At 43.2% G+C, this 72,089-nt stretch overlaps 1 protein-coding gene across 7 annotated transcripts; it reads right to left on the minus strand.

Annotated features, from left to right (window-relative positions):
- Nucleotides 1-7,658: 7,658 nt before the first annotated feature.
- On the minus strand, nucleotides 7,659-54,414 carry LOC115259546 (uncharacterized). Of its 7 annotated transcripts, none has more exons than XM_062846587.1 (4): nucleotides 35,258-35,374; nucleotides 33,469-34,538; nucleotides 19,964-20,802; nucleotides 7,659-8,544 (listed from the first exon to the last, which is right to left on the minus strand). In XM_062846587.1, the coding sequence occupies exons 3-4, from the start codon at nucleotides 19,968-19,970 to the stop codon at nucleotides 8,216-8,218; spliced, it is 336 nt and encodes a 111-aa protein (XP_062702571.1). In that variant the 5' UTR covers nucleotides 19,971-20,802; nucleotides 33,469-34,538; nucleotides 35,258-35,374; the 3' UTR covers nucleotides 7,659-8,215. The 7 variants fall into 7 exon arrangements, with proteins under 7 accessions (XP_062702571.1, XP_029716091.1, XP_062702575.1 ...); XM_029860231.2 differs by having other exon boundaries at nucleotides 33,469-34,685; nucleotides 35,258-35,364; XM_062846591.1 differs by having other exon boundaries at nucleotides 33,469-33,759; nucleotides 35,258-35,346.
- Between the last annotated feature and the right edge of the window lie 17,675 nt (nucleotides 54,415-72,089).

Here is a 72,089-nt window from a genome sequence, read left to right on the forward strand (position 1 = left end):
CCTAGTATTTGATTTTCATGAGTTTTTTGACGGTCTCATCGGCTATAATACTTTACGTTCTTCGAAAGCCGATATTTTAACGGCTGATAACTTGTTGAAATTTCCAAATGGAACCATCCAGATGTATAGAAAATACCCAAATTCTACTACTATCCAGTTAAACTGTCATGAAACTAAAGTTATTAGCTTGCCTACCGATGTTACTGAAGGCGAATTTTATTTCGAAAATGACATTCCATTATCTCCTCAGATAAATATTCATGCAGGCTTATACAGCTGTACTGAAAACCGTGTTTTCGTTACGGTAACTAATGTTTCCGACGAGCAGGCAAAAGTAGTGATTAGGGATCCATTGACAGTAGAGATAAATAATTTTACTACAGATGAACCAGTACCTGTAGAAAATTTTAGGGATCCCACAACACGAGTTTTTGACCAACTCAGATTAGATCATCTCAATCGTGAGGAAAAAACCAATCTTCTGAAGTTAATAGCTGACTATGAACACATTTTCCATGTGGAAGGTCAACAATTGACATTCACTAATGCTGTCAAGCATAGAATCAACACTAAGGACGATGTCCCCATCCATGTGAAATCTTACCGCTACCCCTTCTCTCATAGAGAAGAAGTACAACGACAGATTTCAAAAATGCTTGACCAAGGCATAATAAGGCCTTCAAATAGTCCATGGACATCCCCTGTGTGGATTGTCCCAAAAAAATTAGATGCAACGGGACAGAAGAAATGGCGGTTAGTCATTGACTACCGTAAATTGAATGAGAAAACGATCGACGATCGTTATCCCATTGCCAATATAACGGACATTCTTGACAAGCTAGGACGTTGTATGTATTTTACAACCCTAGACTTGGCATCAGGCTTCCACCAAATAGAGGTCGACAGCCGCGATATCGCAAAAACCGCTTTCAATGTAGAAAACGGTCATTACGAATTTCTGAGGATGCCTTTTGGCCTCAAAAACGCTCCATCGACGTTCCAACGCGTCATGGATAATGTTCTAAGAGAACACATTGGTGTCAGATGCCTAGTCTATATGGATGACATCATCATATTCTCTACAAGTTTAAAGGAACACCTCGATAATTTGAGGAAAATCTTTGAAACTTTACGAAAATATAACATGAAAATTCAGCTCGATAAAAGCGAATTCCTTAAGAAGGAAGTTGCTTTTCTCGGCCATATAGTAACCCGAGACGGAGTGCAACCAAATCCAGATAAGATCGAAACTATCCGGAAATGGCCCATTCCCACTGACGAAAAGCAATTGAGAGGCTTTCTCGGAATCCTTGGTTACTATCGCAAATTCATCAAAGACTTTGCGAAAATAGCCAAACCCTTAACACAAGCTCTACGGAAGGGTGAGAAAATCATTCATAATAAAGAGTTCGTCGAAGCATTTGAACGATGCAGAAACATTCTCACATCGAGTGACATTCTCCAATACCCGGAATTTGATAAACCGTTTGTTTTAACGACAGACGCATCAAATTACGCCGTAGGTGCCGTACTGTCACAAGGCAAAATTGGCAGCGACAAGCCAATTGCCTTCGCGTCACGAACCCTCAATAAGTCGGAAGAAAATTATTCCGCTATTGAGAAGGAGTTGTTGGCAATCGTGTGGGCGTGCAAATACTTTAGACCGTACCTTTACGGACGGAAATTCACGCTGTACACTGACCATAAACCATTAACACATGGTTTAAATCTAAAAGATACCAACAGCAGACTCATTCACTGGCGATTATATTTAGAAGAGTTCGACTTCGAAATACAATATAGGCCAGGTAAGCAAAATGTCGTGGCAGATGGTCTGTCAAGAGTACGAGAAACGGAGATGAACGTCAACGACGCTAGTGATGCACCTTCTTCGTCTGACACGGAAGATGACTCTTCTGAAAACGACGAAACGGTACATTCTGCTGACACGGATGATTCTGCCTTTATACCTTGCACAGAACACCCACTGAATAAATTTAGTAATCAAATTGTTTTACAAATAGGGGCAGACGAGGGAGAAACTTATGAGGAAGTATTTCCTAGAATGTTCAGACGTACGATCACAAAAATCAATTTCGGAGTACCCAATCTGATTAAAATGTTCAAAAACTACATGGATGTTAAGAGGTCCAATTGCATATTTTGTCCGGAAAGCGTTATAAATTCACTTCAAATAGTTTACAAAAACTATTTCAGTCGTGGCAAACCATTTAAGGTTTGTATATCTCAAAAACTCCTAATTGACCTAAAAACTCCAGAAGAACAAAATTTGGTTATCGAACAAACACATTCGAATGGACACCGTGGTATATGGGAGAATAATAGAAAGATTGCAATTCGTTACTTCTTCCCAGCTATGAAAAGTAAAATACAACAGTATGTAAGGCTCTGTCGGGTCTGCAACTCAAGTAAGTACGAAAGACACCCGTACAAGATCAAACTTGGAAAAACTCCTAATCCAAAAAAGCCTCTAGAAATAGTACACGTAGATATTTTTATAAAGAAACCTAACATATTTCTCTCTTTCGTAGACAAATTTTCACGGTTCGGGACGGTCATTCCAATCAAGTCACGAAACATCAACGATGTAAGGAACGGGTTAACAAAATATTTCACCTTGATTGGTACTCCAAATTTAATCGTCTCTGATAACACAGCGCAACATTTTTTTGTCTCAAGAGCAAACTTATGTGTCTTCGACAGATTTTGGGCCGCTGAATCCGAATCCGGGCTCAGATTTGCTCCAACACGTCACAATTTTGAGCTATACCCCAATTTATAGGGCAAAATATGCGGTTTTGGGCATTTTTGACTGCAAGCCATTAAGCATGAAAATATTTTTTTTAGGCAATCAAAAGGTTAATTGGTCAATTAACATCTAAAGTAACGACTCATGCAAAATATTTTGTTTTACCTAATCAAATTTGATAGATTTAAGCATTTTATGTTAGTATGAAAACTTGCATGCAACTTTTGGAGGGTGACTTGTATGGGAAATATCGTACCTAACATAAATCGCTTAAAACTATCAAATTTGATTCGGTAAAAAGAAATATTTTGCATGAGTCGTTAATTTAGATGTTAATTGACCAATTAACCTTTTGATTGCTTAAAAAAAATATTTCCATGCTTAATAACTTGCAGTCAAAAAAGCCCAAAATCGCATATTTTGCCCTATAAATTGAGGTATAGCTCAAAATTGTGACGTGTTGGAGCAAATCTGAGCCCGGATTTGGATTCAGCGGCCCAAATTCTGTCAGAGACACATAAATTTGCTCTTGAGACAGACCAAAAGTTAATTTTTGTTACGCCGTGTAATGAGCCAGCCATACGCTCGATTGAAATAAGAACGCTTTTGGAAAACCTGAACGTCCAAATACATTTCACCCCACCAAACCATAGCGTTAGCAATGGAACTGTCGAAAGGTTTCACTCTACTTTGGGTGAAATTTATCGATGTCTTAAGCCGACGTACCCCGATCTCAACGATAAAGAACTTTTTAGAATTGCATGCACAACGTACAATAATACCGTGCATTCCGCTGTAAAATTAAAACCAAGAGAGATCATGTATGCGAGAAGGGATGAGGACGAAATGTCTTTGGACATAGACAAAATTATTGAAAATAGAAACAAATTCTTTCAAGAAGTTGTAAGTCGTTCAGAAGCGACCAAAAATAAAAATTTGAAGTACCACAACAGGGCCAGAGAAGAGCCACCCGTTCTACCCGTGGAGGGCACCGTGTACAACAAAGTACAGGGTGTCAGGAACAAGGGCCGCGAGAGATACCTTCCAGTCACAGTGGTCGAAGACAAGGGTAGAACCTTTACAGACCATTATGGCCGGAAGTTACATAAAGACAATATTCGGAGAACCTGAATCCACAACAAAATTATTTTCTTTACACATGTTTCAGAATGTGGATTCGCCTGACAACCCTGACATGCCTGACAATTGCCACGACAGTAGCACAGACAATACAACTATACGACTTGACGAGGAACCCTGGACTACTGACATTACAATCAGGGAATGAAATTCTCAGCAAATTGAGACGAAAAACGGCGTTTTTCGAGCAACCGATTTTTTCTGTTTTTACTTTTCCTGTGAGAAATGATTATCGGTCGTTGCTGTTTGTCCCCGATCAAAGATAGCCGAAAACTGGAAATCGCTCTTTCCATTTTCGCTATCCAACTTTATCGCCTGCGAAGTTATCGCGATAATTATCAGAAGGCAAATAACAAAAATTTGCCGCTAACGGGATTCGAACCTAGACCCTCCACAAAAATGTGGTTGACCGCGCACCATAACCACTCGACCATACAAGCTGCTCGAGAGAGAACAGAAATTTTATACATAAAAGCTACAGCCGGTGATGACGGGACTACGGAAAGGCGAACAAAGAGCAGAAAGCAAACCAGTCAACTTTTCATTGCTAATGATAATCGATTTTCGGCGCTGCGGAACGAGCGAAAACACATTCTCGGGAGAAATCCGGGTCTGAATTTATCGCACGTCTTTTTTCGCCGATAATGCGCGTGGGAGAGTTTTCTACTATCGCGATCGTGATCGATAATTTCATTCCCTGATTACAATCCGGAAACACGCTTATCAAAATTGGACAGCATCGCATATATCATGTGATCGACTTGACCAAATACAAACCCCTTTTGGATAACATCGAACTCGCCGTCGATGGACTCAAAATTTTTATCGACTACCAGGATCTTACATCCCTTTTGAAAACAAAGCTGGAAGAAGTCAAAGGATCGTATAGGAGGTTAATTCCAGCACAACACTTTCGTCATAAACGAGGAGCATTTAACTTTTTAGGATCAGCGATTAAAATAATAACAGGCAATTTAGATGAAAACGATTTGAAACAGATTAATGACGACATCAAGGATTTGAGAGAAAAGAACCAGGATCTAGTTAGACAAAATAACATTCAAGTAAAACTAAATCGACTCCTAGAGAACCGAATAAACAAAATCATTGACTCCGTAAACAAAGAGCAGAAAATCATAAAACAACAAATAATAGCAGCTAGACAGACGTTGATTATTAATAGACTGATTAACCAAAATTTTACGACTATCAGACAGGCATTTAAAATCTCCTTCCATTTAGATATTCTGCAAAAACATTTAGATTCCATTTTTGAAGTTATTCAGTTAGCAAAAATTCATGTTATTTCAAAGAATTTTCTAGAGTCAGAAGAAATCCGGTTTATTTTAGACAGATTAGAGGAACAGAACATAACCATTTTGAATCCCGATCAGGTCTACGATTACTTGGATATCCGCGCGCTCTTCAAAGGTCCAATACTCTACTTCATAATTGGCGTACCACAAATCTCACCTCTCTATTTCAACAATTTAATATTGGAACCACTTCCAATCGGCGGTCGAACTGTTAAGGTGAAGGTTGCTACAGATCATAACAAACAGTCTGTCTCCCACCCAAAAGAACCACCCAACCGCCCACTCAAGTCAAACAATCCATGCAGCTCACTGTGTAGTGTTTGTTGGCTAGAAAAGTACAACATATTTTGACTGATTTAACCTAAATGAAATAAGCAGAAGAATGTGTTAAAATTTTGAATTTTGATTTACTTATTACTGATTATGTCGACTCGTTGTCACAACCTACATCAGAAAAGAATTTTGAATCCTTATAACCTTTTTTTTGTCCAGTATTGTTAACGATTTTCACACTATGCGTCGTTTTATTTACGTTTTTTGACAGCCCTCTCCTCTCTCCAAACGCGCCTCTCCTCTCTTGTCTTAGGCAACTACAGTAATGCGGGGTGACATTGATCAATGCAGTTTTGTTAACTAACAACTATTAAACAACAAAAAAATTATCTATTATATTGATATCGCGTTGATATATGCATTCCGGACACAGCATTTGCATTTTTTGTGTGAATAGTTGCGAAAAATGGCTCTTATTTCGTAACTGAATTGATTAGTTTCATGCAGTGCAGGACAACAACACGCAGTTTAACGGTACGCTTTTTGAAATCAGTAAACCGCAACCAAAATTGCATCGGCTTTTCGAGCATAAATGTGAAAAATACGCGATTTTTTGACGATAAACTCGTGATTTGCTGAAAACTTGAACAATTTCCCATATACCATCAAATTTCCATAGTGCTGGGGAGCCAGGAAGTGAAATTGAAAGTGATTTTAGGAAATGGAGTGTCGCGCTCGTGGTAGCAAACAGTGATGTGCAAGCTGCATTTTTGCACGAAGTGAAGAAATTATTGCAAATCTTCCAAAGGAATACTTCACGAAGTGCATGGAAATCAATTATCTATCAGGAGTAGCAATCTCAGAGTATTTTGTGCAGGTAAGACAGCATAATTCAAAGTTTTTTTTTCTTAATCCTGCGTTGCCGGCAATTACTAGATGCGGGGAGGGAGACGTAGGGAGCGGGTGGCTGCCATACCAGCTGCCATTTTGGCACTCCAGCAACTATGTCCTTAAATTACCCTGGCATCATGCGGTAATCCATGGCAACTTAACGTATTTTATCAAAGACAGTTGCAAAACCATTGGAGAAAACACCATGTGTGAGGAGGACCAGCTAGAAGACGTCTCCGACGATGGGTGTTTTGCGAAAATCATCAGAGGACTCCCAGGAAGATGTACCTTTACTAAATTCAGAAACATTACCCAAGCAACACGATTAACGGACCACCACATTGTTGTTAAAAACGCATCAGTCACGTTGATATCCGACTGCTTACAAAACGACAGAAAACTGTTCGGAACATTTCTGATATTTTTCTCGAACTGCAGCATCTCCATAGATGGGAAAAATTTCTCCACTACCAAGTATGCATCAACCTTACCGACTGTAATTCCGATGGACGGAGTTAAAATCGAACAGGCAGACTTCGAGCCTATCTTGGACCTCAAGGAGCTGAGGAAGTTACACCTGGAGAACAGAGAGGAACTACACATTATCAAAAACCGGCATTTCCTCCAAACAACCACAAGTTTGGGGTTATCCTCCATTTGTATCATTTTAGGAATTTGCATCGGCCTCTATTCTTTATACACGAGGAAGACGAAGCCAAACGGCACCAGCTTAGACAACGACACAGGAAACGCGGATCGTTGCGAAATTGTATCGGGACGATCCAATCTTGAGGGGGGAGCAGTTAAAGAAAAATCCCCTCGGACGCCGACGCCACATGTAACCTGCAAGCTGAGACCGGGACCATCACCTACACGGGCGTGCTGACGTAAGCACTCGTGCGACTTGCGCCACCGCCGACGACGGACGGTGACGGACCGTTTGCACCTAACCAGCTGACAGGGCACATCGAAGACTTGGACTTCGACTACCACCTGATCGTGGAATTTGCTGACACAGGAATAATGGAGCGTTAGGTAGGTTTCATTAAATTCAGACAGAGAAATAAAGTCAGTCTTGTTTGTGAACCCTTTTTAAAAACATCTTCTTCGTCAGGAAGAACTTCAGTTATATATATATATATATATATATATATATATATATATATATATATATATATATATATATATATATATATATATATATATATATATATATATATATATATATATATATATATATATATATATATAGCCGAAATTCTAACATTCCATGAAAAAAAAATCCAAGGTACATGAAAGTTCGATAATAATCAAAATTTTAACACCGTGCTGCGTCGATAATTTCTGAATTTAATTTATTTTGACACTGTGCAAACGAGAGCAACTCTGAGAAATTCGGAGCTACTCTTTTGATTGATGATCGACGAAATTTGTTGAACGACATCCTCAAAATCCTGAAATTTTCATTCAGCACACACAACACTTTGCAGTTCGACATTGATGGCAGATCACACTTTGGTATAAATAGGAGGTAATCTAAGGAACTATGAGGACTTCTGAACAACACATCGAACACAAATTTTCTCTCGTTGGATCTGTCTTGTCCAGGGGAAATGACACTTCCTTTGCTAACCGGAAAAATCTGCATTTATCCGTTACTAACCGCGTCTAACTGCTGCTCAGTTAGCATGGCTAGCGACGTTTAGAAATGAATAATTGCGGATTTTCCGGTTTGAAAAGGATATGTTATTTCCCTTGGTCTTGCCCCTAGTTTGATAGCCCATTATCAGTAGAACTTACAAGAAAAAATAAAATATACAGAAATTCAGGATTGGTACTCACCGCTGCCACCGCCGGAACTGCCGATAAACTGCTTCTTGGTTCCGTTGACGGCCGTGTTGATCATGTAGCCGATCTTGGTAAAGCTGGACTGCCGTATCACAGGTCGTGGCGGTATCGGAGGGGGCGAGTTCGGGCTGTGCGGTGGACTCATTCCACCGAGGTACTCGGGACTCGTTCCTGCATTTCCGCTCCCAGTTGCTCCCAGCCCTCCTCTTTCACCGCCTGGTATAGCTATTGGACTGGAGCTCACCGTTGAGCGGCCCCAGCGACCCAACGAGGGTGTGCTCTGTCTTACGCTAGTTTGCACTTTGGCTGGAATGGGAGAGAATGGTAGAATTGTAACAAAAGATTAGAACAAAAATCTTGGATCACAGTGTACAACCCTAGGGGCAAGACACTATGCAAACGAGAGTAACTCCTAAGTACAACCCTAAGAGCACCTTTAACGGCGGCTATTGTTTTTGAAGTCCACAAAGTGCTATCAGTTTGACTCAACCAGAATTTTCCTCATCATTATATTTATATTTATTAACTATCAAATTAGTGGCTCTGATTCGGATTGGCATCCTAACACGTGAATATCAATATCATCATCAACATTGTTGTAGTTTCGTAAAATGGCTCATACTGCCGTTTTCGAAACTCACGTGTACAATGTATTTTGCAAGTAATTTGACGCAATTTATCGTACCAAGAAAACGGCCTAGCCCCAACTGCAATTTTCATTCCACTAAATAAGTCGTTGCCACACGCGCCAATCTTGTGCAACGCGGCCTTGCTAGCAGTGGTTCCTGTTTATCAAACTTTCGTCACGTTCGTTAATCCCACGGAATGATAAACAAATGCTGAAGCAGATGGTTGACTGACTGTGGTAAAGTCAATCGGGATTGGCATAAAAATAATATCCTCTGATTATTTTAACTCTAGGGGCACGAAATGCAATGACTATGCGTGTAGAGAATTAACGCGCCCTTGAGAGTTTTCGAACGTAAGGTGTTGCGTAGCACCTACGGCGAAATGTAGATGGAAGACGAAAAGAACGTGGAGAAAGCTAGGGGCAAGACAGATCTAATGAGAGCAAATCTGTGTTCAAGGTGTTGTTCAGAATTCTTCACAGTTCCTCAGAATTTTTCCCATTTGTGCCAAAGTGTGATCTGGCACCAATGTCAAACTGCAAAGTGTAAAATTGGTGAAAATTGCAGTTTTAGGGATGTCTTTCAACAAATTTCGTCGATCATCGATAAAAAGAGTAACTCCTAATTTATCAGAGTTGTCCTCATTTGCACAGTGTCTTGCCCCTAGGGAGAAAGCGAATGAATAACGAGCTGCATCATCTATTTGTCGAGTAAATGCAACGCAGCATGCCATCGACAATCGAAGCAGTCCATGCTTTTGAAATTTTCAATTTGAATTTTTAGTTTCTATTCTAACATCGAGTAATAAAGACGTTAATTGTAAATTGTAAAGTTGATTTCTTTTCAAGTCCAGTCCGATTCGCTCCCCAATTCCGCCAATAGGTTATGGGTCATTGCGACCGGAATCGGAACTGGTGAAGGTATTCGTCCATCAAGATGGGAGACAGGCTAGTGTCGTTTCCGAAGCTGAATGGCTCCAACTACGACGATTGGAGCTTCCGGATGAAGCTGTTGCTGACCAAGGAGGGCAATTGGACGGCGGTAGCAGATGCAAAACCGGAACCGGTCACGGACGCGTGGAGGACCAAGGACGAGCAAGCGCTGGCGTCAACCGGATTGGCCGTGGAGGACAACCAACTCATCCACATAAGGAAGGCCAAATCGGCGGCGGAGGCGTGGAATGCTCTGGAAAATTTCCACGTGTAGAAGAGGTTGACGACGAAAGTTTCGGTGATGCGGAAGATCTGCAGCCTGCAGGCTGCAAAACGGTGAGTCGATAAGGAGAGCGTCCAATGTAGCTCTGGTCCTCACAAGTTCCTACCTCATGCTTCCACGGGTCAAGCGATGACAAAGACCGCCAGCTAAGAGTTGTGTGCTTAGCTGGTAGTGCAGCCTGGGCACTGTTGTCCTTCTGACTTCAGCTAGATTGAGGAGGTACGATCCGAGCGTCTGTTCACCAAGGAGGTGCGGCTCAAACAGCGTCTGTTCTGGCATCCAGCGGCTGAGTAAGAAACGCTGCACCACGCCCAGCTAGATCCAAGGTGGTAGCCCCATCAGCGTGGTCGTCCCAGTGTTGGTTGGGACGTTAAACAGAACTGGCACGATGGCCCTCCGGCGAGACAGGAGTGTTGGCGTAGGCCCAATAAGCCACCCGTAAAAATCCCCATTGCGAATAACATAGGAGAAAATACGACTCGATACAATCGGCAAAGACCCACGCGACGAAATAAGGACTACGATTGGAAACTTGGAACATGGAATTGCAAGTCACTAGGTTTCGCAGGATGTGACAGGATAATCTACGACGAACTACATCCCCGCAACTTCGACATCGTGGCGTTGCAGGAACTTTGTTGGACTGGACAAAAAGTGTGGAAAAGCGGGCATCGAGCGGCTACCTTCTACCAAAGCTGTGGCACCACCAATGAACTGGGAACAGGATTTATAGTGTTGGGCAAGATGCGACAACGTGTGATCGGGTGGCAGCCGATCAATGCAAGGATGTGCATGTTGAGAGTTAAGGGCCGTTTCTTCAACTACAGCATCATCAACGTCCACTGCCCACACGAAGGGAGACCCGATGACGAGAAAGAAGCGTTCTACGCGCAGTTAGAGCAAACATACGATGGTTGCTCGCCGCGTGACGTGAAAATCGTTGTCGGCGACATGAACGCGCAGGTAGGAAGGGAGGAAATGTACAGACCGGTAATCGGGCGGAACAGCCTGCACGCCGTATCGAATGATAACGGCCAGCGATGCGTAAACTTTGCAGCCTCCCGTGGTATGGTAGTCCGAAGCACCTTCTTCCCCCGCAAAGATATCCACAAAGCCACCTGGAGATCACCCGACCATCAAACAGAAAACCAAATCGACCTCGTTCTAATCGACGGTAAATTCTTCTCAGATATAACCAACGTCCGCACATACCGCAGTGCGAATATAGATTCGGATCACTACTTAGTCGCTGTATGCATGCGCTCAAAACTTTCGACAGTTATCACCACGCGTCGAAGTCGAACGCCGCGGCTCAACATCGAGCAACTTCATAACGTAGAAGTGGCTCAAGACTACGCGCAGCAGTTAGCAGTGGCCCTACCAACGGAAGAGCAGCTTGGCGCAGCTACACTTGAAGATGGCTGGAGGGACATCCGATCCGCCATAGGTAGTACCTCGGCTACAGCACTAGGCTTCGCGACTCCGAATCACAGAAACGACTGGTACGACGGCGAATGTGAACAGTTGAAAAACGAGAAGAATGCAGCATGGGCGAGAATGCTGCAACACCGTACGAGAGCGAATGAGGCACGTTACAAACAGGCGCGGAACAGGCAGAACTCAGTCTTCCGGATGAAGAAGCGCCAGCAGGAAGAACGAGATCGCGAAGCGATGGAAGAGCTGTACCGCGCTAAGGACACACGAAAGTTCTACGAGAAGCTGAACCGCTCGCGCAGAGGCTTTGTGCCACAAGCCGACATGTGCCGAGATAATCACGGGAATATTCTCACGAGCGAGCGTGAGGTGGTCGGGAGGTGGCGGCAGCATTACGATGAGCACCTCAATGGCGACGTTGCAAGTACCGAAGGTGGCGTGGTAACAGATCTAGGAGAATGTGCACAGGACGAAAGACTTCCGGCCCCTGACCTTCAAGAGATTGAGGAGGAGGTTGGCCGGTTGAAAAACAACAAAGCCGCTGGAGCAGATCAACTACCAAGCGAGCTTCTAAAATACGGTGGAGAAGCACTGGTGAGAGCACTACACTGGGTCATTACCAAGATTTGGGAGGAGGAAGTATTACCGGAGGAATGGATGGAAGGTATCGTGTGTCCCATCTACAAAAAGGGCGACAAGTTGGATTGCGGGAACTACCGCGCGATCACACTACTGAGCGCTGCCTACAAGATACTCTCTCAAATTTTATGCCGCCGTCTATCACCGATTGCAAGAGAGTTCGTGGGGCAATATCAGGCTGGATTTATGGGTGAACGCGCTACAACGGACCAGATGTTCGCCATCCGCCAGGTGTTGCAGAAATGCCGCGAATACAACGTGCCCACACATCACTTGTTCATCGATTTCAAATCGGCGTATGATACAATCGATCGAGAACAGCTATGGCAGATTATGCACGAATACGGATTCCCGGATAAACTGATACGATTGATCAAGGCGACGATGGATCGAGTGATGTGCGTAGTTCGAGTATCAGGGATGTAAATTTCTGCACTGCAGTTTTAGCCGACTGCTGCAACTTGCCGAGGAGCCTGTTGTTGTGACGCGTGCTCACTGTTCGATTGCTGCGATGCGAAAGAGGACGGTCGTCGGCAGCGTGGTCTCTCGTGCCAAACTGGCTTGCGCCTTTGTGACGCCGACGACCGTTCGCGGTCGCGCGTCGCGACGTCGCTGAGTCGCGATGTCTAATGGTGCCCGAATAGAATTGTCGCGATCGGGTCGCGGTGTTCGATGATGCTCGAATGTTGGCGACTTGCATCTCTGCGCGTAGGGTGTTCAACTGGTATGCCACAAGGGACACTCTCGAGTCCCTTCGAATCTCGCAGAGGGTTACGGCAAGGTGATGGTCTTTCGTGCTTGCTGTTCAACATTGCTTTGGAGGGTGTAATAAGAAGAGCGGGGATAAACACGAGTGGGACGATTTTCACGAGGTCCGTTCAGCTGCTTGGTTTCGCCGATGATATTGATATTATTGCTCGTAAATTTGAGACGATGGCGGAAACGTACATCCGACTAAAGAGTGAAGCCAGGCGAATCGGATTAGTCATTAATGTGTCGAAGACAAAGTACATGATGGCAAAGGGCTCCAGGGAGGAATCACCGCGCCCGCCACCCCGAATTCATATCGACGGTGATGAAATCGAGGCGGTTGAAGAATTCGTGTACTTGGGCTCACTGGTGACCGACGACAACGACACCAGCAGAGAAATTCAGAGGCGCATTGTGGCAGGAAATCGTACTTACTTTGGACTCCGCAGAACTCTACGATCGAATAAAGTTCGCCGTAACACGAAGTTAACCATCTACAAAACGTTGATTAGACCGGTCGTCCTCTATGGGCACGAAACATGGACCCTACGTGCAGAGGACCAACGCGCCCTTGGAGTTTTCGAACGGAAGGTGTTGCGTACCATCTACGGCGGAGTGCAGATGGAAGACGGGACTTGGAGAAGGCGAATGAACCACGAGCTGCATCAGCTGCTGAGAGAACCAACCATCGTCCATACCGCGAAAATCGGGAGGCTACGGTGGGCGGGTCACGTCATCAGGATGTCAGATAGCAACCCGACTAAAATGGTTCTCGAGAGTCATCCGACCGGTACAAGAAGACGTGGAGCGCAGCGAGCTAGGTGGGTCGACCAAATGGAGGACGATCTGCGGACCCTACGCAGAGTGCGGAACTGGAGGCAAACAGCCATGGACCGAGTGGAATGGAGGCGGCTACTATGTACAGCAGAGGCCACCCCGGCCTTAGCCTGACCGTTTCCGTTTCCGAAGATCTGCAGCCTACGCCTGGAGAAGCACGGGGACATGGAAGCGCACGTGTCGAAGCTGGCGGAATTGTTCGAGAAACTGAACAATTTGCAGCCGGAGAAAATCCTGGATGGCCAGTGGCTGGTCGCCATTTTGTTCAGCAGTCTGCCGGAGGAGTACGAAACGTTGGTCACTGCTCTCGAAGCTCGACCGGAAGAAGATTTGACCCTGGACATGGTGAAAGGTAAGCTCATTGACGAGTGGACAAAAAAGAAGCAGCGCAACGGTGACGGGGACGATTCCGAAACCGTTCTTTATGCAGATTCGAAGACCGAAAAGGATCGGTGATTTTTCTGCAAAAAGTTGGGCCACCAGAAGGCAAGCTGCGAAAAATTCCGAACGTGGAAAGCGACGAAAGCGAGCGGGGCGGTAACCAAGCAACCGAAGGTGGTATCCAAGCAACACAAAGCCAACCACGTGTCGCTGGGTGCGCCAATCAGGTGGATAAGCAATGGATTTTGGATTCCGGTGCGACTTGCCACATTGCAAATTACCGGGAATTCTTCCACAATCTGGACGATGCAGCTACAGAGGACGTTTGGGTTGCCAACGGTGCGAAAGCTCGCTCGGAAGGTCGCGGATCTGGACAGATCACCGTCATCAATGATGCTGGCCAGCGCCGTGAAGTGCCGATCTTGGGGCAAGACACTGTGCTGGAGAGTACATTTTTCTTCACAGAGTTGCTCAGAATTTCTCTGGATTACTCCCGTTTATACTTAAGTGTTGCCTGATTTATCGCAAAATCAAAACAATATTGCTCGATATCTCGCTTTTCTTGCAGTTTTAGGGGTGTTTTTCAACAAATTTCGTCGATCTTTGGTGAAAATGGGTGAAAAGAGTTACTCCGAGTTTCTCAGAGTTACTCTCGTTTGCACAGTGTCTTGCCCCTAGGTGCCGATAGAGTGTGCGCTTTACGTTCCAGAGATGAAGTCGAATTTGCTATCCGTGAAGCGACTGGTGCAACGAGAATTCGTCGTCGTATTCGATGCGAGTGGAGCTAGGGGCAAGACACTGTGCAAACGAGAGTAATGCCTGGTTTAGACAGTGCAAGTGACTTGATTCAAGTCAATGGAAAATGCCTAATTGAATGCGAATTGAACGTGTAAACACCACCATTCATCTCACATGAGCAAGTCACTTGACTTGAACGAAAGTTGAACATGTTGAACTTTTTAATTCAAGTCAAACGAAATCGTCTCACTTGCCCCGTCTTAACCCGCGATTCATGTGAGCTGAATTCAAGTCATCTGTCAGTGAGATGAATTCAATTCAGTTTGCTTACGCTCCGCACGAGTTGAACAATATAAACACTTGCTTCAACTGAGATGCATTCAAGAGCATTCAAGTGAACACTTCAGTCATTTGCTCAATCTAAACACATCATTCCATTGGATTGAACATCTTTGAGAAATTAGCAAATAAAATGATCGTTTCAGTTGAACAATGTAAACCAGGCATAACTCTGAGAAATTCTGAGTAACTCTTTTCACCAATGATCGACGAAATTTGTTTAAAAACACCCCTAAAACTGCGAGGCATCGGGCAATATTGTTTTGATTTTGCGATGAATCAGGCAGAACCCAAGCAAAAACGGGAGCAATCCGGAGGAAAATGTACTCTCCAGCACAGTGTCTTGCCCCAAGGAGTGGAGCAAGGATAATGAGAGGCGAAAAAGTTTGCGCGACGGCGGAGTCCGTCGGAAATTTGTTCGTGTTGCGCCAACCCACCGAGCGCGTGTCCATGGCAACGACGAGTGACGACTGTGTGCATGCGTGGCATCGACGGTTGGGCCACAGAGACTGTGAAGCGGTATTGAAGCTACCAACCATGGCAGAAGGCGTGAAAGTGAAGAGCTGCAACTGCACCGGTGCTTGTGAAGTGTGCACTAGGGGCAAGACATTGTGCAAACGAGAGTAACTCTGAGCAATTCTGAGTAACTCTTTTCACCATTGATCGACGAAATTTGTTGAAAAACACCCCTAAAACTGCAAGAAAAGCGAGATATCGGGCAATATTGCTTAGATTTTGCGGCGTATCAGGCAACACTCAAGCAAAAACGGGAGCAATCCGGAGAAATTCTGAGTAACTCTGTGAAGGAAAATGTACTCTCCAGCACAGTGTCTTGCCCCAAGAGTGTGCATTGAAGGCAAGATGCACAGAGCACCATTTCCGAAGGCGACAAAAAGTGTTTCATCGGCGGTGATGGATCTGGTGCACACCGATGTCTGTGGACCAATGCGGACGACGACACTGGGCGGAAGGCGGTACTTCATCACGTTCATCGACGACTACAGTAAGTACACGGTGGTCTATTTGATGCGTGAGAAATCCGAAGCGCTCGAGAAAGCAAAAGAGTTTGTTGAAATGGCCAAGACGCAATTCGGAAGGAATCCCAAAATTTTGCGGTCCGATCGGGGTGGTGAGTACATCGGCAAGAAGTTCAAGGCGTTTTTGAAGCAAAATGGCATTGTTGGTCAACTGTCGGCGCCGTACACCCTTGCGTACACCCCACAGCAAAATGGGGTAGCTCAACGGAAGAACAGGTACCTTGTCGAAATGGCCAGGTGCATGCTCATCGATGGAAACCTGAGCAACCGTTTCTGGGGAGAAGCGGTAATGACGGCCAACTACATGCAGAACCGACTGCCGTCGCGATCAATCAGCGGTACACCATACGAGCGGTGGTACGGGAAGAAGCCCAATCTTGGACATGTTCAGCGGTTCGGCGTAGATGCATATAGTCATGTGCCAAATGCGAAGCGAGGTAAGCTGGATCGGAAGGCCATCAAGTTGAGATTCGTCGGGTACAGCGAGGTGTCGAAGGCATACCGCCTGGTCGATGAAGCAACAGGAAAGGTAACTATTAGCCGTGACATTAAATTTTTTGGTACTTGCGGGCCCGGTCTAGGTCCCGATGAGGAAAATCCGGTTGTACCATCGATCATGTTTCAACGAATGCAGCCGATGGATGAGCAAATCGAATCCGATGACGATGAGGTCTGGGAAGTCCCAGATGAACGATTGGATGTAGCGGAGCCGCAATCTGACGGCGCTCGTCCGAACATGCCGTGCGTGGATGTCAATACGCCCCGGAGATCCACTAGACCCAACCTTGGTGCAATCCCAAAGCGGTATGCGTGCAGTGCACAAACTTCGGTTCAGGAGCAGCCTTGAAGCAAGCGTTATCAAGTCCAAACAGCAACGAGTGGCGCAAAGCGATGTTGGAAGAACTGGCATCGATGCAAGAGAACGACGCTTGGGAATTGGTCGACCTGCCGGTCGGAAGCCGCGCCATCGGATGCAAATGGGTGTATACGCTGAAGCAGGACGAAACAGGCAACATAGCTCGTTACAAAGCCATTCTAGTGGCTCAGGGATTCAACCAGCGACTCGGTACAGACTACGGTGAAGTTTTCGCGCCTGTGGTTCGTCATGCGACTTTTCGAGCTTTGATGTCCGTCGCAGCTAAGAAGAAGATGTGCGTCAAGCAATTCGACGTCAAAACGGCGTTCCTAAACGGCAACCTTGAAGAGCAGATTTTTATGAAGCAGCCTCCGGGGTTCGTCGTCAGCGGAAAGGAAAGCAAGGTATGCCGTTTGAAGAGATCCTTGTATGGGCTTAAGCAAGCGGCTCGTGCGTGGAATCAGCGTCTTCATGAGGTTCTGGTAGCGGATGGATACGAGCGCTGTGAGGCAGATCCCTGTCTCTATAGAAAGCGAGTTGGTGGCAAGTGGTGCTACGTCCTCGTCTACGTTGATGATCTTATTGTGGCGAGTGAGGATGAGCGCATCGTAGGTGCGTTGAAGCTGGTACTGCAGAAGAATTTCAAGATCACCAGTCTCGGCGATATCAAACTCTACTTGGGCATCGAAGTTGATCGAGATGAAAATGGAGACTTCTTCATCAGCCAGCGGAAGTATATCGAGAGTGTTGTCCAATCTGCCGGTCTTCAGGATGGCAAAGCGTCTAGCGTGCCTATCGATCCTGGATACTGCAAGGTAGAAGAGGACAGCGACCTGCTTCCAAACAATTTGGAATACCAGAAGGCAGTTGGGCAGTTGCTGTACATTGCAGTCAACAGCAGACCTGACATTGCAGTGGCGATTTCGATCCTGAGTCGTAAGGTGATTTGCCCTACCCAACGTGACTGGGACGAACTGAAGCGAACGGTTCGCTACTTGAAGGGGACGGCAGACATGAAGCTTCGACTGAGCAGCAGCGGTGATTCCTCTGGTCTGGTTGGTTTCGCCGACGCCGATTGGGCAAAATGCCGTACCGATCGGAAATCCAACAGCGGGTACGTGATCCAGTACTGTGGAGGTACAATTTCGTGGGCTTGCAGGAAGCAAACCTGCGTCTCCTTGTCCACAGCAGAAGCGGAGTTTGTAGCCCTTTCCGAAGCATCCCAGGAAGCGGATTGGCTGCAAAGACTGTTGGAGGACCTAGGTGAGAAAACGAAGATATTATTATATGAAGACAATCAGAGCTGTTCGAAGATGCTGGACGCTGAAAAGTTCAGTAATCGTACGAAACATATTTCGACCAAGTTCCATTACGCCAAGGACTTGAAGACAAAAGGTGTTGTTCAGTACGAGTATTGTCCAAGCGAAACTATGGCAGCCGACCTTCTGACAAAGCCAATAGCGAGGTTACGTTTGGGGGTACTTCGACAGCAGTGTGGTCTACAGCAGCAGCGTTGAGGAGGAGTGTCGAGTAAATGCAACGCAGCATGCCATCGACAATCGAAGCAGTCCATGCTTTTGAAATTTTCAATTTGAATTTTTAGTTTCTATTCTAACATCGAGTAATAAAGACGTTAATTGTAAATTGTAAAGTTGATTTCTTTTCAAGTCCAGTCCGATTCGCTCCCCAATTCCGCCAATACTATTAAGACAATTTACCATCGTCCACACCGTTGTTCAGAGGTTCTCCGGATTGCTCCCGTTTTTAACTTGGGTGTTGCCTGATTTATCGCAAAATCAAAACAATATTGCCCGATGTCTCGCTTTTCTTGCAGTTTTAGGGGTGTTTTTCAACAAATTTCGTCGATCATTGGTGAAAAGAGTTGCTCAGAATTTCTCTGAGTTACTCTTGTTTACGCAGTGTCTTTCCCCTAGACGAGAGCAGCTCTGGAAAATTTGGAGTTACTCTTTTTACCAATGATCGACGAAATTTGTTAAAAGATATCCTCAAAACTGCAATTTTCATTCACCACACGCAACACTTTGCAATTTGAGATTGATGCCAGATCACAATTTGGTAGAAATGGGAGAAAATCTGAGGAAGTGTGAGAAGTTCTGAACAGCACTTCAAACACAAATTTTCTCTCGTTAGATCGGTCTTGCCCCTAGTAGGCCGAGGACGATCCGCAGACCCTGTTGAAATATTTGGGCCAGCCTAATATATGTTGCGATGTTAATCATCAATGCCCTGCGCCGACCCTGCTAAATGTATGTATGTTGATTGTTATTTCTTGTACATATATTGTTGTTAGTATAAATAAACCGACCGCCGCGACGAGCAAACGTATCTTGCTTTGTGCTCCCGTGTTCTCCGCCGTACGCAATCCGAAACATTCCCCCGGTAGTTTGTTGTCGGTCCCCTGGGTAGCTTCGTGGACAGTGTTGGCCTTAAGTGACGATTCCAACAGACCCTTCACGTTTATTACACATTTGTAGTGTTCCGTTCTTGTGGCCATGCACTGTGCTGCAGAGTGCATTTTCCTTCACAGAGTTGCTCAGAATTTCTCCGGACTGCTCCCGCTTTTACTTTGGTGTTACCTGATTTATCGCAAAATCAAAACAATATTGCCCGATATCTCGCTTTTCTTGCAGTTTTAGGGGTGCTTTTCAACAAATTTCGTCGATCATTGGTGAAAAGAGTTACTAAGAATTTCTCATAATTACTCTCGTTTGCACAGTGTCTTGCCCCTAGAAGAGTTACGGAATTACTCTGAATTGCTCAGAGTTGCTCTCGTTTGCGCAGTTTCTTGTTCCTAGTTATAAATAAACGCTTAAACTACCATTTGATAAATAATTTCAAAAGCTACTTACATTTCATCGTAAGCTCCTCCCGCAATAACGATATTCACAACAATAACAACAACTGTAACGATTCCGATGGCGATTTTTTGTACCATAAATCACTTCCAACTGTATTTACACATCGATTTCCGACTACTTTGATTTGCTTACATTGAGCGCACTGTCAAATGGCACATAAATCTTCGCGCGCAGCGCATCAACATTCATCGCGTGACAGCGCGTGCGGGTGCGGGACGATGAAGCATCAACGGCCACCACCCGTGAGACGCTCGCATTCGTCGATCGAAACGATACAGCCTCAGCGATCACCCAAGTAGGCGGCGGCAAACGTGCTAAAATGGGTAATTTCGCCTTTCAACGCGTATGCGATTTCTAGGCTACACGTTCAAAACGTGAACGACCGTCGTCGTCTCCGGCGACGCCGCCGCCGTCTGTGATCGACGCTGGTGTTGTCGCTACTACCACGGTTGACCACTGCCACAGTAGCCGCTGCGGCTAGCAGCAGCTGCTCCAAGAGACCGGGATTGGCAGCCGGCGATGGCCTTATTTTAGTAGCAATTTCTCCTCGACGACAACGACAACGACGCCGTTGATGGGGATCAGTGCAACGCCGTCGCCGATGGTAAACGCGATTGCGGTCGTGGTCGTTGCTGGTGTTGCTGTTGTTTTCTTGTTTGGTGCTGCTAATTTCGTGCAGTGAATGCATACGTTGTGCTAGGTCTGGAAGCTGGTTTGCGGCCGCTGTGTGTTCGGACTGACTAATGGACTAGGAAGGTTAACAACAGCGACGGTTAAAGAGCGTGACACTGATCCGGATATTGTTGAAGAACGCCTGGGGCTGGTTGATCCTGAAAAGTGAGATAGAGATACATACGATCTTAGATTTGATTGGTATTAATATAAAAATGTAAGATATTATCATGACTTTTATGATTGAAAGAATAAATTTAAAAATCATTTCATACAATAATTGAAATCATAATTAGTTTTATCGGTTAAGGTATCTAACAAATTTGTCGGTTCAGCAACTTTCACGGTACGTTAACGGCTCAGAAGTCTAAACCACATGGAGGGGTCTGGAAACTTAAGCTGTTATTACACAGGGTCAAATATTTGTCCAAAAAGAAACCAATGCTCAAACATCTCGTTTGACTCTATCGAATTTTCATTAGTGTCAAACTGATGTTGTTTTTGAGTTCTTTCCTTATCAAATATTTGACCCTGTGTACTACTGGCCTTAGCTATGATCTAGAGGCAAGACAGATCTAACGAGAAAAAACATGTGTTCGAAGTGTTGCTCAGAATTCCTCACAGTTTCTCAGATTTTCTCCAATTTATACCAAAGCGTAATCCGGAACCAATGTCAAACTGCAAAGTGTTGCGTGTGCTGAACGAAAATTGCAGTTTTGGGGATGTCTTTCAGCAAATTTCGTCGATCATCGTAAAAAGAGTAATTGCGAATTCTTGAGAGTTCCTCTCGTTTGCACAGTGTCTTGCCCCTAGTTTTCTCATAACTATACAAAAGTGTGATCTGGCACCAATTTCAAACTGCAAAGTGTAGCATGTGCTGAATGAGAATTGCAGTTTTGGGGATGTCTTTCAATAAATTTCGTCGATCATTGATAAAAAGAGCAACTCAAATTTTCTCAGAGTTGCTCTCGTTAACACCAGTGTCTTGCCACACCAAACCCCTCCCCCCTCCCCAGGCTTTGATAAGGTCAAGGTCCCACGACGCCAACAAGTAGTTTGTTTTCAAACAAATCATTCAATCTACACTGGATCCGGGCGGTTTGTTTACATTCCTAACGCAACGCAAATTGCACGGTTTAGATCGGTGTTGCGGCGGTACAAAAAAGAGCCCCGCACCATTCTCGAATCTAATCGACACGATCAATCAAAACAATCTAAACACTCTACGCAGAGAGGTTCGTAGCTTCAAGTGCGTCATCCTCGCACGTTTATCATATCGTTCTGCTCGAGTTGAGTGAAGCGTTTGTTGACACTTGTCTAGTCAATGTTACTGCCGAATCGGAATCACCTCTCTGCGGCTGATGGAGGCTATCTGGATAATTAATCTTACTTATTGCGTGCCGTTTTACCCCCTGAGCCAAGCTGAGCGGCACTTCGTCTATAATAATGCCGCAAACTCTCGAAGGTGCGAAAGCGAATAAACATCAAGCGCTGGGTGCGTTGCAATGGAATTGTAGAATTATTATCTGTTTTCAATAGGCTGGCGAAGTCATTCATTATAGAGCACTTAGCACCCTGAGAACAACTCGAGGGACGGTGAGAAAGCATATACAAGCAGACGTAAAGTTCTAGAATTGCTCGTGAAGCTTATGTGTACCATTGCCTGGGGCATGACACTGTGAAAACGAAATTCGGAGTTACTCTTTTTATCAATGATCGACGAAATTTGTTGAAAGACATCCCCAAAGCTGCAATTTTCATTCAGCACACGCAACACTTTGCAGTTTGACATTGATGCCAGATCACACTTTGGTATAAATGAGAGAAAATCTGAGGAACTGTGACGAATTCTGAACAGCACTTCGAAGACAGATTTTCTCTCGTTAGATCTGTCTTGCCCCTAGACCCCTACAACCCCATTTTTTGTGGACGTGAAGCATAAAATACAACCTGGGGGCAATAAATGTGAAGAAATCTGAGGAACTGCGTTAACTTGGCAGTTTTTTACCACAGTTACGTAATTCAAATGTATGGATTCTGTAACGACATTAAGACCTTAAGTGGCACTCGAGTAACACTTGGTCATCTAACACCGATCATGCTTGTCAGATCTAACCTTATATACGAAACGTTCAACTCACATGTTTCTTCGGAAATCTTTTGTTTTTATGAAACAATATGGAATTTGAATAATAATCCTTTCTCTCCAAACTTCTGAGTTTCTCGGACCCTGTCCTTGAACTTTTTCTTCTACATTTTGATTTTCAATGGATCACTAAAATAACTGAAATGAACAGATAGCGCCACCGAAGTCTTGTGTGTTTCACGTAACTCGACTGCTATCACTGTGTTACAGTCCATATACGATGGCTCTTTTGTAAAAGTTGGCTTCAATGATCCATTACAGTTACAGATTTCATAGACCCATAACACATAAAAATTAGGAAATTCACAAAATTCAAAACGTGTAACATAAGTAACAAAAACATCTGCTTTTCGGTGAAGGGAACGTGTAGGCCAACGCGCATCACTGCTACAGTAAGCTGGAATATCTGCGACCCGACGCGACGTGACGACGAGGATTTCGTTTATGGAGAGGAGCAGTTTACTCCGGTGCCGACTGCCGTGAGCCCATTTGATGCGAATCGCACCTAGGATTACGACCATCGCATCGCATCGTCGTAGACATGCGAGAAGTTCGCGATCATGGACACGTTGAACGTTGACTGCATGACTGACTGGCTGATGGAAGTGCGGTTTGATCCGGTCGTAGCGGAGTGTTTTATTGCGCACTGATTCTGTGTTTAAGCTGGGCAATTAGTGTGAGAGATGAGCGTTTGAATTAGGTAGTGGATAATTGCTTCTAGTTAGTTCGTGCGTGGGTGATTGACAGCAGTTTATTAGATTAGAGTTTTATGATTATGCTAAGCGCTCTATATAGAAGATTTTGACGCAATCGCGATAACCAGGGGCAAGACAGTGCAACTCTGATAAATTTGGAGTTACTCTTGGGACAAGACACTGTGCAAACGAGAGTAACTCTGAGAAATTCTGAGTAACTCTTTTCATCAATGATCGACGAAATTTGTTGGAAAACATCCCTAAAACTGCAAGAAAAGCGAGATATCGGGCAATATTGTTTTGATTTTGCCAGGGGAAGCGACACTAGTTTTGCCAAGCCAAAAAACCTTTAAAAAAGCTGAAAAAAGCCCAAAGAAGACGCTAAAACCCGCAAGAGTTGTGCGAGTTTTACCGGTTTTTTTTTCGACTTTTTTCGGTTTTTTTGGCTTGGCAAAACTAGTGTCGCTCCCCTCGGATTTTGCGATAAATCAGGCAACACCCAAGTAGAAACGGGAGCAATCCGGGGAAATTCTGAGCAACTCTGTGAAGGAAAATGTACTGTCTAGCACAGTGTCTTGCCCTAGGGGCAAGACACTGCAAACGAGAGCAACTCTGAGAGATTCTGAGTAACTCTTTTTATCGATGATCAACGAAATTGGTTGAAAGACATCCCTAAAACTGCAACACTTTGCAGTTTGACATTGGTACCAGATCACACTTTGGCATGAACGGGAGAAATTCTGCGGAACTGTGAAGAATTCTGAACAATACCTCGAAAACAGATTTGCTCTCGTTAGATTTGTCTCGCCCCTAGGTCTTGCCCTAGTGGCAAGACACTGTGCAAACGAGAGTAACTCTGAGAAATTTTGAGTAACTCTTTTCACCAATGATCGACGAAATTTGTAGAAAAACATCTTTAAAACTGCAAGAAAAGCGTAATATCGGGCAACATTGTTTTGATTTTTCCAGGGGGTGCGACACTAGTTTTGCCAAGCCAAAAAAACCTTCAAAAAAGCTTAAAAAAACCTAGTTTTTTCGACTTTTTTCGGCTTTTTTTTTGGGGTTTTCGCCTTGGCAAAACTACCCAAGTAACCACAAGCATTATATCATTGCACGAATTAGACTGCATATCAACCTTTGTAATGCGAAATGCAGTAATTCCACACTTATCATGCAATAATCCTTTAGATTGGCATTATCAATGTTTTGATGCATTACATTTTTTCTTTACATTAGGGTGCATTAAAAGGTGATATACGATAATTCAATAATTCAACACTGCAGAAACTGTATAAATGCAATGTACAAACTATAGATAGTAGAGTAAACATAGATCCGCGGACGCCGCTGACTAAAATGTTTCAAGCGTGGAAGTAGTAATTTTCAGAAGTGCGACGATTGAATATGACGTCATGTGCTCCATTGATGTTGTCCAAATCGTGACGTCATGCTCGTTTGGATACAGATTTTGACAGTTCGTTTGGATACAACGGATTCATCTTAGCGGATCTATGTTTACTCTACTATCTATAGTACAAACTAGCAAAGGTTGCTCTAACAATACAATTATAAAAGCTTGACTCTAATGGTAAACAAATGAAATCAAGAAGAGCTAACAACTTCACGGTCAACTATAGCGGTCTTCAACACTTCTGGTTCGACTCCCGACCAACTTAATCCTCGTTTGAACCACCGATGGACGACTTTCTTCAGCAAAACCATTTTAGAGATGACCTTTTCTCTTTTCTGTTGACTGCTATCACATGCCAATAATGATGGAAACCGCAATTAGCATAATATTATGAGCAGTGTACGAAGGGTGTTTTAATTTTCTTATATCGGTTAAATATCTTCTAGAATGCATTATGTATTTATCAGTGATTTATCAGAATGTGATTACAGCTTGGATTACAGGGATTATATCATATATGCCATAGTCGTTTTGCCCTCTACTGAAATGGTTGAGGCAGTAGAATAGTTTCCTTTTAGTTAATGAAATATATCTTATTACCACTGTAGCAGTAACGGTCCACGGCACCAGCGCGTATGGAATTCATCTAGCGGTCTTCAACACTTCTGGTTCGACTCCCGACCCGGCAACAAAAAAAAAATGGTTCAAACATTCATGTGGGGGGGCATTAGTACCGTCGATAGCAAAACGGTGCTAAAAATAGATTTTTGTTTTGGTTTTTCGAGTTGCACGTATTAAGCATGTTCAAATGAAAATGAACAGCACATGCATTTATGTCACTTTAGCAATGGTTGTCAACGTGCTGCAATATGTGGCACTAATTTAATTTTAGTGGGGCCCTTTTCGACTTTAATATTGCTTCAATGAGGTGTTTAAAGTAGTGCAGCATTATTTACACAATTTTAAATATACATATAAGGCCAAATTGATGCACTTATATACGGCTTCGTGGTTACTTGGGTAGTGTCGCTCCCCTCGGATTTTGTGATAAATCAGTCAACACCCAAGTAAAAACGGGAGCAATCCGGGGAAATTCTGAGCAACTCTGTGAAGGAAAATGTACTTTCCAGCACAGTGTCTTGCCCAAGGCGTTACTCTTTTTTATCGATGATCGACAACATTTGTTTAAATACATCCCCAAAACTGCAATTTTCACTCAGCACACGCAACACTTTGCAGTTTGACAGCTGGAGACAGTCAAACAGCGGCTGCTGGCTGAAGAAAGCAAGCGGGCAGACCTCTTGGATGACTCGGGTGAAGATATCGGAGCAGCGTTTGTAGGATTAGTACCTCCCATTAGTAGGATTAGTAGAATTCTTGCTGGCAAGTGCCACCGGTGCGGAAAAACCGGGCATATGAAGAAAAGAAAGACTGCCGTGTGAAGAAACCGGCCAAGAACGATGTGACGCTGGTCGGAAAGTATGCCGGAGAAATAAAAGGCATGTTGAACAAAGGAATTGAATTCCATATTCAGAACTAGGGGCAAGACACTGTGCAAACGAGAGTAACTCTGAGAAACTCGGAGTAACTCTTTTCACCCATTTTCACCAAAGATCGACGAAATTTGTTGAAAAACACCCCTAAAACTGCAAGAAAAGCGAGATATCGGGCAATATTGTTTTGATTTTGCGATAAATCAGGCAACACTTAAGTATAAACGAGAGCAATCCGGAGAAATTCTGAGCAACACTGTGAAGAAAAATGTACTCTCCAGCACAGTGTCTTGCCCCAAGATTCAGAACGTTGTGCTCCTACCGAAACCTAACCTCGGTCAAGAAGCTCTCGCAGGCGGGACTTGAAGTTTTATTCACTGTTTGTGGAAGTCCTGATCTGGCCCATATAGCCGAGGCGGTAAACGCACGGGTATTCAGCATGACCATGCTGAGGGTGACGGGTTCGATTCCCGGTCGGTCCAGGATCTTTTCGTAAAGGAAATTTCCTTGACTTCCTTGGGCATAGAGTATCTTCGTGCCTGCCACACGATATACACATGCAAAATGGTCATTGGCAGAGGAAGCTCTCAGTTAATAACTGTGGAAGTGCTCATAGAACACTAAGCAGGCTTTGTCCCAGTGAGGACGTTACGCCAAGAAGAGGAGAGGAGGAGGAAGTCCTGATCGTGTGGAGTTCAGGAAGGACGGAAATCTTATTGGAGTGGCGTATCTTCGTGGCAACCTGTACGGAAATCTTATTGGAGTGGCGTATCTTCGTGGCAACCTGTACCAGCTAAGAATTGGACGTTGGATCGAAGGGTTAAGCCAATATCAGCGTGGCCGAAACGAGAAAGTTGTGGCATCGTCGCTTGGGACATGCAAGCCAACAAGCCATGAACACTCTCATGAAGCACGGAATGTCCACCGGATTTGTTGAGAAGCTTGAAGGAATCGGATTCTGCGATACGTGTGTGATGGCAAAGCAATGTCGGGAACCGTTCGACGGCGTAAGGGAGCGTGGCACTCGTCCCCTGGAGCGAATTCATTCCGATGTGTGTGGCCTCATAGATCCGCCAGCCTGGGACGCATCGCGATATTTCGTATCGTTTATAGATGACTGGACACACTTTGCCGTAATTAACATGATCAAGCGCAAGTCAGTGGTATTTCGTTGTTTCAAGGAGTATGAAGCTATGGCCACCACCCAGTGGCAGTCACGAATCAGCAAGCTCACAGTGGATCAAGGCAGTGAATATTTTTCGACTGAACAATGGGACTACTACAAGAAGCGAGGCATTCAAGTTCAACCTACGGTGGCGTACTTCCTACAGCAAAACGGGGTTGCTGAACGATTCAATCGGACTTTGGTTAAGAAGGTCAGATCCATGCTAATACCCAAGTAACCACAGTACTGAAGCCTTATTGCATGCAGATATACGGTGTATTTAGTGCAATCATTACTTTACATGCAAACTTAAGGTTGATTTAAAGTGGAAGTGGGCAAATATAGAATCAACTTAAGATTATACTGGTACAATCTTGAAGCAGTCGCAGAATTGCCCATTTCCACTTTAAATCAACTTTAAGTTTGCATGTAATTCGAATCTATAGATTCGAAGGTTCCGAAGAATATGTGGTCAGAAGTATCTGCTGAATCGATGTCCTGCGATGGGATTGGCCGGAAACGTAACTCAAGCCGAAAGATGGACGAGTGTGGAACCGGACATCAGGAAGGTAAAGGTTTTTGGATGTAAAGCAATGACGTGGATCCCGGCTCTGCAGCGGAAGAAGTTGGACCCCAAGAGTCGCCAGACGATAATGATTGGTTATTCCCCGAATGGATACAGGCTTTGGGACAGAGCTGCAAGAAAACTTGTGATTGCAAGAGACGTAAAATTCAATGAAGAATGTTTTCCGTATGATGAGCAACCTGATGAAGCTATCCAAGTTCCCTTGGTTATCCCTACCCTGTGTGAGCCAGAGGGGGAAGCGTGCGATCCAATTGAAGAAGTTGCTCGTGAAGTAGCTGGTGACAACCCTGGTAACGAATCCGATGATGGAGCTATTTTCGAAGAGTTCGTAGAGGAAGAAAACCCTGGGGCGCTCCCTTCGCAACATAGAAGTGACGACTGTCCAGAGTCAACCACTAGGCGCAGCGAACGGGAGCGCAGGCTCCCCAGGTAAGTTATTAGATTTTTTAACGGGATTCAGAGCAACCTCTGCTGTAGAACTTCAAGATACTTCAGATCCACCTCAATGCTACAATGAGATCGAGAACCGTGACCACTGGCTGGCGGCGGTACGTGATGAGCTGCAATCAATGGACAGCAACCAGGTATGGCGGCTAGTGAGACGTCCTGCTGGAGTGAAACCGTTACAACCAAAGTGGGTATTCTGCCGTAAAGAAGATGCTGATGGAAACCATGTGAGGCACAAGGCTAGACTAGTCGTAAAAGGATTCCTTTAGAAGCCCGGGCTTGATTACCATGAAACCTATGCCCCGGTAGCTAAGCTGACGACGATTCGAATGGCTTTAGCTGTTGCGTTGCGGAGAGGACTAATCGTACACCAGATGAATGTGAAGATGGCTTTTCTGCACGGCCATCTTCAAGAGGACATTTATATGGCAGTACGTGACGGTGTCAAAGCGGATCCTGGAACAGTGTGCAAGCTACAGAAGTCGCTATACGGGCTGAAGCAGTGCTGGAACGAGAAGCTGAACCAAATACTATTGAAGCTCGGATTCAAAAGATCACAGCATGACTATTGCTTGTATACCTGCGTCGACGAGAGGGGGATGATGATGTCTACATCATATACGTCGACGATTTGCTGATCATGGGAGCACGGATCAAAACGATTGAAGCTGTGAAGTTGTCCCAGTTTTTCAAGATGACGGATTGCGGCATGGTCCAACACTTCCTTGGAATGAAAATCGTCTATGACCAGGAGTCGGGCAAGATGAACTTTTCACAAGATGCAAGTATAGACAGGGTTCTGAAGAAGTTTCAAATGCAAGATTGCAATCCAACAAGAACGCCGATGGAGAAAGGGCTTCAGCTCGTCCGCAGTAAAGGAGAAGCCATAGAAGAGCCGTACCGGGAAGTCTTAGGCAGTTTAATGTACATTATGATGTCAACTCGGCCGGACATTTAAACAAAAAGACGCGGACATCATCTTCAGCCAGAGGCTGCACAGACTGAATGAAACTTAAACACTAGACAAGGGACACACGGAGCATGCACCAGTGGATACGGAGAAGAAACTATTCTCACGAAAAGTTTCATTGCCCGGAGCGGGAATCGAACCCTCACCCCATAGCATGGTGCGATTAGAAGCTTGGTGACCCTAACCGCACGGCTACAGGCGGTACATGAAAGGCACCAAGGGAACGTTTTTGAAGTACCAACGAAAAAAGGATAACGAGCCATTGGTTGGGTTTGCGGATGCGGACTGGGCTACTGATACCTCGGATCGAAAGTCGGTGAGTGGATTCTTGTTCGAGGTCTACGGGAATACGGTATCGTGGTCAAGCAAGAAGCAGACGTCAGTGACTACCTCATCCAGTGAAGCTGAATACATAGCCTGGGGGCGGGCGTAGCAGAAGCGATTTGGCTATCCGGACTCTTGGCTGACCTTGGAGTGAAGATTGCGAAACCTGTGACGATCTATGAGGACAACCGTGGCTGCATCGGGATGGCCCAAAATCTGGAGTGCAAACGGGCCAAATATATCGATATCAAGCATCACTTTATTCGTGACCATATCGCATCTGGACGCATATTGGTGGAACCCATTCGAACCGATGATCAGTTGGCAGACATTTTTACAAAAGCGTAGGACACCGGAAGATTCGAACATCTACGTCGGAACATTGGACTCCTCGATCGAGAGGGAGTAAAGAAGTAGGCCTTGCCAAGTAGGCCTTAAAAAGCTGACAGGCGCCCGTCACCTCATTCTACACCAAGCTCTCCTACTGTTCACGTCATACTATTAATAAATCGTTACTTGTTACCTAGTTTGTTACTGTTCAAGTCGGTGTTATTTGTTCAGCCCATTCGCCTCAGTTCTTCCTATTACAATATCTCTCGTTAGATCTGTCTTGTCCCTAGTTCGGTCCCTTATGTTTGACTTCAATTACCGTAAATTCTTGAAAAACTCAGGAAGGCGACACTAGTTTTACCAAGCAGAATCTTTTTGTTTATGTTCCTTGTACAAAACCACGTGAATTAAGCGCCTCTATAAATGATTTCTGGAGCTCAATTTGAATAGGTCGTATGTGCTTTTGTCGATATAAAATTCGATCAGTTTATTTTAGTTATTGTAGCAATATGGAAGATATTTTTGAGACTTTTAATGATGGAATGGAAAGCTTATTTTGTGAGGATTCTGCTGTATGTATCAACTTTGTTCAATTTCAATGGTTTTCGCTACAATAAGCGAATCCAACTGATCGAATTTTTAATCGACGAAAGCACATACGACCTATTCAAATCGAGCTCCAGATTTGTTCTCGTAAGAAGTTCATTTATATTTAGGGATGCTCAATACTCATTGCTCAAACTGCGAGCGTGAAATAGAAGGTGAGCAAAAAAATAGTTCTCCATACATTTTCCAGGCAAAACAATTTCCACTGAAGAATTTAAACTTCATTGTGTGGCTGGATGTTGGAAGTGATGGCGATTAGCACAGCTGTGCTAATACGTCCATTACCATAGAATCGCAAGCGATGTAAGCCGGACCAGCAGTATGGTGTATTAATAATATGCAAGATGTTTTTCTGCCGAGAGCAAGTTACTGATGAAAAATATTGGTTTAGCAAATATTTACCACAGATGGACATAATTTATGGAGGTGGTTAGTTTGCAAATTTGGATTTCAACACCATTGAAGTCGATTAAGAGGTGTAAATTCGAGGTAAGATGGATGCAGTCAACCCATTTTTGACACAATTCCTTGTGTCTCACGTGTTAAATACTCAGCTGGTATGAAAACGCTCCAAGATAAACCTAGAGTCAGTCTAGTTAGAGTCTGGCGGACTGTCACTTTCGATCGGAGCCAATCAAGCATGACGTCACGCTGTAGCATTTGTCGGTGAGGACACTATGACGTCATGCTCGATTGGCTCCGATCGAAAGTGACAGTCCGCCAGACTCTAATTATAGGGACTCTAGATAAACCCCCTCTTATTACTAAACTAGGGGCAGGACACTGTGCAAACAAGAGCAATTCTGAGAAATTCTGAGTTACTCTTTTTATCACTGATCGACGAAATTTGTAGAATGACATCCCCAAAACTGCAATTTTCATTCAGCACACGCAACACTTTGCAGTTTGACATTAGTGCCAGATCACACTTTGGTATAAATGGGAGAAAATCTGAGGAACTGTAAGGAATTGTGAACAACATTTATGGGAAGAAATATCACTTTTCCCTGGGGAATAATCGAACGGGACATTTTCCGCATAAGGAAAAGTGAGAGCTCCGTGTCGCAATTTCCGTTTATTTCCGCTCAAGAAATTTTGACAACGAAATCATTTCTTGACCATTTCTTGACCTATTCCTTGGGGCAAGACACTGTGCTGAAGAGTACATTTTACTTCACAGAATTGCTCAGAATTTCTCCAGATTGCTCCCGTTTTTACATCGGTGTTGCCTGATTTATCGCAAAATCGTAACAATATTGCCCGATATCTCGCTTTTCTTGCAGTTTTAGGGGTGTTTTCCAACAAATTTCGTCGATCATTGGTGAAAAGATTACTCATGATTTCTCAGAGTTACTCTCGTTTGCACAGTGTCTTGCCCCTAGGAACGGGACATTTTTCCGCATAAGGCCAGCAGATGGAATTTTGACAGCGAAATCATTCCCTAGATCATTCCTTGGTCATTTCTTGGTTCTATCCTTTTTCACAGCACTTCTTGGTAAATACCACCCTTTAAGTCTGAGGAAAAGGGGCAAGACACTGTGCAAACAATGTGTACTGCTGTTTTAATTTGTTTGACTGGAAGCGATTGGCCCAGGGCCGATTCCGCTTCACCCCAGCTACAAACTGACCAAGACATTTTGTAAAGATATCATTTCTCGTGCGATTCTTGTTGGGCTACCATTTAGATCCGGTAAAACTGCATGACTAAAATGCAAAAACTAGACTCATTCGGATTTTTACGCCCCTTCTCTATCCCATCGCCATGAAATCATCCCTGAACTGTCGGGCTCAGATCGCCCATTATCGCAGAATCGTGAAATTTCGATGCGTGGCACACTTGCTTGCAACCAATATGGCAGCGGCTGCCATACAGCAGGCTACGTGTGCTAAGAAACACCTTAATGGCAAAAAAAGCCCACTTAACGTATCGCTACTAATAGGTCACTCATCGTCGGTCGTCACAATGTGTTTGATCCTTCACACACGGTACATGTAGGTACGCAAAACGAGTAATCATGTGAGAAATGAAGATGAAAAACAAACAACAGACACGAGAAGAGACAAAGCTTCGGCACGAACAATACCTGCGCCTACTAGGGTGATCGCCTACAATAGATGTTGACGTTTGAAGGATCCCCCGTTGCCAGATGCGCCAAATTCCGCGCTGAATAGAGTCTTGCGCCGCCGTTTGGCTTTTTCGTGCGGCTTAGGTGTGATTTACGAGCTGCCCAACGCGCGCGGAAGATTGAAAGGCATGAATACGCGCCTAGAGAGTACTAGTCGGAAGAGAAAGGTCATAAAACACGTTTTACGAGGGCTGTTTGCTCAGTTGTCTCGCCGTTTTTTTTTAAGCCAGATTTTTCGATTGTTGATCTTGCGTGGCTCGTGTCGTGGTGGAACCATGTGACGAGACGAAAGCAACGAGAAGGGTGAGTGGATAAGTCAAAGAAGAAACAATCTTTTAGTCCAAGGCACCAGTTGACCAGGGGTCAAGACCCACGCAAAATTTGGCAGCTGCTGCGTTTGGTTGTTCACCTTCAAGGCATGCTTTGTTGATGATAATTCACATTTTCAAATGAGCGGCGAGATAGACAGGCGGAGAGAATCAGCAAACAAATCCTTAACCTACTTTCAGTTTTTGTTTAGCTTACCTTTCTTCATGCACCGATAAAACGTAATAATCCCGTGAGGTAAATAGAAGTTGAATGGTGTGAGCTTTCCGGCTTGCTTGTTGTGGCTGGGCTGTTACAGTTTTCACTCTCATTAAACACGAACGGAAACCACAGTAGACTGGGTACTTGTGTAATCTCCCTTGACAGTGTCGTAAAGTTGCAATTCTGCTGAATCGCTTGCTTTGACGGCACTATTGCTCGCACTTCTTGTCACTTTCACTCGCACCAGATGGCGCCCCGCTGCTTGCAGCCATTAATTAGAAAATTGCACTAAAACAAATTACTGTATTATCACATCTATATTTTCCTGGTGAATCGTCGGCGGCTTCTCGGCCCCTGATGGAAGATGCATCAGGCCAGCAGTTGAGCATCAGTCGACAGACGACGGAACTGTCACACTTCAGTACACAAGGGGATTTTTCACCTCCTACTCCGGCTGGATTTCTCGCGTCGGATGCAACGAGTTTCGCACACTTCACACAACTGACTAATGGGCACTGGTTGGCGGAGGAGAGCACTGAGATGATGAGCACCGTCGCGTCCTCATACTTCACATGGCTTTACACACTTTGTCGTCCCGTTGCTGCTGGCTTATAGATAACTACGTACCTACGTAGTCTAAATATTGAGTCAACAGCCCCCGGTCGCCGTGTCGTTCCCTATCTATCTACATGTGGAGATATGTGTGTGCACTTCTCCACGGTGCGGGTGGATCTCTCCACTGTATCTTGTTTTCTACGCCTCCTGCGCCTCAAGTAGGTTCATACTCTCTGATGATGGTACTACATATAGGCGGCTACGGTCATGGATGATAAACAAACAGTAGGCACCCTCTTCTTCTGGTCGTTAGCTTCGCTTCACACATCTACGAGACCCAATCTACGCCATAATGATACCCATATATGACACGTGAACAACCAACACCGTTGCGAAGCTGAGTTAATTTAAAACAAATGCAATTAACACTATCTCCCTAAATGCGAACGAACGTCACACATTTTGAGGCGCACGAGCTTCCGGGTTTACAATATCACAGCGAACAGCTTCACCTATCAATAGAGAGGCACAGCTATAGATTCTAGCTTAAAAACAGTAAATCAACACTTTCTCCGCTACACAGATGGCGCTGTTATCACATATCACAATGAAACTCAATCACAGCAATCGCTCTTCTTGGGAGTCCAGTCTCATCTTCACTGCAAAACAAAACAATCATTTAATTCATTCCCCATCCCAAGGTCCACACATTCCTAACATAATGGCCTCTGCGCGATGCTCCTTCAACGCACGCCACACATCCTCCTTACTCGTCACGTCCCGCACGATACAACGTGCCGCGCGCGCGGGTTCCTCATCGTCGGCGGTGCGTGACGTGCGGGGTTCGCGCACTTATTATTAGAACTTGTCATCATCATTCTCACGACTGGGGAGATTTTCTTCGGAAATGCATAAGTTCGCACCGTATACACGCGAGGACGTCACGTTAAGGCTAGAGCAGGCAGAACAAAACGAACAGCGATTGCCATTGTTATCTTTTCGCGCACAACCACCGAACTCATCAATCAATCCAAGTAGGCGCGCGTGATCGGGGTAAAAGGTTCGATTTTGTTTCCGTGTGTCGTATGCAGACGCCACTGTTCAGTGAATATTGAGACTAAAGTTTCACTAAAGTATCAATATTCGATATAATGTTATCCTACTCTTCTGTCTTCCATATCCTCACTTTCTAAACAAACTTAGCTATCAGGTTTGTGAAAAAGTATACAACCATTCAATGTACATTCACTTATCCCTCAGCATGCACACAAAATATTCCCTGCCGGAGAAGAGTGATGAACAACCGAAACAAAACAGCGACTAATCACCGTACGTGCGTGAAACAGAATGAGGAGAGGAGTAAAGATTCTTCGAAGATCCGGCACAGCCACAGCAGGCCAAGCAGAAACCGCAATATCTACATTCATACTACTATTTACTATAGGTATTACAGTAAAAGACCACAAACCCGCCAACAACAGCACCATATGCGATATGCATGGTATGGACATGCTATGAGGGATTTTTGATTGAGAAGTTCTCTTTTCTCTCTGTATAACTCTAGTACTGCGTGCTCTCCGCCTCACGGCAAGACCCACGGTAAAAGAAATCTAAATAAAATTGATGAACTATTTACATACATTGGTGGTTCTTGCTGATACCAGCCCACACCTATGTACTAGGTATTTACCTAGGGGCAAGACAAATCCAGCCAGATAAAGTCTATTTTCGAAGTGTTGTTCAAAAATCCTCACAGTTCCTCAGATTTTCTCCCATTTATACCGAAGTGTCACCTGGCACCAATGTCAAACAGGAAAGTGTTGCGTGTGCTGGATGAAAATTGCAGCTTAAGGAATGTCTTTCAACACATTTCGTCGATCATCGATTTTTCCAAATTTATCAGAGTTGCTCTCGTTTGCACAGTGTCCTGCCCCTAGTCTGGCATCAATGTCAAACTGCAAAGTGTTGCGTGTGCTGAATGAAAATTGGAGTTTTGAGAATGTCTTCGACCAAATTTCATCGATTATCGATAAAAAAGTATCTCCTAATTTCTCAGAGTTGCTCTCGTTTATATAGTATCTAATAAAATATTTGGGGGCAAGACACTGTACAAATGAGAGCAACTCTGAGAAATTCGGAGTTACTCTTTTTATCGATGATCGACGAAATTTGTCGAAAGACATCCTCAAAACTGCAATAAATAAATGAGACAGATGCGATCAGCTGATTTCTTTTGTTTACCATGTATTTTTGACATCCCAAGTAACATTTTTAGTTTTCTCATTGCCTACAGGCTGTGGCTACAATCAAACCGATAAATCTCATTTTAAAGCTTAGTAATCCTAACAGCTTTAATAAAACCTTGATAAAACCCTATAAAGCCAAAAAGGGCCCACCCTTGGGGCAAGACACTGTGCTGGAGAGTACATTTTCCTTCACAGAGTTGCTCAGAATTTCTCCGGATTGCTCCCGTTTTTGCTTGGGTGTTGCCTGATTCATCGCAAAATCAAAACAACATTGCCCGATATCCCACTTTTCTTGCAGTTTTAGGGGTGTTTTCCGACAAATTTCGTCGATCATTGGTGAAAAGAGTTACTCAGAATTTCTCAGAGTTACTCTCGTTTGCACAGTGTCTTGCCCCAAGGGCCCACCCTACAGGAGGTTGTTAAAACCATTCTTTAAAACGTTTTATATGCTACCTAATTTTATGACATAATCCTGTAGTCCGTTTTACAGCAAAGATAAGACCTGTTGCGTAGGTCGCAAAAAGATCAACAAGCCGTATCAAAGGTCGTAGAACATCTTGAATGAACGATTAAAATCTAAAAAAAAATATCTGAAATTGATGGATTGAAGTTAATTTTAAATGGTTGAGGATGCAAAAAATAATAAAATAATGTCAGTCCACCATGTCCATGATATTTGCTTGCCAATTTCTACGGCGTCAAACTCTGTTTCTATAGCAGCGAAACTTATGCCATAAAAGTTTACCCGTACAATGCAACAAATTATTACTGAATTAAACGAAGCGCCATGCCAGTTTTGGGTTTTGTCATATATAAAATTACTAGCGGGATTGAAGCTTACGAAATTATGCATTCAAATTGCAATCCAAACATCAACATGGCGTGCACAATTTGCAACCAAGAACCGAACATCAAAGCTAAAAATATGGATGCCGCCAAGTTAAACCCTCTTAGTTTTGATTGAGATTGTTTAAGAACAGTTAGTTTTATAGCAACATATTCTAGAGTTGCTGTTCCTTATGAATACGGAGCAAACACCAGCATGAGACCCCTTATTCCTAACGCATATGATTTGCGCTACTGAAACACTATTATTCAGGTTCTAAGGAAAGGCGCATTCAGACTGACTGTTCTTAAGAACGCTCCGGCTGGCCGATAGCCGTCAAAAATGTAAACAAGCAGAAATTTCATGTGTTCTCCAGTTTTTTAGAAGTGTTTCGTGATATTTTGAGGCTTTTGTTTGATCTGTTTCAGTGTTAAGGGAGTTAGATAGTATAATAAATCACAATAATGAAACATCAACAAAGAGTGGAAACAGAAATTATGCGCGATTGATTACGTTTTCTTTTGTATTGTGTATCAAATATATTTTTCACGCAAAGATCGCAATGCAGTAACACTCCTTAGCTTGCTTTAATGCTTCCGCTTGTTATCCCGAAAAGGTTTAAGATTACTTTATGACGACTTTATGCAATCTATTAAGATTTGGGGCCGATGCGAAATGCCCTGCATACGGCTTTGAAAGAAGTTTTAGGATTAAGTTTTAACACGTACTCGAATAAGAATAAAATTTTTGCTCGAAAAAAGGCCAAGCAGATAAGTTTTATTGAATTGATTTGAAGGTATCTACAAAGTGTTTTGAAGTTGCATTTGTCATTGAGACTGATTTACAATATATAATGCTTTATCAAACCTAAATGGCTTTACCGAATCAATGACAAAACCTTTATAAATAATGCCTAAGAGCAGAAAGCATAGGAATTGTTACTTGGGATCCGATGAACGGGGTGACAGTTGAAAACAAAAAAAAAGTTAAGCACTGACGACACTTGACGAAACTTAGGTAAGTTGCTTGGGGCAAGACACTGTGCTGGAGAGTACATTTTCCTTCACAGAGTTGCTCAGAATTTCTCCGGATTGTTCCCGTTTTGACTTGGGTGTTGCCTGATTTATCTCAAAATCAAAACAAAATTGCCCGATATCTCGCTTTTCTTGCAGTTTTGGGGATGTTTTTCAACAAATTTCGTCGATCATTGGTGTAAAAAGTTACTCACAATTTATCAGAGTTACTCTCGTTTGCACAGTGTCTTGCTCCTAGGTAAGTTGTATATACACTGTGTTTACACTTTAAGCTCTCACCCCCATCGCGGCAAGTCGCCATGCACTGAAAAACAAATGAACCCAAATTTGAGTATTTTTAAACTCACTTTTGAGTTCTTTTTTGCATCCTGTTTCATTTGCTCTCTTTATTGTTGTCAGAGAGTGAATAGCAAAACAACCCAACTTTGAGAGTTCGATGCGGGAAGCCAAAATTGAGTAAGTGGCACAGTACTGAAAGTTGAGTAATTTTAACTGACGGTTGAGTAAAAAGAACCTTGACTTTAGGTACTTTGGCCGTATACGCCTAAATGCAAACTACCTACCTAAACATCGACTCCAGCAACTCAACATTGGCTTCCCGCACGCAACCTCGAAGTTGGGTGGAATGAACTCACTTTTGGGTACTTTCGTTTTTCCGTGTGGATAGCCTTATTTTCACTCAGCACACGCAACACTTTGCAGTTTGACATTGGTGCCAGATCACACTTTGGTATAAATAGGAGAAAATCCAAGGAACTGTTAGGAATTCTGAACCTAGGGGCAAGACACTGTGAAAACGAGAGTTACTCTGAGAAATTTTGGCAAATCAGGCAACACCCAAGTAAAACAGGAGCAATCTGGAGAAATTCCTAGCAATTCTGTGAAGGAAAATGTAATCTCCAGCACAGTGTCGTGCCCCTCGTTCTGAACAACAGTTTTTCTCTTGTTAGATCTGTCTTACCCCTAGCACAGTACTTGGGACAAGACACTGTGCTGGAGAATACATTTTCCTTCACAGAGTTGCTCAGAATTTCTCAAGATGGCCAGACGTCAATTAAATCAGCTCATTTTTCGGGCCTTTGACAGTTCTCCTATGAAAATGACAGTTTAGCGATTGCACCTTTGTTTGGCGGATGTAAACAGTGGCATACACGGACCTGTCAGCTGAAAAAGCCCATTGCTCCCGTTTTTACTTGGGTGTTGCCTGATTTATCGCAAAATCAAAACAATATTGCCCGATATCTCACTTTTCTTGCAGTTTTAGGGATGTTTGTCAAAAAAAATCCGCCGATCATTGGTGAAAAAAGTTACTCAGAATTTCTCAGAGTTACTTTCGTTTGCACAGTGTCTTGCCCCTAGGCTCCACCCAGCTCTGCTATACACGCTAACCTGAAACTACCCATCGCCTGAGTCGATTCTACCCGGATTTTCATGTTGTTAGCAGTTGTCAAAATCCGGGTAACCCGAAAACCCAGATTGGTGGAATCTGGGTAAAGATCTGGGTAATCGGCACTTTGTCCTTTTCCGGCTTGAGAATGGCAGCGGTCAGGCAAACGCTGGCAATTATGGATGTTTCCTCGAAAAATATGAGGATAAATGACGGGAAAACAGTTAAATTCTTCCAGGGAACTGTCTTCCTGCATCAGGTAAGTGAACAGCATACGGGAATTGGGAGCTTTTTATCAAAAATCCAAATTGGAAATAAATTAACAAAATCAAGGTCCAGGAGGAGCTGGGTACCGGTTACCCAGATTTTGCCACTAACATCGGTAACCCAGATTTGAGTAAAGGTGCCTTTACTCAGATTAGAGTAACTGCAGTTTTGCTCAATCTGGGTCGCTTTGACACCAATCTGGGTAACTGAGGGTTAGCGTGTACTGTGCCTAGGGGCAAGACACTGTGCAAACGAGAGCAACTGTGAGAAATAGGCTCCTAAAGTCCTATCGGGATTCTTGTTTTAAACCATAATATATGGTTCAAGAGTACATTTTTACTCATTTTTTGACGTTTTTATTAACCGTAGTTGAAAATATATAATTTTTATTTTTTTAGCCTTTTGTCTCGTCCCTAGCTTATAACACATACTTTGAGTGATTTTTTTTCACAGTGTATGTCAGATAGGAACATTTTTGAAATCCCAGTGCGAAAAATGTCGAGCTCAGTCACACGAGGTTGACCTCAAATGTCAAAGTAGAACTATTTACCATTTTACTTGTTTCGAATTTTCTCATTATTCCTTTGTTTTTCAAGTTCGAGTAAAGTAGAATTTCGATTAGAATACCATGCTTGATCGTATTATTCAATATAAGTGAGATTTCGTCTTTAATTTTAGGACCCTATTCTGAGTAACTCTTTTCATCAATGATCACGAAATTTGTTTAAAAACGCCCCTAAAACTGCAAGAAAAGCGAGATATCGGGGAATATTGCAGAATTAACATTAGTTAACATACACGTAAAAAAAACAACACAATATGAAGTTTTTTTGTCGAGTTTTGTTAGCGTGTTTGCTCACGGAAGACACTGAGCTGAAGAGAGCAACACATCTTTTAGCATGCTGTGAGAAAGAGAGATCGCCAATAAGTGCATCGAGGCTTGCTGTCTGGAGTTTCCTCTCCTTATGTAAATAAACATCAAATATTGCGTGTATAAAAACGACCATCATCCTCAACCCACCTCCCACAAGCGTTCTGTGGTGTACCACACACAGTACGGCACCATCCACATGATAGATGGAGACGCATGGTACTCTATGTGGTACCAGATGATGCCTTATGTATGCCTCGTCTAACCAACGCTGTGGTATCCCCGCAAGTTCGTCTCTATCCTTATTTACGTGCGGTAGGCGACGATGAAAGGGAAACTCGAGACGAAGCGAAAAAAAAGAACGTGAAACGTCCTTGATTCGACTCGCACTTTTTGTTCGTCATCGCGCACCATCGCATATGGGATACGGCATACGGGATAAAGGCTGCCGGAAATTAGTGCCTCTCACTTGAGGAGGAAATAAAAACGCTGAAATCCTGCTGGAACTCCAGTGTTTTCCGCTATGTTAAGTCTATGCTTCTATTTTGGGAAACGTGTGTAGCATTGCCCCTTCGAAACAGGAGGAGCCTTCGTTTCTATTGTTAGAAACGGGAAGGACCTTTTTGCCTTCTGCTTAATCTGGTTTAGAAGTTCAGTTTTCTCCTGTTCATATAATGGATCAATTTTCGAACTATACTAATAGGACAGATCGGTGAAGTACTAGATTTGTAGTAATGAGCTGAATTTTAGTATGGTGAGAAGGTCAATCCTCCGTTTCTGCAATGAAATGCTGCAAAAAGCGTGGGTACCGTAAAACGGAGTATCATTGATCAGCGGGGTAACATTGATCGGCATGACCGACCTCATGAAATGTTCAAACAAGCATTTTACATTGAATCAGTTTCTGATATCGAATGGTATATCGTAATCTGCTATTATTTAGCTATTAAATGACATGTAATTCATGAAAATTGAATTTCATAAACATTGAATTAAATCGATTTTTCCATAACTATGTTTCGTAACGCAATGAGATACATTGTCAAACATTCATGCACAGCATGAATATTAGATACAATATGAGGTTCGAAATCACTGTATTACTTCAATATGATATCCTAGAGTTTGATTTAATGAACGAAACTTTTATGTAAAAGCTCTTTTTCAATAAAATATACGATTTATTTAGAGTAACCTATCAACTCCTTAAGCCATTGCCTACCTTTAGGCGTTATTCGCGGTTTGGAGGATTTTAATTTTAAAATAAATCGAATAATACATAACTTGTAAGAATTTGGACAACATATTCGATATCAGCGACCCCGAATTTAGTAAGTAAGGGTATTTTCAACACAAACGAACATTGATCACTGACATGATCAATGTTACCCCAAATCAACAAAATCAAAAATTAGATTAAAAAGCCTATTTAAATATGTTTAAAAGTTTTACAAAACTTTTTCGAGTAGCTTAACACATAATCAGAGGGCCAGTACTTGTTTTGAAAATATAAAACATGCAACATTTGCTTTAACAAGAGAATTATTCGAGAAAGATCGAAAATTCTGATCAATGTTACCCCGGATTACGGTATTATGATTCCTTGCCTAATTTGATGCTGTTTGAGCAAAACTTTGGGCAACAATGTTGTTGTTTTCTTCATTTCTTGCAACATAAACAACATAGTTATCCAAAGTTTTGCTCAAACAGCATCAAATTAGCCAAGGAATCATAATACCCACGCTTTTTGCACCATTTCATTGCAGAAACGGAGAATTGACCTTCTCACCATACTAAAATTCAGCTCATTACTACAAATCTAGTACTACACCGAACGTGCCCCATTTTGCGATACATATAAATATTTTCCAACAAAGCTTTTCAAATTTCAGTGGAATCCTAGGGGCAAGACAGATCTAATGAGAGCAAATCTGTGTTCGAGGTGTTGTGCAGAATTCTTCACAGTTCCTCAGAATTTTTCCCATTTGTGCCAAAGTGTGATCTGGCACCAATGTCAAACTGCAAAGTGTGGCGTGTGCTGAATAAAAATTGCAGTTTAAGGGTGTCAACAAATTTCATCGATCATCGATAAAAAGAGTAACTCCTAATTTATCAGAGTTGCTCTCGTTTGCACAGTGTCTTGCCCCTAGGTGGAATCAACTTCCACGTTTGGTGCTCCTCCTTAGGGGCAAGACAGATCTAACGAGAAAAAGTGTGATCTGGCACCAATCTCAAACTGCAAAGTGTTGCGTGTGCTGAATGAAAATTGCAGTTTTAGGGATGTCTTTCAACAAATTTCGTCGATCATCGATAAAAAGAGTAACTCCTAATTTATCAGAGTTGCTCTCGTTTGTACAGTGTCTTGCCCCTAGTCCCGGACCAACAAAAGTCCATCTTCCATCTGCAAGGGCCAGCTAGAATAATTGACGTTGTTCGGCTTTTGCAGGCTGAATCGGCTTTAGTTCATTTTGCTTCTAGAATTGAAAAAAAAATCTTCTCACTGGCCACTGGGAATAAAAAACATCTGATTTGGATGACAAATGACAATTTATTCGACTAATAGTTACAATGATTGCTTTGATCAATTTGAACGTGATTTGAATGGTATCATAAATAAGTAAAACATCTTCATTCATCTCAACCCAATGTTTTCCACAGTGTGCAGTAGTATGGGACACGCTTGTATGGAAAAACTAAATCCTCGCTCCAGTCGACTTTTTAGATCCCATTTAGGTCCCATATGAACTGTACAAAATTACAGCGCAATCGGTGAAACTATAATTTAGCGCAAGCGGTTCAAAGTTTACATAGGATTTACTATGGGAAAAGTTACACTTTCAGATAAAAAATCCCAAAGGGAGTCCCTTGTCTCCTTAATTCAAATCGATCAATGTTTCTTGTAGAAAAATCAATTATGAAACTTTCCTTCGAAGACCGCAAAACAATTGGATGCTTGTGGAAAAAGTTATTGATTTATTACCGATCAGTGATCCAACGAACGGCTTTTTATTTTGTTTTATCAGCAGCACTGCTGCTGCCGTTGTTGCATGGGGTGGCGGGAGGCATCACCACCCCCAGAAACAACAGCAGCCAAGGCAGCAGCTACAGTGCTGCTAATAAAGCAAAACAAAAAGCCGTTCATTGGATCACTAATCGATAATAAATCAATAACTTTTTCCACAAGCATCCAATTGTTTTGCGGTCTTCGAAGGAAAGTTTCATAATTGATTTTTCTACAAGAAACATTGATCGATTTGAATAAGGGAAACAAGGGACGCCCTCTGGGATTTTTTATCTGAAAGTGTAAATTTTCCCTTAGTAAATCTTATGAAAACTTTGAACCGCTTGCGCTAAATTATAGTTTCACCGATTGCGCTGAAATTTTGCACAGTTCATATGGGACCTAAATGGGATCTAAAAAGTCGACTGGAGTGAGGATTTGATATTTGTCCCATACTAGTGTGCAGCTATCTTCATAAAAACACAAACTATCCACAGGAAAACACGTGTAAAACGACCACATACCGCCGTGGTCTGCCGGTGCTGCTCCGGTAAATTCCATGCACAGAAAAACAAAAACAGGTCCCATACTTATCGATCGGACGGAAGCAAATTAAATATTTAGGATTTTCGGTCCGAAATATTCGCATTGATGCAGCAGTAGTAGCGCAACCCGTGGCGACTAGTGCGAGAAGAAAATGTTTCGGGTGAGATCCCTCGAGGAAATTCCAGCCCAGACTTGTTGCTTGGTGCGGACCGGAAAATGCCGTCATATGGGAGGAAATCAGAGCGGTTTGTTCTATCTACATATAGCAGCTATGTTTACAAGCAACCCATAGCGCAGAAAGCCAACAAAGGTGGCATCGGGGACGGATTAGGGTTTAGGTTGGAGGGGACTACTCACGCAAAGGTTGATGTAATAATTGAATTCCGGGAGGGATAAAAGTTTGCTAGTAGGTATTCCGAAATAGAAGCATTCAACCGAGGTCATGGCACATGATTTGAGTTCAGAAGACAGAATGATCAGACACGATGTGGCGTCGGAAGGGAGGTGCGAGGAGGTCCTATGGAGAACGAACGGTGAAAAGCTCTAATATGTTAGTCGAAAGCTTAGGGCAAGACACTACTGTGCTGAAGAGTAAATACATTTTCCTTCACAGAGCTGCTCAGAATTTCTCCGGATTGCTCTCGTTTTTACTTGAGTGTTGCCTGATTTTCCGCAAAAAAAAACAATATGAGCCATTTTACGAAGTGACAACAATGTTGATAATGATATTGATTTTCACGGGTTCGGACGCTACCTCCTGTCAAAATTTCATTCATAAAATCGGCTCGTAAAATGGACTATTGCCCGATATCTCGCGTTTCTTGCAGTTTTAGGGGTGTTACTTAACAAATTTCGTCGATCATTGGTGAAAAGAGTTACTCAGAATTTCTCAGAGTTACTCTCGTTTGTACAGTGCCTTGCCCCTAGAGACTATGTATTGTGCGTTTAGCACTAAATTGATTTCCGAAAAAACTTCATTGACTTCCGCTGCCTTTCCTATGCGTTAAACATAACGTCGGAAGTAGTGCGCTGTACAGTAAATCTGGTTTGCTATACAGCGCACTACTTCCGACGTAATGTTTAACGCATAGGAAAGGCAGCGGAAGTCAATGAAGTTTTTTCGGAAATCAATTTAGTGCTAAACGCACAATACTGGAGCGTGCGTCCTGTGCATTTGAGGAACCCAGCAACTACAGAGATGCCATGAAGGATCCACAGCGGCATTAAGGATTGAAGCCCACAAACGCAATGGAACTTGGGAGCTGGCAACCCTGCCAGAAGCATTAGGTGAAACACAAGGCTAGGATAGCAGCTCAGTGCCACAGTCAGCGTGAAGGAGTTGATTTCAGCGACGTCCACCATTTCGTTGTGAAGGCTCCACGGCTCCCTCGACGAAGAAATCTATATGAGGCAGCCTCCAGGATTCGAGAAGAAAGGTTCGAGGCAGCTGGTGTGCAGGTTGAAATAAAGCACATATGGCCTCCGGCAATCCGCGAGGACCTGGAACCGGCGACTGAACGAAGTCCTATCGAAGCTTGGATTCAAGGTGTCAGCGGCTGATCCCTGCCTCTTCATTCGGAGCGACGGCGGTGAAGCGTACCTGCTGGTCTACGTCGAAGACCTGTGTCAGTCAGAAACCGAGATGTTCAAAAGCTTGAAAGTAGAGTTCGCCATTAGAGGGGCCAGTGTCCTACTTTCTTGGACTGGAAGTGAAACGAGAGGAATCAGCGTTCAAGTTTCGCTTGAAAGCTGACATCGAGAAGCTCTTCAGCGGTCACGAAATCGAGACACAAAAAGGGCAAGGTCGACAATGGATCCAGGTTACCTGAAAGCCGAAGAAAACAGTGATGAAACTCAATATCGGAGTCTTGTAGAAGATCTGCTGTATCTGGCAGTAGTCACTTGTCCGGATATTGCAAACGCCACAGCTATTCTAGGCAGGAAGTTTTGTGGTCCGACTCAACGTGATTGGCGGCCGCAAAGCAAACGTTGCGGTATCTAAAGCAGACAAGCGATCATTATCTTGTGGTTAGTGGTGATCCAGATCAACAGCTGAACTCTAACGCCGACTGGGCCGGTGACCCGGCAGATTGGCAATCGACATCGAGAATGGAGGCCGAATCTGTGGCCTTGAGCGAGGCCTACCAAGAGGCCGTCTGGCTACGGAAGCTGCTCAGCGATCTCGGCCAACCTCAAACGCAACCGACAGCAATTCACGAGGACAATCAAGGCTGTTCGTCATTCGTGAAATGTGAAAGGACGAGCTGGAAATTGAAGCACATCGATACTCGCCAGAAGTTGGTCCAGTACCGTCTACCCCCGTTGGTTTGAACGACACCTTATGCAAACCAACGGGGTTTATTTTTTAATCTGAACTTCTAGTAACCCTGTGGGCATTGAAAAACACACTGATGGCAACCCTCTATAGTGTTTTGTTTTGATTCTGCGTTCCGTTTCACCCTGTTCCATGAGCAGAATGACGTTTGAACCATTTTTAGTTTGAACGATGTGCAGATTAGAGGGGGTCAAATCTGGGGTCAAATTAAGAAGTGTTCAGATTAGACGCGGTCAAACCAACGAGGGTAGACGGTAGTTGTGTAACAAGAAGGTCGTCGAACTAGTTGCCCGACGGAAAATATGACAGCCGACGTGATGACCAAACCGTTGTTGGGTCCAACCAAGCACATGCAGTTCTGCGAAGCCCTCGGCTTACGGCAGGAGACCGGAAGCTATGTGCAGTAGTGTGTAGATGCAATGCACCTAGCTCCGCTCCGCATCGACGCACCCCTCGGATTCTCTCCACTGCTCACAGAGCTGTCAGTCCAAGTGTCAGTTCACGCAATGAATGTAGAGCAAAAGATCATTATGCCAACCGAAAACGACGTGTCCGATACCTTGTAACCAGAAACAGTTAATAGAGTTATTTCTTTTGTATTCCGCATAAGTTCTCTTGTTTTGTGTGTGATTTCCGTAGCACCAAATTTTCTCCATGAATGCGTTATTCTGATGCACGTCGGACTCGGCCCAGTCCATCACATTTCATCTGTAGAAGTACGTCTAATACTGTTAAGATACAATTTCAGTAACGGGTAACGGGCACAGCCCTGCCAATGTTTTGACGTTTATGTTGGTACGCCTTCAGCGACCAGTCTTTTCCTGTTGTCATTCTAAATTGTTCCTTCGATTAATAAACACGTTTTTATAGTTTGTTCTAATCGTTCCGCGTTTTCAATGTCCGTCCGAATTCCATAATCTTATCAGGTTATTGGCCCGGTTTGCGCGTGTGACGGAGTTGTGAACCGCGGGAAAAGTGTCGTTTCGAGATGGAAAACGAGTCGGAAGTCGTGCGCGTTCCGTTGTTTGACGGTTCGAACTTCGCGTCGTGGAAGTTTCGGATTCAAGTAGTGCTCGAGGAGCACGAGTTACTTGAATGTATCCAAAACGAGATGGCGGATGTGGAGGAGCTGCAGGTCAAACAAGAGGACACCGACGCCGTTCGCCAAGCGAAGGAAAAATTGGCGGAGAAGCGGCGTAAGAGGGATCGGCGATGTAAATCGGTTCTAATCTCTCGAATACACGACAGCATGCTGGAGTACGTGCAGGATAAAGTGACCCCCAGGGCAATTTGGCTTGCTTTGGAGAAGGTGTTTGAGCGGCGCAGTATTGCGAGCCGGCTGCACCTCAAGAAGAAATTGTTGATGTTCCGGCATGAGGGTGGCAGTCTCCAGGATCATTTTTTGGCGTTTGATCGTATTGTGCGCGAGTACAGGGCCACGGGAGCAGTGATGGAAGACATCGACGTCGTCTGTCATTTGCTGCTCACCTTGGGGCCAAAGTTCGCGACAGTGGTAACAGCTCTCGAGACGATGCCGGAGGACAATTTGACACTAGAGTTTGTAAAGTGCCGGCTTCTCGACGAGGAGATCAAGTGCAAGGGATCAAGTGTGGGAATAGCCGCTAAACGCGAATCAGCTGCTTTTTCGGGGAAGCCAAAAGATAATGCGAAGAAGATGAAGTGTTTTATTTGTCAAAAACCTGGACACAAAGCAGTTGATTGTCCAGAGAAGAAAGTGAAGAAGGAGTACAAAAACAAAGGCAGTGCTAATGTGACGGAAAAGAGTGTTTGCTTTATCGCCGGCGGTAGCAACGATGGACGGCTACAGTGGTATGCTGATTCTGGCGCAACGGAGCATATGGCAAACGACCGAAATCTTTTTGAGAAGTTAGTGCCGTTGAAGAAACCGATCGAGATTGCGGTGGCACTGAACGGAAAATCTGCGACCGCGAAATTCTCGGGAACGATCAAGGTGATTGCGGTAAACGGAAACAAGCGACGCGAGTGTATCTTGGAAGATGTACTGTATACTCCCGACCTCCGGTGTAATCTTTTTTCGATTCGGAAAGTCGAGATGGCCGGAATGAGAGTCGTATTCGAAAACGGCGGCGTGAAAATTCTTCGAGATTCGGAAGTGCTCGCGTGTGGGAAACGTCGTGGTTTCCAGTATGAGATGGATTTCTATCCGGCGGAAGTGGACAGTTCGGCGCAGTATTCGTGCGGGAAGATTCTCAAGTGTCACGAACTATGGCACCGGAGATATGGCCATCTCAGTGAGAAAAACTTAGAGAAGATCATGGCCAAGGATATGGTGAAAGGCTTGGACAAATGCGCGAGTGAGGACAGAGTCGAAACGATTTGTGAGTCGTGCGTTGATGCGAAGCAAACGAGAAAGCCTTTCGGTGAACGGTCGGAAAAACGGGCGACGCGTGTGTTAGAAGTGGTGCACAGTGACGTGTGCGGGCCCGTGACACCAGTGGGTCATGATGGAAGTCGGTACTATGTGAGCTTTATCGACGACTGGAGCCGATTTGCAATGGTGTTCACGATGCGGTCCAAAGACGAAGTGTTCGGATATTTTAAACAATATGAAGCTATGGTTACCGCCAAGTTCGGGGTTGGTATTTCGCGATTGGTGTGTGACAATGGGGGCGAATATCGAAGTGCTGAATTTGAAGAATTCTGTAAGAAGAAGGGTATCCAGATGCAGTGTACCATACCGTACACACCGGAACAAAATGGCGTATCTGAGCGGATGAACCGCACCCTGGAAGAGAAGGCCAGATCGATGCTGTTCAGCTCGGGTGCAGACAAGAAGTTCTGGTGCGAGGCGGTGGAAACAGCAGCCTATCTAGTGAACAGGAGCCCGGCAAGTGCCATCAACGAAGGTAAGACGCCCTTTGAACTCTGGGAGGGTAGAAAACCTGATGTTTCGGTGATGAAAGTCTGGGGAAGTCCTGCATATTGCCACATTCCAAAGGAACGCCGCAAGAAACTGGATAAGAAGGCGTGGAAGGGAGTATTCCTTGGGTACCACTGCAACGGCTATAGAGTATGGGATCCGAAGCGTGAGATGGTTATTGCCGCACGAGATGTAATCGTCGACGAGTCCGAGAGTTTTCAGTATGAGCCAGATGTTCAGGAGAAGAATCCGAAACGGTCGAAGGATGCTGAAATCGTCCGCATCAGGCGTTTGGCTGAGTCTGACAGCGAGTCGGATGAAGGAACGAGTTCCGCAATGGATGGTGTGATGGACGAATCTGTGGACCACTTCGAGGATTGCGGCGGCAGTATCAGCGAAGGTGATGACGATTCAGCAGGGGCAAACCAGCAGGTCGAAGTAAGCAGTCGGAAGCGTGCTCCTCCAGTTTGGCAGAAAGATTACGAGATGAACTATTCTGCGTGGGCTTTGAGTGCTGTGAGTTATGTGGACAACTATCCGGATTCGCTAGCTGCCATGATGAAGCGTGACGACTGGGATCAATGGGAGGTAGCTGTTCAGGAGGAGATGAAATCTCACGAGCAGAACAACACATGGACCTTGTGCGAGTTGCCTGAAGGAAGGAAGCCTATAACTTGTAAGTGGGTCTTCAAAGTTAAGAAGGGTGAAGACGGAGCTCCGGATAGGTATAAGGCCAGGCTGGTGGCGCGTGGCTTCACTCAGCGATATGGTTACGATTATGCTGAGACGTATGCACCAGTTGCAAGGATGGATACGGTGCGGGCCGTGTTGTCTGTGGCAAACCAGGAGCGTCTACAGGTTCATCAGCTCGACGTCAAAACCGCGTTCCTGAACGGAACCATTCAAGAGGAGATTTACATGGTTCCACCCGAGGGTCTCGTGCAGGGATCGAAGCTTGTTTGTCGTCTGAACCGTGCGTTATATGGACTCAAGCAGGCTTCTCGGGCTTGGAACGAGCGATTTCACCAGTTCGTCACTAGATTGGGGTTCAAGCGTAGTGAAAACGACCAGTGTTTGTACGTACGAACGACGAATGGGGAACGGCTGTTGTTGGTCCTGTATGTGGATGATATCCTCATCGCTGGACGTGATATGAAGGCTATTTCGGTGATCAAGAGCTGTTTCAAGAAGGAGTTCGCGATGTCGGATCTTGGGGAAGTAAGCTGTTTCCTCGGCATGCGTATTGAAAGAGACATCGAGGCGCGGTTCTTGAGGATTTCGCAGAAAGCATACCTAGAGAGTCTTCTTCGTCGCTTTGGTATGGAGGATTGCAAGCCGTCCGTCACACCGGTGGAATGCCATCTGAAGTTAAAGAAAGGAACTGAAGCGGATCGAACGGATAAGCCTTACCGGGAGCTTGTAGGCTGCCTGGCGTACGTTGCCCATACTTCGCGGCCAGACTTGTGCGCGGCTGTGAACGTGTTCAGCCAGTTACAAAGTTGCCCTACTGACGAGCACTGGCGTTATCTGAAGCGGATACTTCGGTACGTTAAGGGAACTCTCGATGTTGGCCTGGAATTTCAAGGCGGGGATTCTGAAGCGGCGCTGGTGGTTTTCTCTGATGCAGATTGGGGAAACGACATCAACGACAGGCGATCGATGAGCGGCTACATTCTGCGGGTGTTTGGAGGTACAGTGGCTTGGTTGACGCGTAAGCAACAAACAGTGGCATTGTCTTCGACGGAGGCCGAGTTTGTGGCGCTATGCACAGCCACCTGTGAGGGCATATGGATGCGTAGATTGCTGGCAGATTTGGGAGTCGTTATCAAGGAATCAGTCGTGTATTACGAGGATAACCAATCCTGTATGCGAGTGGCAGAAGAGCCGAGAGATAGTCGGCGTATGAAACACGTTGACATCAAATTCAACTTTATCCGGGAACTGGTTCAACGAGGCGATATGGTGATCAAGTACATTCCTTCGGAACGACAGTTGGCGGATGTAATGACAAAAGGGCTACCAGCCGTGGCCTTTAAGCGACTCTTGGAGGCATTTGGTATCAAGGGTTCCAGAAATTGAGCAGGGGTGTTAAGATACAATTTCAGTAACGGGTAACGGGCACAGCCCTGCCAATGTTTTGACGTTTATGTTGGTACGCCTTCAGCGACCAGTCTTTTCCTGTTGTCATTCTAAATTGTTCCTTCGATTAATAAACACGTTTTTATAGTTTGTTCTAATCGTTCCGCGTTTTCAATGTCCGTCCGAATTCCATAATCTTATCAAATACTGCGTACGTCAGCTGCTAGATCCAAGAGCTTGGCACTGCTCCTCATGGCTTTCAACACTTCCAAGTGCATGAACTTTTCCATCTTAATGATGAACATTGAACGCGTCATCCTTCTCGCGCTTGGCACCTTTTCTCTTACGTCTCTTAGGTTAGGTGTCCCTCCGCTCCTGCTCGTCCTTTGCCTTCTTCTTTCTCTTATTCCGCTCCACAATGGTCACAGGGGCGTCCTCCCAATGACCCGCCCTAACTTGTGGTTCCTGTGGGCCTACCAATGGCCGCAACCCCCCGTTCCCTTCAATTCAGGACGAGTCGGCCTTTTCAGACCCACCCTTCCCAGTTTTTCGGGTTGCCTGGCTGGGGTCTTACTTGCCGGGTTTTTGTAAAGACACGGACAAGTTCAATACTTCCAGTGAGCTTTTTCGGTCTTTGAAGGAAGCACGACACTAGCATGCAACGCCCAGTGGCACAGCCGAAAACTTTTCCTGACAGCTGCGGCAGGAATCGAACCCGCGCTCCTCAGCACGATGCAACTAAGAGTTTGGTGACACTAGCCGCACGAATACGGAGCCGCGCCAGCACATGGACTCTTCCATCTTGAACCTTCGGGGTTAACAGCCACCTAGCCTTGTGAGCACCGCCTGATAGCTCCTCTCCTGAAGGCTGCCTCACACGCTTTTGTGATTGCTTGTCAAACGGCAATCGTTTACGCCGCACTTTTTGGGCAGCCCGCGAAAGCGAAGATTTCCGTATAGGTAGACCTCGGAACCTCCAACTTCAACTTCTGCCGCAGTTGCCACGAGTTTCTCGTGGTCCTGCCTGGCCGCCATAATTGACTTACGAAGTCTAATAAGCTTACAATCTATAGGGCCTATATGAGCATTTGGATCTTATATAAAGCTTGTTGCTAGGGAAGTGTTGTTCAGAATTCCTGCAAAGTGTTGCGTGTGCTGAATGAAAATTGTAGTTTTGGGGATGTCGTTTAACAAATTTCGTCTATCATCGATAGAAAGAGTAACTTAGAGTTGCACTCGTTTACACAGTGTCTTGCCCCTAGGCTTGTTGGCATGTTGACATTGGAACGCTGTTGAATGGCCTTTATGAGGACACTTGGAAGTGTAGAACCACAAACCCATTTAATAAATAAGTTTGTGCTAGAACGATTGACGAATCATCCTATTACAATTTCCTCAGAAATTATTTAAAGGCTTGCAAGCATGCTAATGAGTGATAAAACTTGGGCCTGTACATTGCGTAATAAAGCCCTGATTAACATGCTTATTAATATGTTTCTCATTCAAGCTCACCCCAACCGCATCGGATTCGAACCCTTTCCATTTGGATTACACTGCCAGTCTATGTAGGTAGGTAGGTGAAACCCTTATCCCACAGTGGATTTGAGTGCTGTAATGATAGTATGGTATAAATGTAGGCGAGGGAGCAAGCTTGTATCAAACGAGATATCAACCTGCCGCTGCCATCAACGCGTATCACGGTGAATATTTCCTTTTGATTAAATTTTTCATCTTCAATTAATTATAGAGGGAGCCCCATTTCACGTGTATCATCCTTTCATGATGTGGCCTGGCTGGGTGGATACCAACCGAGAGACCATGTCCAACCAGAGGGCGGACAATGAAGAGAAAGGTCAAAACAGCGACGCAAGCTTCAGCATCTCATCGCCAGCTTTCTATTACATCGGCAAAATACCCACCCCTTCTCTTTAGATGTTGCCCTTAGTGCTTATGCATCCTTGAATACTATTCTGTTTATTGGAGCAACAACACAGATATCCGCATCGCAACGAGACGGGGTGGGATTGGAGCTTTTGAACGTAGCTCATTAATAAACAAAAGGCTTCGACTTCTAGTTGGGCTTGCGTTTTGCGATTTGCCAACGCCAGTTCAGTGGAATTGCAGAAATTATTCCAAATCGTAGGAAACCATGCGCCAAATTTATTTAATTTCGTGGAAAGAAAAGCTTGATTCTTTGAAATAAGAATCTAAGAAAGTTTCTGATTGCTCAAAATGCTTAATAACATCAACATGCATCGGACTTCCCAGCACGCACACGTTTTCCGCGGAAAACTCAGAGGGACAGTACATTTATTACGTTTACGTATGACGATTTTCACGATCTTTCAATACTCCCTTTTCCCTCTTGTAAGATCTCCACAGTCCCCTTCTTCTCATAAACCAGAAGCCGGTGCAGTCTATACAGCTTCAACAAACGACAACCAAGAGTCCATCACATGAAGTAATGCAATAAAGTTTATCACATACCTTTATTCACACCTTCCCATACGATGTTAATCCAGTAATATTCCAGAAATCCAGCAAGCTAATTTCGTTAAACCGTTAAACACTTTGTTTTTCTATAAATTGAAGCACTAAATTTTCTGATCAGCCCGTCCACTTCAATGCATGTTTACATTTTTGTTGCACGCTTTAATATGTACATATGTACTGTGCAAGACAACATCCCCCTATTACGCAGCATCTATACACAATCATGCTCCTGAATGTAACGATTTCCAGCATTTCCACTGATGATTTCACGGTTTCACTTCCGTTGAAAAGCCCCACAATCTTCAGGTCGACCACACAAAATACCAAATACGATCCCTACTGTACATAACCATCCTTTCATTTTCCAATATCGTTATCGTTATCACTAGCGTGCGCAGGGTTCTTGCTTAGGGGGGGCATCATTATTATGGTGCAATATATGTATGATCATGGTGCAAAATAGAATTATGGTGTTACACGTAATATGAATTCTCAGGCAGGGGTTTCAACATGTTGTGGTGCTAACATCGCCAAGTACTTCATATTGGAATTCTGGAGAAGGCTTCGGATGGTGATGATTTCTAGGCATTATGAAACATTAATATGAAGTCATTATCTCGACTTATTTTATAAACGTATCAAATACAATGAAGAATATCGAGAAAATTATCAATTATAAAAAAAATATTGTCGTTGTGAAAGAATTTTGATCCTGGACAATTAGTTATGCTAGAATTGGAGAATGTCATGTTGATCGGAATCCTTGTTGCAATCTACAGAGATTCCTCCAGGAATTCCTCCAAAAAATCTTCCAATAATTCCTTCAGAACTTCCCCCAGGAAGTCTCAAATATTTCTCCAGGAATTCCTCCAGTATATACTCCAGGAATTCTTCCAAAATTACCTCCAGGAATTCCTCCTGAAATTTCTTTCAGGAAAAATCCTCTAGGAATGTCTGCCAGAATTCCCCCAATATTTCTTCCAGGGATTCCTCTAGGAATTGCTCCACGGAATCCCCCAGAAAATTCTAAAGGAGTTTCTAAATAATATCTTCCTGGAATTCCTCGAGAAATTCCTCCTGATGTTCCTTCAGAAAATTATCTAGGAAATTCTCAACGAATTTTTTCAGGAATTCCTGCATCCATGAATTATTTCAAAAAATCCTTCTTACAACAAATTCCTCTAGAAATTCCTCCAGAAATTTCTCGAAAAATAACGCCAGAAATTCCTACAGGAATTCCTCCAAAAAAAATCCTCCAAGAATTCCTCATGAAATTCCTCCAGGGATTTCTCCAGAAAATCCTCTAGGAATTTCTGCCAGAATTTCTCCAGAGAATCCTAAAAGAATGTCTCCCGGAACTTTTCCAAAAATTTTGCGAGGCATCTCTACAGGAAATACTCCACAGATTCCTCCAGTAATTTCTCCAGGATTTTTTTCAGGAATTCCTCCAGGGATTCAATAATGAATTTCTTCAGAAATACCTCCAGATATTCCTTTAGAAGCTCCTCGAGGGGTTCCTTCAGACATTTCTTTAGAAATTCCTCCAATATGCAACTAGTAATTTCTTTCAGGAATTCCTCCACGGATCCCTGCAGAAAATCCTAAAGGAATTTCTTCCAAAACTCTTCCAGGGAACCCTCCAGGAATTTCTTTAGATTTTTTGTTCAGAAATTTCTTCAGGAGTTTCTCCAGGGATTCATTACTGATTTTTTTCAGAAAAACCTCAGAAACTTCTTCCAGAAATTCCTTCAGGAATTCCTTCAGAAATTCCTCGAGGAGTTCTTCCAGACATTTCTTTAGGAAGCCTCATATATTTCTCCAGAAATTCCTCAAATAAATCCTCCAGGAATTCCTCCAGTAAATACTCCTAAAATTCCTCCAGAGATCCCTCCTGACATTTTTCTAGGAAAAATCCTGAATGTCTACCTGTCAAAATTCCCCCAATATTTCCTCCACGGATGCCTCCATAACATGCTAAAGAAATTTCTCACGGAATTCTTCCAGGTATTCCTCAAGAAATTTCTCCAAGGATTCTTGCATGGATCCCTCCAGGAAATTCACAAACAATTTCATCAGGAATTCCTCCAGGGATCCATGAATTTTTTCAGAAATTCCACAAAAAATCCTCCAGAAATTCCAACAGGAATTCTTTCAGAAATTTGTCGAGGAAGAACTCCTGATATTCTTCCAGCAACTCCTCTAGGAATTTCTGCCTGAGTTCCCCAAGAATGTTTCCCGAAACCCTTCCAAGAATATCTCGAGGAATTCCACAAGAAATTTGTCCAGGAAATCCTCCACGGATTCCTTCAGGAATTTCGTCAGGATTTTTTCCAGCAATTTATCCAAGAATTCCTGCAGGAATTCATTCATAAATTTCTGCAGAAATTCCTCAAAAAATTCCTCCAGGTATTCCTTCAGAATTTGCACGAGTAGTTCCTTCAGATATTCATCCAGAAATTTCTCCGAGATGCCTCCAGGGATTTCTCCCCGAAAATCATCCATGAACTCCACCAGAAAACCCTAAAGTAATTTCTCCCGAAACTCTTCCAGGAATTCCTCCAGGAGTTCCTCGAATGATTCCGCGAGAAATTCCACCAGGGAATCCTCCACGGAATCCCCTAGGATTTTCTCCAGGATTTTTTCCTGAAATTTCTTCAGGAATTCCTCCAGGGATGCAATAATGAATGTCTTCAGAAATTCCTCCAGATATTCCTTTAGAAATTCCTCGAGAAGTTCCCTCAGAATTCCTCCATTAATTTTCCAGGAAGCATCATATATTTCACCGGAAATTCCTCAAATAATTCCTCTGGTAAATACTCCAATATTTCCTCCAGAGATTCCTCCTGAAATTTGAGAATTTTCACCAAAACTACAGGGATTTCTCCTTGCATTCCTCAAAGAATTCCTCCAGAACTTTTTCTTGGAGTTTCTCAAGGAGTTCTTGCAGGGATTCGTTAAAAAATTTCTTCAGAAATTCTTTTAAAAAACTTCTGCAGAAAATCATGCAGAAATTCCTCCAGAAATTCCATCAGAAATTCCTCGAGGAGTTCCTTCAGTTTCTCCATGAAGCCTCATATATTTCTCCAGAATTTCCCCAAATAATTCCTCCAGGAATTCCTCCAGTAAAAACCCTAGAAATTTCCTCAGAATTACCCCCAGGAATTCCTCCAGAGATTCCTCATGAAATTTCTTCTAGAGAAAATCCTCTAGGAATGTCTGCCAGAATTTCTTCAATATTTCCTCCAGGGATTTTTCAAAGAATTGCTCTACAGATTCCTCCAGAAAATCCTAAAGGAATTTCTACCGGAACTCATCCAGGATTTCCTCCTGGAATTTCTCGAACAATTTTTCAATGGATTCCTCCAGGAAATTCTACAGGAAATTCTCATGGACTTCTTCAGGGATTCATTCCTTTAACGATTTATTCATGAATTTCTTCAAAAATCATCCAGAAATACCTCCAGGAACTACTCCAGAAAATCCTCTTGGAATTTCTGTCAGAATTCCTCCAGAGAATCTTAAAGGAATGTCTCCCGGAAGCCTTCCAAGAATTCCTTCAGGGATACCTCCACAGATTCCTCCAGGAATTTCTCAAGGATTTTTTTTCACGAACTCCTTCAAAAATTCCTTCCTCCTTGGATTCCACCAGAAATTTCTCAAGGCATTCATCCAGGGATTTTTCCAGGAAATCCTTCACGGAATCTTTCACATAATCCTCAATCAATTTCTCCCAGAACTCTTCTAGGAATTCCTCCAGGGATACTTCCATGGAATCCTCATAAAATACCTCCAGGGATTGCTGCCGGAATTCCTACAGAAAATTCTCTAAGAATTTCTGCCAGAATTCCTCCAATATTGTCTCCAGGGATTCTTCCAGCAATTCCTCGACTAATTCCTCCAGAAAATCCTAAAAGAATTTTTCCCGGATCTTTTCCGAGAATTTCTCTAGCAATTCCTCCAGAGATTTCTCCATGGATTCCTACGAAATTTCTTCGGCAATTCATCCATGAGTTTCTTCAGAAATTGCTAAAAAAATCCTTTATTAATTCCTTGAGGAGCTCCTCCAGACATTCCTCCAGGAAGCTTTAAATATTTGTCCAGAAATGCTTTAAAGAATTCATCTAGGAATTTCTCTAGTTATGCCTCTAAGAATTCATAAATGAATTCCTCCAAAAAAATCTGGAGGAATTTATCCAGAAATACCTCCCGGAATGCAAACATGGATTCTTCCAGAAATTTCTCCAGAGATTCCTGAAGAACATCATCCAGGAATTTCTCCAGCAATTCCTCCAGGAATGTTTCGCAAAAAATACCTCAAAGAATTCTTTCGGGAATTCCTCCAGGAATTCCTCCATTCATTCCTTCAATTTTTTTTTTTTCAGTAATTCCATCTTGAATTTCTACAGAGATTCCTCCAGGATTTTCATCAAGGATACCTTAAGGAATTCCTGCTCGGATTTCTCCAGAAAATCCTGAAGAAATTTCTCCCGGAACTCTTCCAGGAATTCCTCGAGAATTTTTTCCAGGGATTTCTACAGAATTTTCATATCTGGAATTTTTCCAAGGAATCTCTCCAGAAATTTCTCCTGGGACAACTATAAAAAATTCTCTAGTTTTTGCTCCAGAAAATCCTCGAAAAAATTCTTCATGGATACCCCCAAGAATTCCTCTAGGTATTCCTCCAAGAGTTTATCCACGGATTTCTCCAGAAAAAAACTTCTCCCGGAACTGTTCCAGCAATTCCTCTAAGAATTCCTCGAAGAATTCCTCGAAGAATTTTTCCAGGGATTCCATCAATGAATTTCTTCAGATATTCCTCAAAAATCCCTCTGGGAAATCTTTCAGAAATTGCTTGAGGAGTTCCTTAAAACATTCCTCCAGGAAGCCGCAAATATTTTTACAGAATTTTTTCAAAAAGTTCCTTCAGGAAATCCTGCAGAAATTTGTCCAGGAATTCCTTAATTTTTCAGGAATTTCTCCAGAAAAATCTTTAAGGATTCTTCCAGAAATTTCTCTAGGAATTCTCCAGGGATTCATTCTTGAATTCCTTCACAGATTCCTTCAGGAATCCCTCCTAGGATTACAGCAGGGATTTTTCCCGGATTTTTTCTGGGAATTTCTCTAGGAATTCCTTTAGGAATTTCTCCATGGATTCCTCCAGGAATTTCTTCGGGAATTCATCCATGAGTCCATCCATGAGTTTTTTCAGAAATTACTCAAAAAAATCCTTCACAAATTCCTCGAGGAGTTCCTCTAGAAATTCCTCCAGGAAGCCTTAAATATTTGTCGAGAAATTCTTTAAAGAATTCATCCAGGAATTTCTCTAGATATTTCACCAAAAAAAATCTTCAGGAATTTATCCAGAAGTACCTCCCAGAATGCAAGCATGGATTCCTCCAGGAATTTCTCCAAAGATTCCTCAAGAGAATCTTCCAGGAATTTCTCCAGGAATGTTTTGCAAAAAATACCTCAAAGAATTCTTTCGGAAATTGTTCCAGGAATTCCTCCATTATTACTTCAAAAATTCGTTCGTTAATTCCATCTTGAATACCTCCGGGAATTTCTACAGAGATTCCTTCAGGAATTTCTGCAAGGACTCCTAAAGGAATTCCTGCTCGGATTTCTCCAAAATATCCTGAAGAAATTTCTTCCGGAACTCTTCCAGGAATTCCTCGAGAAATTTCTCCAGGGATTTCTACAGACATTTTTTTCAGGATTTTTTTTTCTGGAATTTTCCAAGGAATCTCTACTGAAATTTCCAGAAAATCCTGGGACAACTATAAAAATTTCTCTATTAATTGCTCCAGAAAATCATCTAAAAAATTCTTCATGGATTCCTCCAAGAATTCCTCTAGGTATTCCTACAAGAATTTATCCATGAATTTCTCCAGAAAAAAACTTCCCTTGGAACTGTTCCAAGAATTCCTCGAAAAATTTCTTCAGGTATTCCTCCATGGATTTCGCCAGGAATTTCTCCAGGAATTTCAGCAGGAATTCATCCAGGGATTCTTCAATGAATTTCTTCAGATATTTCTCAAAAATCCCTATAGGAATTCTTTTGCTCGAGGAGTTCGTTTAATCCTTCCAGGAAGTCGCAAATATTTTTCCAAAAAATTTTCAAAGAATTCCTGCAGGAAATCCTCCAGAAATTCTTCCAGGAATTCCTACATTTTTTAGGAATTTCTCCAGAAAAACCTTTAGGGATTATTGCAGAAGTTTCTCTAGTAATTCTCCAGGGATTCATCCTTGAATTTCTTTACGGATTCCTTCAGGAATTCCTCCTAGGATTACAGCAGGGATTTCTCCAGGAATTTTCCAAAGCTTTCTCTAGGATTTCCTCTTTGAATGTCTCCAGGGATTCAGCCAAGTACTCCTCCTGAAAATCCTCCAGAAATTCTTCCAATAATTCTTGAAAGAATGCCTCCAGAAATTCCTCCAAGAATTTTTTCACGGATTTTTCCAAAAATTCCTTCAGGAATGCCTCCACTGATTCCTCCAGAAATTGCTCCACAAATTCCTCCAGAGATTTCTCCAGTAATTTCTGTGAGGATTCGTCATTGAAATCCTCAAGTAATTCTTCCACAAATTCAGGAATTCCTCCAGCAATTCATCCTGGAATTCCTCCATGAATTATTTCATGGATTCCTTCTGTTACCCCTCCAGTGTTTCATCCTGTAATTCCTTCACGGATTCCTTCAGGAATTCTTCCAGGGATTACATCAGGGATTTCTCCAGGAATTTCTCATAGCTTCCTCCAGGAATTCATAGAAACTCCTCCAAATGTCTCTCCAGAAATTTCCTCAGGGATTCCTGCAGAAATTTCTCCGGACGTTGTTCCAGAAGTTCCTCCAGGAATTCTTACAAGGAAAACTCCAGGCATTCTTCCAAGGATTCCTTCAGGGATGCCTTCAGAGATTCCTCCAGGGTTTCTTCCAGGAATGCCTCCAGAGTTTACTCCAGGAAATCCTCCAGGGGTTCGTCAATGAGCCCCTGCTGGAACTCTTCAAGAAATTTGTCCAGGAGTTTTTCCCCACAAATCCCTCTATGGATTCTTTCACGAATTCCTCTACGGATTCCCCCAGGAAAATCTTCAAGCATTCTTATAGGAATGTCTCCAGAGAATTCCTTCAATAATTTTCCAGCAATTCCTTTAGTAACTCCTCCTGCAAATTCTACAGGAATTTCTTGACTCCTCTTCCAGTTTTTGAGAGCTTCTTTCAAGAATTTTTTCAAGCACTTCTTTAGTAATGCCTTCAGGGATTCCTCCAGAAAGTCCTTCAAGGATTTCCTCTGAAATTTCTCCAGGGATTTCTCCTAGAATGCCTCCACGGATTACTCCAGATATTTCTCGAGCTGGTAAAGTGATTCTCAAAATGATACACGGAATGCTTTGATGCGCGAATCACAAAATGGTATATAAAATTCAATTGTGGATGATACAATGAACACCAAGAAGATGTATAGAATTTTAAAAAGGTGTGTGATGTGAGTATGGTTGAATATATACCTCAATGATCAAGGGAACGTCGAGATATTGCATGCGTGGCAAGTAATTGCAATTTGATTTATAGAATGCTAAGATAAAACATGAGATTTGGAGATGGTGTAAACATAAAAATGTTGGTGATGCGTGAAAATCAAATTGCGTGCGGCAATAAAGGTGCATGATGTCACCGTGGTGTATAGGATCTTCCGATAACACTGAGTTCATTGGTATGGTGCATTGAATGCTGATATGGAGCATGTCATTCAAAGATGGTGCTTGATGTCAGTATGATGCATTAGAGTTGACATCGTACAATAAATGCTATTTCGATGTACGAAACTACATACAATAATAATGGTGCAATAGATGCCTAGATGATATAGTGAACGTCACGATTACACATTAAATGCTTTACTAATGCATGAAAATTATCGATGGTGCATTATTTCGCAATTAGACACATATTTGATTCAAAGATGGTGCGTGAGATGTGGTCTAGATGATTCTGTGAACATCATGGTGGTGCATGATGTCTGTATGGTGCATAAGCATCACCATGATTCTGTTATACTCGTCATGTTTCATATTAAGGTGCACTTGCAATTTGTGCAGAGGTGCAGGAAACTCAAAGTGGCACAGAAATCAACATGTTCCAGGTACGTGGAATACTATTTTGTATGCGAAATGCTGAAATGGTGCATCAAATTCAAATGTTAACCACATCATAATGGTGCATAAGATACCTAGATGGTATAATGAATGCCAAAATGGTGCATGGAAGGCTTGGAAGAAGGCGTATGATGCTTGTGAGCTACATTAGTTGTCACCGTTATTCAAAGATTATCAACATGTTGCATGGTTAGGTGCACGAATTGCAAAAACGGTGCATAGAATACAAAATAAAAGTATATTATGTGATGCTTACAACATAATGGTGCATCAGATGCCTAGATGATATAATAAACGCTGAAATGGTGCTTGGAAAGCTTTGATGGTGCATGAAATTTAATGATGATGCATATCAGTATGGTGCATTAGATTCCTAGTTCATTAAAAGATAGTGCATGAGATCAGCATAATGCGTGGATAACTAGATCAATCTGTGGATGCTTTGAAGAAGGTACATGATGTTAGTGTGCTGTATTAGTTGTCACCGTTATTCAGCGACACTCGACATTGTGTATGGCTAGGTGCACGAATTGCAAAAATGGTGCTTGGAATTCAATGTAGTGCCGAAGTCACCATGGTTCACGTACATGGATTACAGTTTTGGAAAACGATATGCCAAAATGGTGCATGTTATTCGAATATGGTGCTGACATCACTGATTAGTTAAAAGATGGTGCGTGAGATTAGCCTAAAAATGATTCTGAGATCATGGTTGTGCATGAGATACTTTGTATTTTGTAGATTGTATGTATCAGGGGTGCATTTGTTGCCACCATGATTCAGTGATTCTCAACATTGGGTGGTTAGATCTAAAATTAAGAATTGCAAAAATGATGCATAGAATTTAATGTGGTGCGGAAGTCAACATGGATCAGGTACATGGAATAAAATTGGGTGTACGATATAGCAAAATGGAGCTTATGAAATTCAAATGTGAATTAAATGCTTAGATATTTATGTGATCATCATGGTGGTACATGGAATGCAAAGGAGCTACATGATGTCTGTATGGTGCATTAGTTTTATCATGATTCAGTTATACTCAACAAATTCCATATGTAGGTGCACGAATTGCAAACATGGTGCGGGAAACTCAATGCGGCACAGAAATCAACATAGTCCAGGTACAAGGAATGCTATTTTGTATGCGAAATGCCAAAATGGTGCATCAAATTCACTTGTGAACCACATCATAATGGTGCATAAGATGCCTAGAAAGCTTTGAAGAAGGTGCATGATACTAGATGATGCATTAGTTGTCACCGTTTTTCAAAGCTTATGGTTAGGTGCACGAATTGGAAAAAATGGAGCATCACATTTTACATATGCAACAATTCTGAAAATCCAGGGTATCAAAGCAATGATTGGTTTGATGAACGTCGTATGTTGAAATTGGATTTTCTTTCTTAGAACAAAATTTGTTAGATCAGGGTTTCTTGTAATTTCTTCAATTTGTATAATCCGTCCGATAGCATCATCAAGAAAAATTATTTATATCTTCTTCTGTCTTCACCTTGCAGCTATTTGATTTTTGTACATGTAAGGTTGTTCCTGTTTCATTATAAACTGACTTAAATACTGCTTGTGAAACTGCACAGAAGCTAAACAATAGCTACAAAATAAGTTTCATACAACTAATTACTTTCTATCCTTTTTATTTACCTATATTTTTTGTTTAATTTATTGTTTTCTGGATAGCTTTTATGACATCCCTGAAAACCGTAATTCACAAATGCCTGGTAAATTGTTGATTTTCTGTGCAAAGTAGATTACTCTTCATTTCAGTGAAAAAATTCCCAGTACCGGTAATTTACCGGTACTATCGGTACTGTAAGCCCCAGTACCGAAATACCGGTACTCACCAAAAGTGGTCGGTACTGCGACCCCATACCTAGATCATTCTGTGGACATCACGATGGTGCATTGAAATCTTTGAAGAAGGTGCATGATGTTAGTGTGCTGTATTAATCGTCACTGTTATTCAGTGATACACGTTATTTTGTATGGCTAGGTGCACGAATTGCAAAAATGGTGCTTAGAATTCAATGTGGTGCCGAAGTCACCATGATTCACGTACATGGAATACAGTTTTGGAATACGAAATGCCAAAATGGTGCATGTTTTTCAAATGTGGTGCTGACATCACTGATTAGTTAGAAGATGGTGCGTGAGTTAAGCCTAGATGATTTTGAGAACATCATGGTTGTGCATGAGATACTAAGAAATTGTGTGTGTCAATGGTGCACCATAGCTCAGTGATTCTCAACATTGCGTGGTAAGGTGCAAGAATTGCAAAAATGGTGCATAGATTTTTTTATAGAAGGGGGGGCAAGTGCCCCCCCTTGCCCCCCCCTGTGCACGCTAGTGATCGTTATCGAATCTTATATGCATCACGAATCAAATCACGCACCAAAACAATACAGAACTTTTCACTTGCAACGCGAATCACATTTCCGGCGAATCGAGCGCGCAAACATTCCGCGACCCAATCAAAATCCGGCTCAACACAAACTGATTCGTTTGCGTGCGGAGTCTTTTCAACTTTTGCGAGAGAAGAGAGAATACCAGGAGATAAAAGAGCGCGCGCCATGTTCGCGCTCATATTCTCCATGATCTAGTACTGCGATACTACACGCATGAAGCCTTTCACACAAATTTGGCGCATATATATTTTTTTTTATCATCAGGATACGATGTGCTGCCTTGTTTGAAAATTCGAAATGTTGCCGCTTGAGGCAAGACACTGTGCTGGAGAGTACATTTTTCTTCACAGAGTTGCCCAGAATTTCTCCGGATTGCTCCCGTTTATACTTAAGTGTTGCCTGATTTATCGCAAAATCAAAACAATATTGACCGATATCTCGCTTTTCTTGCAGTTTTAGGGGTGTTTTTCAACAAATTTCGTCGATCATTGGTGGAAATGGGTGTAAAGAGTTACTCCGAATTTCTCAGCACTTGATTCAGCTTTGTAAATCGATTAACCATCAAACAGTTCAGTTGGTACACAACATTATGCTTTATAGTTTCTCCAAATTTGTGTGAACAAAAACCGAACAATGGTTTTGCCTGAAAATTATCTAAATGTTATTCAGCATCATGCTGAATCAATTCGTCGTAAAGGCGCCGACGAACCGACGTGACAGCTAGAACAAATAAATTTAAATTTGTTGTCCCCGACGCCATGATGAAAAATAGCCGAACACAACCGCCACCTCTATAACGGTTCGCGTTGTTTTGATAGCTTGACACCAAACCCCCGTGTGTTCATATAGGAAAAGGTTCGTGTCTGCGCTGATTTGACAGAAGCGTTCGCTCGCTTCGCTGGTCGACCGTTAAATTTAGGGGGGACACTTTTGAAACACCACTGTCACGTCGGTTCGTCGGTGGTAAAGGTGCTTGTAAAATGAGTGATTGTTAGTTGGGTGAAGAGTATTGTTATCTTACTTACCTTACCGGTCAGGCTAAGGCCGGGGTGGCCTCTGCTGTACATAGTAGCCGCCTCCACTCCACTCGGTCCATGGCTGTTTGTCGCCAGTTCCGCACTCTGCGTAGGGTCCGCAGATCGTCCTCCACTTGGTCGATCCACCGCCTAGCTCGCTGCGCTCCACGTCTTCTTGTACCGGTCGGATGACTCTCGAGAACCATTTTAGTCGGGTTGCTATCCGACATCCTGATGACGTGACCCGCCCACCGTAGCCTCCCGATTTTCGCGGTATGGACGATGGTTGGTTCTCTCAGCAGCTGATGCAGCTCGTGGTTCATTCGCCTTCTCCAAGTCCCGTCTTCCATCTGCACTCCGCCGTAGATGGTACGCAACACCTTCCGTTCGAAAACTCCAAGGGCGCGTTGGTCCTCTGCACGTAGGGTCCATGTTTCGTGCCCATAGAGGACGACCGGTCTAATCAGCGTTTTGTAGATGGTTAACTTCGTGTTACGGCGAACTTTATTCGATCGTAGAGTTCTGCGGAGTCCAAAGTATGAACAATTTCCTGCCACAATGCGCCTCTGAATTTCTCTGCTGGTGTCGTTGTCGGCGGTCACCAGTGAGCCCAAGTACACGAATTCTTCAACCGCCTCGATTTCATCACCGTCGATATGAATTCGGGGTGGCGGGCGCGGTGATTCCTCCCTAGAGCCCTTTGCCATCATGTACTTTGTCTTCGACACATTAATGACTAATCCGATTCGCCTGGCTTCACTCTTTAGTCGGATGTACGTTTCCGCCATCGTCTCAAATTTACGAGCAATAATATCAATATCATCGGCGAAACCAAGCAGCTGAACGGACTTCGTGAAAATCGTCCCACTCGTGTTTATCCCCGCTCTCCTTATTACACCCTCTAACGCAATGTTGAACAGCAAGCACGAAAGACCATCACCTTGCCGTAACCCTCTGCGAGATTCGAAGGGACTCGAGAGTGTCCCTGATACTCGAACTACGCACATCACTCGATCCATCGTCGCCTTGATCAACCGTATCAGTTTATCCGGGAATCCGTATTCGTGCATAACCTGCCATAGCTGTTCTCGATCGATTGTATCATACACCGATTTGAAATCGATGAACAAGTTATGTGTGGGCACGTTGTATTCGCGGCATTTCTGCAACACCTGGCGGATGGCGAACATCTGGTCCGTTGTAGCGCGTTCACCCATAAATCCAGCCTGATATTGCCCCACGAACTCTCTTGCAATCGGTGATAGACGGCGGCATAAAATTTGAGAGAGTATCTTTTAGGCAGCGCTCAGTAGTGTGATCGCGCGGTAGTTCCCGCAATCCAACTTGTCGCCCTTTTTGTAGATGGGACACACGATACCTTCCATCCATTCCTCCGGTAATACTTCCTCCTCCCAAATCTTGGTAATGACCCAGTGTAGTGCTCTCACCAGTGCTTCTCCACCGTATTTTAGAAGCTCGCTTGGTAGTTGATCTGCTCCAGCGGCTTTGTTGTTTTTCAACCGGCCAACCTCCTCCTCAATCTCTTGAAGGTCAGGGGCTGGAAGTCTTTCGTCCTGTGCACATACTCCTAGATCGGTTACCACGCCACCTTCGGTACTTGCAACGTCGCCATTGAGGTGCTCATCGTAATGCTGCCACCACCTCTCGACCACCTCACGCTCGCTCGTGAGAATATTCCCGTGATTATCTCGGCACATGTCGGCTTGTGGCACAAAGCCTCTGCGCGAGCGGTTCAGCTTCTCGTAGAACTTTCGTGTGTCCTTAGCGCGGTACAGCTCTTCCATCGCTTCGCGATCTCGTTCTTCCTGCTGGCGCTTCTTCATCCGGAAGACTGAGTTCTGCCTGTTCCGCGCCTGTTTGTAACGTGCCTCATTCGCTCTCGTACGGTGTTGCAGCATTCTCGCCCATGCTGCATTCTTCTCGTTTTTCAACTGTTCACATTCGCCGTCGTACCAGTCGTTTCTGTGATTCGGAGTCGCGAAGCCTAGTGCTGTAGCCGTAGTATTGTTATCTACACTCAGGAAAATTGCCTCATACTTAATGGCAAATATCCATGTGCTAAACCACATCCAAAGTATATGCAACCAATACTCGATTACGCAGGCAAATAAGCACATTTTCCCAGTGCAGGTGCTGCGGATATAATCAAAATTGTTGTCACGATCTTGGGGTAAGACACTGTGCTGGAGAGTACATTTTCCTTCACAGAGTTGCTCAGGATTTCTCCGGATTGCTCCCCTTTTGCTTAAGTATTGCCTGATACTATCGCAAAAACAAAACAATATTGCCCGATATCTCGCTTTTCTTGCAGTTTTAGGGGTGTTTTTCAACAAATTTCGTCGATCATTGGTGAAAAGAGTTACTCAGAATTTCTCAGAGTTACTCTCGTTTGCACAGTGTCTTGCCCCTAGGTCACGATATCTCCATTTGCCGCTGTCAAGCCGTTGGAAAGCGAGGAGAAGGATAACCCAAGGGATAACCATTGTTTTGAGTCTTGGGGTAAGACACTGTGCTGGAGAGTACATTTTCCTTCACAGAGTTGCTCAGGATTTCTCCGGATTGCTCCCCTTTTGCTTAAGTATTGCCTGATACTATCGCAAAAACAAAACAATATTGCCCGATATCTCGCTTTTCTTGCAGTTTTAGGGGTGTTTTTCAACAAATTTCGTCGATCATTGGTGAAAAGAGTTACTCAGAATTTCTCAGAGTTACTCTCGTTTGCACAGTGTCTTGCCCCTAGTTTTGAGTCTATTTTAGCTAATTTTGTTACAACTATCTATCAAAATTTCCATCTCGAATGGAAAATAATAAACTTTGAACCCGAGAACAAAATTGGAATAATGGTGGATTGATCATGTTTACGGGAACGTTCAAAAATTACGTCCAAGATTTGGGGGAGGGAGGGGGGGTCTAGAAAAGTGTGACAGTACGTGTATTGGGTATAGGAAAATTGCGTGACATAGGGGGGAGGGGGGGTCTGGAAAACCCGAAAAACGATGGACGTAATATTTGAATCTTCCCTACCATTTCCGAACAGCGTCGCGACGGCGTGTTTGACAACCGAGCTGAGGGAGGTGGTTGCAAGAAAATTGAACGCTCGTGCGTGTTTACAAGCTGTGTGAGTGTGTAGGTGTGTGTTGTCTAGCTTGAAAAATAAAACCGTGTCTATTCGCAGCACTCAGCTGATAAGACGTAGGCTTAAGGACAAACGTCTTGAAATCCAGCTTCAATAGTGCATCAGAAATTCAGACGCACAAATCTCAAGACGCAAGCTTTAAACAACAATGCATTTTATTATTCTGATCTTGCTCACTTGTAATTAGCTTAAAATGAGAAGCTCAGGTGCGCTGGTTTTGTTTATGAAGAGATTTGTGCCCTCGAAATCGTGAGTAGGTGCCAAAGTCGGCCATTGTGGCGGCCATGTTGGGATTCTAACAAGCCTGTCCTTAACCTACACGCAAAAAAATGTTGCGGTAGATATTACCATTTCAGGAGGTTGAGCTAACCACAATGCACCAGCGATTTTCAGCAGACTATATGGCGGTCTTAATCCAATAACAACCGCGGTCATTTTTACCATATCTGATTTCCCGCAATTATCGGTTAATTTTACCATGGTTGTGGTATTTTCATTTACTGCAATAATATTTAGTAAAACTAACAAAATCTGCATTTACATCATTCATGGTAAAATCAACTACATTCAATGGTCTTTCTTACTTTTTGGTGATATATTATTGCATTTGGAAATTAAAATACATGCTCCAACTGTGAAAATAGGAACCAAATGTTTCCTAACAAGCGTATTTTTGTGGTGACGTACAATCAAATAGCATCATTACCTAGATTGGCACTTGGTTTCTATTTTAACAATTAGAACATCTATTAATTGTTAATGTTGAACGCTAATTTGTATTACATTGGGTGTCTTTATTCACTTAAGTTAACAACTCTACCAAGAGATACATTATGTTTCAGTTCGTTGCGGTTGGATCATCGTTGAGTTCGATTTTTCCGTTTTACAAAAACCAACATATGGAAGGAACAAATCCAGCGCACAATCAATGTATTAATATTGTATCTTACAGATATGCAGCGTGACTGAACATCGGAATCCTAGCATTTACGGGAAACCCCGCCAAAGCAAAATCCTTTAGCAGCTCGCGCCCCAGTCTACCGGCTCCTAAAATCGTTCAAATCAATTAATTCTAGTTTATATCACTCTAGCAGAGTAGCTCACCAATCTCAAGTTATCACAAATGTTCGGCAGACATTCCAATGTCTCGGTTGATGCCTTGAAATTCGGCGGACGGAACGGACCGGAACACAGCTATTTTCACTGCTCGCCTTGATCTAGTCGCGGCTTGGGTACAGAACCACAATTCCGAAGCATTGTTGTGAATTCCACAGATCCTGCACAGGGACATGAACTTCTTGCTTGAATGGAATTCCGGCTTTGCGAGAACGGCAATCCATCAACTCTATCTATTTTCCGATTCTTCTCATTCGGCTCGGTTCCAGTGACTTGTGAACCTTCTGAAAATAAAAAATATGGAAAAGAATTTAGAAATGCTTTGACTCACATGAAACAGACTTACCTGCGACATTTCAGCACACTTTATTGTTTTTTCCGAAGGTTTTTTGATCCATTTTAATCGACACTTCGTTTTAACCTAGGGGCAAGACACTGTGCAAACGAGAGTAACTCTGAGAAATTCTGAGTAACTCTTTTCACCAATGATCGACGAAATTTGTTGAAAAACACCCCTAAAACTGCAAGAAAAGCGAGATATCGGGCAATATTGTTTTGTTTTTGCGATAGTATCAGGCAATACTTAAGCAAAAGGGGAGCAATCCGGAGAAATCCTGAGCAACTCTGTGAAGGAAAATGTACTCTCCAGCACAGTGTCTTACCCCAAGGTTTTAACGAAACCAAAACATAAAACTCACGACCGAACAATTTTGATTTAGTTTTCAATATGGCGCCGCCTGACTTGAAGCTCTAAACAAAATGACCATGTTTGTAGTAAAACCAAACGCAAAGCATGATCAGCTCAAAATTGCCGGTACAAAACGCTTGAGTTTACCGTGAACATGGTTAAAAGGGAACAACAATTCCAATGACAGAATCATGCATAGTAATTGAAACCACAAAAATAGTATTTTCATTGTAGTAAATTTAACTCTGGGGTGTAGTGTATATTACCATTCCTGATTTCAGGAAGGACATAGTATTTACGACCACAATTTGGTTCTACTGACTGATTTCTTAGACATTTTTAACATGAACAGTCATAGTAGATTTGAACCTAGGGGCAAGACACTGTGCAATCCGGAGCAACTCTGAGCAATCCTGAGTAACATTTTTTGATCGAATCCATTCAGAAACGTCTCTACGAAGCGGGAAATCGGGCAAGACTGCTCGATTTTTCACTGGTATCAGGCAACATTTCGGGAAAACCAGAGTGATCCAGAGCTATCGAGAGGAATTCTGAGCAACACTTCGATAACAGAGTTACTCTCGCTGTATCTGTCTTGCCCCTAGATTTGAACACAGTTTTATAGTAACGGTTACCGCAAGATTTTTTTCTGTGTAGGACCAACCGTGAGAATTTTAATTAATTTGTGAATAATAGGACGCAATCAGTGAAGTACTAGATTGAAAGTAGTGAGCTGGATTTTTGTATGGTGAGATGATCAATTGGGTTGTTTAATGAATAAAATATTGCTATTTTCTATAGCCTAATTGAAAGAGCTCATTTTTCTGAGCATTACGTGATTTTATTGGATTCCAATACCTTTGTTTTGATGTTCAAATTAACAAAACAGTTTTAATTTTCGTGGATAGAATGACAGTTCAATCGATAAAATGACAGTTCGACCAGAACAAAAAAATTTCCCTATACAAAATTTAAAGATTCTATAACATTCCCCAGAAAACCATTCCCCAGAAAACCAATCCCCAGAATTCCATTCCCCAGAAAACCATTTCCCAGAAACCCATTCCCCAGAATGTACCATTCCCCAGAAATCCATTCCCCAGAATGTACCATTCCCCAGAATTCCATTCCCCAGAATGTACCATTCCCCAGAAAAAAATAAAACTATTGCTTTAATTCTGAATGGTTTATATTAATAGCGAAAAATCAAATATTTATTCGTAAAAAATCACCGGAAGAAACATCCTGTTAAAAATTCTTATTTGACAAGAAAAACTTCGGAAATAAGCATGATTTGCCTTTACAATTTAGGCTATTGGTATAATTATTGGCATCGCAACTGCTTACTTTTTCAACATACATTTTTCCTTCTTTTCTGCATAGGCTGTTCTTTCGAATTGTACTTTTCAGTAAATTATCGGCATCAAAACTACTTACATTTTCTACGTAGTTTTTTCCTTCTTTTCTGCATAGGCTATTCTTTCAAGTTACACTATTCAGGTAATTATCGGCACCACAAGC

Source organism: Aedes albopictus, chromosome 1 (assembly GCF_035046485.1).
Source record: "Aedes albopictus strain Foshan chromosome 1, AalbF5, whole genome shotgun sequence".
NCBI classification, from domain to species: Eukaryota; Metazoa; Arthropoda; class Insecta; order Diptera; family Culicidae; genus Aedes; species Aedes albopictus.